Source organism: Ochotona curzoniae, unplaced genomic scaffold, assembly GCF_017591425.1.
Source record: "Ochotona curzoniae isolate NIBS_2020 unplaced genomic scaffold, NIBS_Ocur_1.0 contig_2210, whole genome shotgun sequence".
In the NCBI taxonomy this organism is placed as follows: Eukaryota; Metazoa; Chordata; class Mammalia; order Lagomorpha; family Ochotonidae; genus Ochotona; species Ochotona curzoniae.
This window is the reverse complement of record NW_024465369.1, coordinates 5522531-5594619: the sequence shown is the minus strand read 5'-3', so window position 1 is coordinate 5594619 and position 72089 is coordinate 5522531. Positions and strand designations below refer to the sequence as shown.

General features: G+C 39.7%; 1 protein-coding gene across 1 annotated transcript; it reads right to left on the bottom strand.

Annotated features, from left to right (window-relative positions):
• Nucleotides 1-15078: 15078 nt before the first annotated feature.
• On the bottom strand, nt 15079-52524 carry HNMT (histamine N-methyltransferase). Its single transcript, XM_040971518.1, has 6 exons — nt 52266-52524; nt 47146-47198; nt 33669-33776; nt 32536-32666; nt 29869-29962; nt 15079-16109 (listed from the first exon to the last, which is right to left on the bottom strand). Exons 1-6 carry the CDS (start codon nt 52400-52402, stop codon nt 15754-15756), a joined length of 879 nt encoding a protein of 292 aa, XP_040827452.1. The 5' UTR covers nt 52403-52524; the 3' UTR covers nt 15079-15753.
• Nucleotides 52525-72089: the final 19565 nt, after the last annotated feature.

Genomic DNA, 72089 nt, shown 5'->3' with positions numbered 1-72089 from the left:
AGCATATGAGATAGAGATGGGGATAGGAGGTAAATGAACAATAAACACAATAATAACACATGTAAAAAAATAATACATAGTTTGGAGATAAATGGTGTCTAGAAATGAATAGCAGGTGTTGGAAATGGAAGGTTTGGATTTTAAACAAGGTCAGGAAAGACCTTTGGCCATCAAGTGAAGACCTGGAGGAGGGAGAAGAAACAACACTGCATGGGCTTCTGGCACAGAGGGTTCAGGCAGAGATGGGAAAGGCTTAGTCTTGTCTTAGCATGGGGTGTGATACATACGGATCCAGGAGGAATTCTAGGCTTCTTGCCATTCAGAGAGAGATCTCTGAAGTGTCAGCATAAGAATATTAAATGGAACTTAAAACCTCAGTGATGGGAGAGAGAGAATACAGATAGGAAAATGAAAAGTTAAAGATCAAATTCTTGGCACTCTATCATTAGGAAATCAGAGAACTGTGGGAAAATCCAAGCCTTAGAAGTAGTGGCAAATAAGATGTGAGGCAAACTATGAACAGCAGGGTGACCTGAAAATTAAGTGAGGAATGTATCTGAAGGTTGCGAATGCCAAAACCTGCTAGCAGACGGACTAAGGAAAGCAACCAAGGATCTAAAGTTATTGGTGATGATCTGTGGAATGATGTGAATAAAACCAAAGTTAATTCAAGGAAGAATTAAAAAGGATAATTAATGGCAGTGAGTATGAATAACACCTTTCAGGAGAGTTTCTGTAAAGGGAAATGAGAAATGAATGTTTGTGTTAAAAAAAAAAAAGAACCTTTTAAGGTAGGAGAGAAAACAGCAGCTGGGGAAAAGAGATCTGCTGTATGGTCTTTGAAGAGACTGGAGGAATTGGTACCCAGTGTTCAGATAGCAGTGCTGGGGTTAGCTGGGAGCAGGGACAGTACATTCACAGTGGGAGATGGGAAGGCAGAATATAGGGGCACAGTTGCAGGGGTATTAGTAGATGCTGTTGAAGTTTCTGGTTGTTTTTATTATCTCAATAAAATATGAAGTTGCAAAGGAATAACCAAGTCCTCAACTAAGACATAGGGTAAGGAAGAACATAGGAGAGTTTTAAGAAATGATCTGAGGGTATGAAACTGTTTACTGGTACAGTGACAGAGAAATGGTTATAAAAACCTAATTTCCAGTTAGCACTAAGAAACTACTTGAAATTTAGTGATTATGAATTTGAAATGAGCTCATGCATCATGTTTTTACGTTTTTCTTAGTCATGGTCAATTGCGCAGTAGGAAGCATGGAGATAATTAAGATGAGGGGCTGTTTTTTTTGCCTATGATGTAGCTAAAAAGAGGTGAAGAAAGGGATAAAGGGATTGCAATGATCAGTAGCAATAATGAGAAAGAGAAAGAGTATAATGAGAAAGAGAGCAGATTGATTCCAAGATGAGGCTAGAAAAGTGAAACATAGATATCACTGATAAACCTTAGATTCTGATGGAATCAAATGGAGGTTGGAGAGAGATACTGGGCAGGAGCAGGTTGGAAACAGTATCAGTGGTGACCAGAGAATGTGATGCTGGAAACAGAGACTATGGAGAGTATGTGACTTAGGTCATGAGAAGGCCTGGAATATAACCCCAGATGAAAATGGTTGAGGCACATAGACCAGAGGGAAGATGCCAGACTTAGGAACCAGAGAATATGAAGAACCACATGGGATTAAAGGATTATTAAAGGATTATTGTTAAAGGATTATTGACATCAGCAAATGTAGAAGCACTCTAAAATAGAGACAGTGAGCCAATATTAAGAAGTTGCAAAAAAGTGTTGCCAATGAAGGGCTAATGTGTGGAATAGACTGGTGAACTGAAATTCAAAATCGAATTGTGGAGGATAAAAGTAGGGAGGAAACAACTATCAAGAGACAAGACAGCATCATCCCTGCTTCAAACCCATTGTCAGAACCCAAAAGGCTAGCAACTGCCAGGTGAGCATGGAGAAGTGGAATCCTCCTCAGAAAGCCAAATTCAGTAATATGAGAGATTGGGGCCAGTGCTGTGGCACAGTGGATTAAACCACAGCCTGCAGTGCCTGCATCTGTATAGATGCTGGTTGTTCTACTTCTGATCTCGCTCCCTACTCATGCTGCTAGAAAAGCTGAGGAGGATGGCTCAAATCCTTCAGCACTGGCATTCGGGTTCAAGAACCAGATGAAGATAATGGCCTTTGGTTTTGGCCTGCAGCAGCCCCAGATGTTACAGCCGTTGGTTAAATGAGCCAGCAAATGAAAGATCTCTTTCTGTAACTCTGCATTTCAGGTTCTTGTTTTTATTTTAGAAAAAAAAAAGAGGAATGTAAAAAGAAGAGAATATGACACTTTTTCATCATAATGGACCAGAAGTTCTAGAATTCATAGCAGAAGAGTTGTGGAAACTGGGTATAATTAAAAAATCTAAACACAAAAGAACATCAGTGTTAGAGGATAGAGAATGAAACCAGGACTTATGTTATGGGTTTGTTTTGGTTGGAGAAGCAGAGGATGTAGTGAGATGAGTATGAAGAGCAGTGGCTAGGAAAGCAGCAGAATCCCTCTCTCCTGTTTAGGGAAACAGTGAAGTCCCAACTGCCCACCATGGATCTAGCCTCAGAGTCATGAGATGCGCTAGTCCAAACTTGGGCAGATTTCTGGCCCAGAAATGTTTAAAGTCCTCAGTCAGGCATATTTTGCCACCTCTGTACATCATTGCTGTCTTTCCATCCAGCTCAGGGGCTACAATTCCTGGAGCAATAGTGGGATATGCGATAGAGGCATCAAACTCAGCGCCAGACTTCTCTTTTAGAGGTCATGGATATATCAGTGTTTTCAAAATCTCTAAGTCCCTGCTTTTTGAGACTCTAGCCAGAACCAACCACTGACAACTTTCTGTTCTGCACGTACTGCAGCTCATCTGATAGAGGGCAGATCATGGAAACACAACTGGGGCAGGTGAGAGGCTGCTTCTCCTTCAGTCTCTGCACCCACAATGCCCAATCTTGGGATCTGGTATTAGCCATCAGTACTAGAGTCTCAGACACAGAGCACCATGTGGTCTCATCTGCCATCTGTTCACATCAGGAAATACTGGATAGAAATGGCTTGTTTTGTCCTGAAAATGGTACCCATCATTAAAGTCACTGTAGGCAGCTCAAGGGTAACTTCCTTTCATGCTCAGAATCTGTTAAAAATTTTCTTTGACTATTGAATTGTTACTCTGATTTTAGGGGGATTAAATTCTTCTTATGGGCCAAGTACACACACATGGGTACACCCATACTGGGTTGTATTTAAGGTGTAATCTTAGCTGGACTACGTCACATGACACCTAAGACATAATCTTTGAAATTTGGATAGAAATTTTGAACTGGTAATATCTCCACATACTTAGAGAAATTATCATGGAACTGGGATGGAGGCGTTATTTAAATGTAAACTATCAGAGCTGAAATTGAGCCTTAATTGTTGGGATTGGCACTTCCACTGTCACAAGGACAAGATGACATCCTGGGATTGGTAGCATAGATTTTGAGTATAGAGAAAGTAAGAAACTGACAAAGAGATTTTGAGGATTTTCAGCACTTGCTGGAGTGATTGAGAGTGTGAAAATCACATAAGAAATATTTTATTTTATTTTTTTGTAAAATTTTTTACCCTGTTAACTTTCAGCCTTATTTCTGCTTAAAGGTGAAAATATAATATAGTCATTTTCAGAAAAAAAAATCAACAAATAAGAGATTATTCCATAATTTCAATGGAAAATTCAAATTTGGGAGCTTTTTCTGTCCCATTCATCTTTCTAGTGTCAATGTAAGACCAAGACTGGGGCTGGGAGACAAGGAGGGAGTTTAGCTTTCTTGTTGATACATATCCAGTTCATACATTGGTCTGTATGGCAGCAGAGCCTTGTTAAGCAGTGTGGTATAAACACTGGCCGCCCCTTTGCTCTCTCTAACTACCAGTCTGTATGCAAGAAGTCCTTTACTGTTTTGTCTCTGTTTTAACATGTGAGATTTGCTGAGGATCATCTATCTCTCAGCCGTCAGGTAACACTTGTCTGCGCGTCTGTGAATAGAGTGGAGAGGGGTTCTTTGAATGGATGCTCAGCCGTTCTCTTGCCTGGAGGAACAATATCCTCTTTTCAGGCTTGGTCATGCTCTATTAGAAGTGATCGTTTTTCTCTGTAATAGTTACGCGTGACTACAGAAGGAATGCTTTTTGAGTTTTGCTTTCTCGCTGGGCCTTGCTTAGAATAAAAAGACTCAAGTGTCTGTACTATCAGATCCTCACATTTAACATGAACTTTTTGTACTATCTCACCTATTTTGCACCAAGTTGGGTATATGTCTCTCCTCCCCAAAGTCAAAAACAAGTCATTTTTCCTTTTATGTCCAACACTCCTGTTTCTTCGTATTTTCCCCCTGGTCTAGTTCCAACTATTTTTAGTTCATGAGCACATGAGAACTTGGCCAGCACACAGAGAGCTAATATTACTTACTGAAGTCACATGCTTATCACAGGAGTCATACAGCTGATACCCTTGTTTTTTGGTTAACTGTTGGGTAGGATACATTGACTACGATATATGGTAGATTTTTACTTTTTCCCAAATTGTCTATTTTTATTTTAATGTAAAGCTTAACATTATAGATAATATGCACAACAACCAGTAAAAAGTTTGAAAGAAATGCTATATAAATAACAATCATTAAAGTTTTTGAGAATGAGAAAAAGAAGGAGCAGATGGCTCATCGGGCTTTGGTTGGCTTGGAGGTTGGTTCCAAATGGCAAACTACTGTCTGGACAAATATTTGGGAACAAATGACCCTACATTGTTTGTTGAGGATATGTCAATACTGTGTGCTCTGCAAATCATGTTCACCACTGAGAAGAATTAACCACTAAGAGAGGAAAATATCTATGAATTTTCAGAGCACTGAGATGCAGTTAGAAAAGAAAGCAAGGGAAGGAACAGATATCTGTCACCAAATGGCCAAGATGCTAACAGAGAAGATTCTGAGCACACTACAAAATTTGAAGGCAGAGTGGCATAACATGTTAAAAGATGTATTTGAAAGGCAAAGCAACTGAGAAATAGGGAGAGGGTTAGGGAGAAGCAAAGGGGGAGGTCTCCCAATGGAAGCAACAGTCAGATCAGACAGGGCTGAGGTCAGGAGTCAGGAAGTCTGTCCTAGTCTCAGATGTGAATGGCAGAGGCCCAAGTGTGTGTATTATCTCGCTTTGCCTTCCTAGGCACATTAGCAGGGAGCTGGGCTGAAAGCATAGCAAACAGTACTTAAATTGGTGCTCTGATAAGGAGTGCTGGAATATCACGCTCTGGTTTCATCCACTGCGCTCTACTACAGCCCTGTTTGGTTTGGAAAAATTGCAGAGAACAAAACCAATACCAAATGAGAAGTGGATATTTAGTCATACACATTGTCCTTTATAAGCCTAAGGCAATATTCTATTATTTTGATTGAATCAGGAAATAGTTTTGAAGAATTTTTGCTTTGTTTTGGTTTGGCTTTTGCTGTTAAGTCTTAAATCATTACATTCTGGAATAGATCTTGAGAATCTATCAGTGAAATTATTTGGGCTTAAAAAGAAACAGGCTTTGAAGAATACTTGGTAAGAGAAGCCACATTTTGGACACATTTTGGCTGTCTTGGTGCCCTAGTTTATTATTGGAGATTACTTAGCAGACAACATGATGGCTATACAGAGGCTAGAGAGTGTGATGCAGCCTGCACAGTCAGGTCAGCTGGAGTCTGAATTGCAACTGCCCCATGTAGTAGCTGTTTGAGGTTTAGCAAGTCATAACCTGTCAGATTCTATACCTTCTCTATGTAGCAGTTTCTTCTTTTTGTAAAGTGGAAATTTCAAAACCTAATTTGATATTCTCAAGAATAAAATGTAGCAGATATTAGAAAGCAACTTGGTACCGTGTCTGAGATTTAGGGTTAGGAATTTTGCATCTAGTTCTTTCAAGTAAACCTGCTAAGCAAAGGACCCAACTGTTACTGCATATTAAATGTTTCTTTAGACTTGTTTAGAAATAAACTCCATAAGCAGGCACATTTGCTCTCCTTCCCTTTGCTTAATGCTGAAGGAGAACTAAAAACCTGTTTGAAGGTGGCTACAGAGACCCAAGTTCCCTGTTTCTGGTAAGTTTCCTTGAAGCAAAATAGATGTGTTTCTTTTGTGCTTGCTTCCACTGTCATTTTCTCATTCTCTTTCTCTGTGCAGTTGATACACTTAGTTAGGATTTGTATTTGTCATTGCTAGAAGTTGGGCAAGTGTAGACTAGTTCACGCCACCTCAAAGTAATGTTCCTTCCTATAGCAGGAATTTACTCTTCTTTCTTATTCCGAGAAAGAACAGTATGTTGTGGGGTAGGGAAGAGGAACCCCTTAAAAAAGTAGAAATTTTTCAAGATCTTGTTTGTGTCCTGTCCACGAAACCTGTTTGTTTGATCCTCTGATAAGAATTTGTTACTTCAGATTCCTTTAAGTGGTGTGTGCAATTCACTTTTGCAAATGCCTCACTCTGTCTTGTGTGCTGCTTTTTCTATTCGTCAATCTTAAAGAGTCAATAACCTCTGTAGGAGCAAGGACCAGTCTGCTTTACTCTTACCTTTCCCACTGCATTCAACATGTGGTCTTGTACAACACAGGTGAGCAAACCAGGTCAGTGTTTGTTGAGTCGTCATCTACAGGGCCTGAGATGAAGGTTCTGAGGACTGCCTATTTATACCTGCAAATGTAGGTTCTTGGGCAGTATGGAGACTTTCTAACTAGCTGCAATTATCTACTGCCAGAGTTGGAGGCAGGTGAAACAGATCAAAGATTATGGAGCCAGTACATCACATCACATAAAAAGCGCTTTCTGGTCCTGCAGGCTGCTTCTTGCACCTTGGCCGAGAAATGTCACAGGCTGCTAGAGCTCCTTTCCAAGCCAGAGGCATAGATTTGCACAGCTGTGACTACTGCTGCTTCCAATTTACATCTGCTTCTCAAATGCTCCCCTCCCTTCACAGTAATATTTTCTCACTCCTCTGTATAAATTTTTCTACTCCTAAATATATTTTTCTGAGAGGGATAGAGACTCTTACATGAAAGAAAAATGCTCTTGGCATAGGCCATTGCCTTGGATAGCTGACATTTACATTTAGCTGTTACCCTTCTAAAAAGTAATAATATCCTTTAAGGCACAAAACTGAAACTGTGTTATACTCTGATCTTAAAGAATCATAGATATTCTGGGTCGTATCTAAATCTATTTGTCTTGGAGGAAAATGTCTGTGTCACCCAGATTCTTTCATTGCTATTGTACTGAAATTGACAAAGCTTTGTGCTTATTGATTGGAAAATGCACATAACACTTAAAAATTGTTTCCCAAAAAAGTCTTGAGTTAAGTCCTTGGATGCAAAGTTGTAGGTCAGTGCAGATTCTGATGGTTGAGTTACAACTCACTGGAAATCAGGGTTTTAAAAGGGAAGCACTGACAAACCTTCAAGCCAGGGCAGCATAAATGGCGCCTTGATAATTTATAGTCTACAGGCAGCTCTTGGGTTTATTATCACAATGACAAATGCACTGTCATTGTTAATAGGATATTTCCCAGCAAGGACTTCTTGTTATGCAAGCCAGGTTCTGTATGTCATGCAGCATGATAGCAATAAAGTCTACAAGAATTTGTAATGAACTTCAATTACTAATAGATTATGGTTAATGGGAAATATGTGCAGTAAAGATATGGGTTTTTATATGCGCCTTCTGGTATTCTATGAGGCAATGATTTATGCTACAATTTATGTTAACATTTTCCATGGTGAAAAGGCTCAATTTGGTAGAAAGCTACTTCATCTATAAAATATATTTAAGATAATTCTGCATACCACACATAAATGAAGGCATAAAATTTGATATTAATCTATTTAATTCTAACATTTTTATTTTTATTGAAGATGAAGGCTTTTTCTCTTCTGAATAGTACTGGCGAATTAAACTCCCACTACACAACAAAATATGAAATGTACTACTGCCTTTGAGTTAAATGTAGCATCTTGAGTGTTAATTTCTTTGTTTAATTTCCTTACATATCCAGGACTCCATAAAATTTGATATATATTGTTAACTTGCTTAAGTGAGTATTATTTTAAGAAAATCAGCGAATATAAAATGAATTTGTAAGCCACATAATTTTTTCTCTTAACACAAAAGCTGATAGCTGCAATATAAATGTGAAAGTGCATACAAAAATAATTTGTGTATGTGTGACTTTTACCCAAATATGCAGACACAGATACAAGATTTTTCACACAGTCACAAAAGGGCACTTCAGAAAATTCATGGAAATGTAATTTGAAAAATTATTTTGATACAAAGAGCTTTAAATCCTGGAGTGCTTTTCATAATATGTATTTCCATGAACTTACAAAAACTGCTTCTATGGAAGGCCTATTTACTCATATGTACATTGACAAAACTAGAGAAAACTGAAAAATACTGACCAATACTTAGCCAATTGCAGACAAAACATTAATAAAACAAAACCACAAAATGAAATGATTCATTAAAATATTTTTTATTCAACTGTGAACCTTATGAAAATAGGGGAGTCACAATCTTAGGAACCTAATAAATGCAATTTTATAGCTCCAAAATGTGTGAGAATGTATACGTGTGTGCATAAAATGGCTAAGATAATTTATTACAAAAAATTAGTCTTTAAAATCAGAAAACATATTTTGCTTTAAATGTACTTGATACACTCAGAGAAACAGCGATCTTTCATTTGCTGATTTACTCTCCCAAATGCCAGGGTCTCGCCAGATGGAGGCAGGATCTCCTGCATCAGTGGCAGGGACCCTGAGCCAGTACCTGTTACCTCTCTTGATGTGCATTAACAGGAATGCGGAATGCAGAACAGAACTAAGACTCAAATCTAGGAAGCCTGGTACAGCATACAGACACCCTGAGCCAGGGTCTACCCACTGAACCAAATGTTCATCCAGGGAGGAACATTTTTTTTTTATAAAGATTTATTTTATTTTTATTGGAAAGGCAGATAGACAGAGAGAAGAGACAGAGAGGAAGATCTTCTGTCTGATGAGTCACTCCCCAAGTGAGTGCAATGGCCTATGCTATGCCGATCCGAAGCCAGGAGCCTCTTCCGGGTCTCCCACGCGGGTGCAGGGTCCCAAGGCTTCGGGCCGTCCTCGACTGCTTTCCCGGGCCACAGGCAGGGAGCTGGAAGGGAAGCGGGGCTGCCGGGATTAGAACCGGGACCCATATGGGATGCTGGGCGTGCAAGGTGAGGACCTTAACCACTGCGCCATCACGCAGGCCTGAGGCACATTTTTAAAGTCTCTTTTTTCTGATCTCTGAATTCACATTCTTTTCCTGGCAACCATGTATTCCCATGATATCTTACACATGAAGATTATTAGCAGAGACCGACATAATGAGTATCTTGTGCAGTCTCTACTAGCCTTTCATGAATAACATTTGAAGCACATATTTTTTGCTCTCTGAATAGTGATGACTGTAAGAAATCAGAGACATCTTAGCAAATCTTTAAAGGGAAGTGATTCCAGAAGAGACCAGGCTCTATGCCTTCTTAGCTTGGTCTATGTACAAGTCTATCCAACCTATCAAACCTTTAAGTCATCATCTAAAGATGAGAATAGTTAATAAAACCAACTTTGGATTGTGAAAAGTACATTAAATTGTCAGGAATGTTGTCCACTGCCTGGTGTGTAATAAGTGCTACGTGTGTTGAAGACAGCATTGGCATATTGGTACAGGTTAGCAAATGGTGAACTGTTTCTTTAAATATTGCTATTTCTTGTTTCATTAGTCCTTACCTTAGTGGCTTGTCAATTTGGAGATGCCAGTAAGCCAAACATTGATTCCACACATGAAAAGAGGCTTTAGGCTGGACACATGGTTCAGAGACTAAAAAATTGCATGCCTAAAAATCTTCCCTCTGCCTCTGATTCTTCAGTCTATTGAAGTCTTTTCAACTTTATTTGCCAGGCAGAGAGGCAAATAGAGAAAGACAGAAGAGAACCCATCTGCAAGTTCCCTCCTCCAGTGCCCTTAAGCTAAGGCTCACCAGCAGCTACAAGTCAATCTAAGTCTCCCAGCAGGGTGACAAGAAACCAGTCACATGATCTGTTATCTCTGCCTCCTGGGTGTTCGTTGCTTGCAAACTGTACCTTCTTATAAGGTAGAGGGTGTTTCTTTCTTCACATAATAGAGGGTGGGCAGTTGACCTCTAAAGCAGCAATGCCATTCCATCAAGTCCAGGAATGCAGGTCCTTCCACTTTGTTGGTCTGCATATCCCAGATATCACTGTGTTGTTTGCGTGATCAGAGATAGTATCCCACTCACATCCACAGCCAAGACACGTGGGAGGAGCAGTCACAGGGGAGCTGAGCATACCTGCTCTGTTGTCAATGTGCCCCATGATTTTGTACTTCTCTCATACTGTAGGTTAAAAGTGTTAGTGATTATTACTTCAAGGGTACGGAAGATGTGATGTCTTCCTTTGGACATCCGGTGGCTGAAGAAAAATTGTACATAGTATTACCATAAAAAAGAATACCCGGACTGCACAATAGCAGTGTACCTAATTATCTGCTATTACTATGGCCAGCAGTGTCTCACAGACCTTGATGTTTTCCATTAGTAGGTCTCTTGTTAGGGGTACTCAGTAACTGAGGGTATGTTTATGTAAGTTCAAACTAATAGAAAAATTCAGTGCAATTCTTTTCTAAGCAATGTAAACATCAATTGTACATTGTGAAATTGGGGTAAAAATAGTAGCTAACTCATTCGTGTGTTATTATGAATATATTACATAGGGCATATGAACACTTCACACAGGCCCTGACACCTAATAAGCTCTCAGTAAATCTCAGTTAGTATTCATGTGGGGGATTGAAACTTCCCAGTGATGTTTTTTATTTAGTAAACAATTTTCCTCCATAATGAATTCATTTTTCAAGATGGAACTCTGCCAATTAGAGGGACCAAAGAAAAGAGAAAGGAAAAGTAAGCCAAGGAAGCCACTTTTTTTTTTCAAAGATTTATTTATTTTTCATTGGAAAGTCAGATATATAGAGAGGAGGAGAATCAAAGAAGATCTTCCACCTGATGATTCACTCTCCAAGCAGCTGCAATGGCCAGAGCTGAGCCGATCTGAAGCCAGGAGCCAGGAGCTTCTTCTTGGTATCACAAGTGAGTTCAGGGTCCCAAGGTTTTGGGACATTCTGCATTGCTTTCACTGGTCTCAAGCAGGGAGCTGGATGTTAAGCAGGTCCTGTGGGACACAAGCTGTCATCCTTATGGGATTTTGGCAAGGTGAGGATTTCAGCCACTAGGTTTCCATGCCGGGCCCCAAGGAAACCATTTTTACTCCACCATTCCTAAGGCCACCGATGGGAAACACATGAGTGCCAACCTTGCCCAGACAAAAGCGTCCCATGATTACCTTTTGTATTTTTCTTTACAACCTCTAGGTAATAAGAAATCCACATTCTTCTCCCAATCAGTCCTGGAGAATTAAAAACCTAATAAAAACAGCAATAAACAAATCATAAGAACAGTGAGACACCTCCCATTGAAAGCTATTGTGAGGGAGACAAAGCTTCTCGGAAGCAGTCCAGGACAGTGGCAGCATCTTGATAAATAAGCTAAGGCTGCAAGGTGCTTGTGCTGATAATAAGTAGCCAGGAACAAGTGCCTCTTCTATACAACCCTGGGATTTATGTCTACTCTGCCTGCTCTGAAAACCAGAGAATTAACTCATGAAAACCATACATCAACACGTGGAGGAAAAGGAATCCTGGTCTAGAAATGAAATTAGCATGGAATTAGTTAGCTGTAGGACATAAATAGAGGAAGTGACATTTTCCTGTTTTCTTTATCACATGTCTTTGGAGAGCTCACCAGGCTTGGACTGCAGTTGATGGTCCCTGTGATTTATTTCCACATTTTCAACTCCAGGCAGGTTGTTTGCAAAGTCCTTCAAGTATCATTAAGACAAATCAGGAAACACAGATAGTTTTTCAAGAGGAGAATACGATCATGGGAAGACACAGCTTACAGAGAATGTCTGCAACATGTCATTGCAGCCTCCGGACCATGCATCACTGTGTTTAATAATCTACTGCTGCAAAAGATGATGGCAATATGACATGGAACCATAATGAATTTTTGGCACATTTGGAAATTGTTACTGCTGTTTTCCTGGCAGCCTCTTAAATCACTTCCACCCATTCCCCTCCACCTCGCACATTTTACTTCAGCTACCTTTTCATGCCGTGCATCATGTTAGGAAATGGGGTTACATGACACATAGCTTTAACTACTCTGCATTAGTTGATCATGTGCTGTGGATGTGTAGCACCTAAATCATAGGGAGAACAGGGGTAATAGAATTTAACCATGAAATTGGTGATGTCTGAAAAAAGGAGGGGATAGAGACTAAAAAGTACTGGCAAAAGTCAAGGAACCTGGATGGGAGAGCCCAAGCTTTGGTGAATAGCTTCAAACAAGCATATTCATGAAGTGTCAGATTTTGTAACTTTGATGCATCATTGATATCGCATCATTCAAGACAGATACTGATTTCCCATTTCTCTTTTAACCATTGATTGATTTTATTATCAGATATCCTTTAGTTTACAGATGGACACTAAGGGGCCAAGTTAATTTAATTCTATGAAATTTTACTCTGTATCTAAGATACAAGATTATAAATGTAACTGGCCAATATAGACATTATGTATAGGATACATGTAATGTGTGTTAATATATTAACACTATCTCAGTTTCCTTACCTGAAATTGTGATAATATGAAACAATGCATAAGGTAACATTCCAGATTACACTGCGTGCTTTTTTCTGAACTGCAGAAGCATGATAAATCAATATGTGACTGTCACAAATTTTTGTAACATCAGATGCTGCATGAAGAAGCCCATTTTTCTATCATTTGTGTTTAGAGAGCTCCTCATCATTAACCTTTAGGTATTTGTAATGATTTTTCTTGTAGAAAATACTTCCATGTCCTGTTGCATTAAACTGATGCAGAAATGAATGTATTTATCTTTGTATTTTACACTACAGTCTTTCCAGAATGAGAAAAGGCCATATTTGTGAATACCATCCTAGAGACATCACTTTCAATCTTTGAATAGCATGCTAGTCCTATTTTTGTTTTTGCACATATGATTTTTACAAAAGGTTATAGGTTGCTCGACAGAATCTTGATTGTCATTCCTCTGGTGAAGTTGTTCAAGGTCATCGTAGTCCTGTACCCATCATTCATGTGTGTCTCACAGATTTCCTTTGTCACTAGTACGTATCAGTATGATGAATGGTCTAGTCTTCATATTCAACTATCTGATAGGGCAAATGTTGTTTCATTGGTTGGAATCTATAATTCAAAGCACACTGATGAAGTTGTCTGAGAAAAAAGGCCAATGCAGATCAATTTTATTTATTATGGAAAACAAGGCCTGGTAGTGTGTTAGCATAAGTAGGCTCTGCATTCTAGTGGACTCCCAGGGGGAGTGCAGGGATTAGGCATGAATGCAGACTTCTGTTTGTGACTACAGTGCAATGTGGAGCGGTAGTCCTGTGTTAAAAACTACATGTCAAATTGGATTGAATGCCTCCTTCCTTGGAGACCAGGAGTTCATGAACTCCTGAGGAAACCTTACTATCCACCTGTTTTTGACAAGGAATAGTAGTTCTTTCCTTATAAAAATTGCAGAAGTAGTTGTTTACTTCCCTGAAGAGGTATAATGGTTTTAAAAGAATGACAAAATAAGGAGCATGGGATAAGTGGCTTAAAATTCTCTCGGGGCAGGTGTTCTGACACTTGTATTTCAAGTCAGAGGGCCTGGGTTCAAGTCCTGGTGCTGCTTCCTGTCTAGATGCCTGCTGATATAAGTGATGCCTCAACGAACTGAATCGCTGTCATTCATATAGAAACCCAGATGGAGTTTCAGAAGCTTTTGGCTTACACCTGGCCCTCCCAGTAGAAGGAATTTAGTAGAAGGGAGATGTTCATCTGTGTCTCTCTTTTTTTCTCTCCATGGCTCTGCCTTTCAAATAAATAGACACACACTTTAAAAAAAAAAAACATAAAACAAAAAAGAACTTTTAGGGCTAGCACAGTGGCATGACAAGTTAATTCTCCACCTGCTGGTGCTGACATCACAGGCACATCAATTCATGTCTTGGCAATTCAACTTCTCAAGACCCCAGCTTATGGCCTGGGGAAGCAGAGGAATGGGCCCCAACATTCATGTGGGAGACCTGGAAGAAGCTTCTAACTCCTAGCTTTTTATAGGGCCCAGCTCTGGCCATTGCAGCCATTTGTGGAGTGAACCAGTAGATGGGAGATTTCTCTTTCTCTCCTTCTCTCTCTCTTACTTTCCAAAATTACAATGTTCAAAGATGACACTTGCTTTTAAAGGATAGTACAGTGACACAAGGTACTAAATAAATCAAAATATATTTATGATTTTCTGGAAATTTAATAACTAGTAAAAGATACATTTAAAGCTAGTACAAGGGCCCAACACAGTAGCCTAGTGGCTACAATCCTCATCTTGTGTGTGGGTGCTGGTTCCTGCCCCAGCGGTTCCACTGCCTATCCAACTCCCTGCTTGTGGCCTGGGAAAGCAGGAGAGGACAGCCCAAAGCCCTGGGACTCTATGCCTGTGTGGGAGACCTGGAAGAAGCTCCTGGCTCCTGGATTTGGAAGGAAGATCTTTCTATCTTCTCTCTATAAATGTCTTTCCAATAAAAATACTTGAAAATTTAAAAAAAAAATCTAGTATAGTCTCTTGGATTTCAGTACATTGTGTTCCTGTGGCTGGCTAATATTTGATGAGCTTGGGAATGGCTTGTATTCAATCTCATTCTTTGCATGTATTGAAATTTCAAACATTCCAAAAAGTAAAATCATTACTTCTGATAAAACATTACATTTTTAAAGAAAATTTATTTTAGAAGGGCTTTTGAAATGTACCAGAAACCCAGAAATAAGAAAATGAAAATTATATTAAGGTTGCATGAAGTAGAAAACATTAAGTATATTTTAAAAAACTGCTAAATCACAGATAAAATTGTAAGAGGAAAAAATGAGAAGTGAATGCATAACAAAGAGTTAAGTTGTAATATTCTGAAGTGGTGTCAATAATCAATAAAAGTACATAAAACATAATAGAAGACAAATAATAATGTTTTTCCACAAGTTCACAGAAAATATTCAGAATTTAAAATTTTTCTACCATGATAAACATGTTCCATTTTCAACAGTTTTTATGCATAAAAATACTTAGTATGCAACGTAATGACAAATACATATATTTCAGAAGTATTCAAAGAATCTATAACATAGTTCATTAGTATTCTAACAAACTTCTATACAACCAGTAAAATGAATGGATTTTACTGTCAGTGAACCATTGAAACCCAATTTTGTCTACATAGGTGCTGTTTAGCCAACATATGTTCTTTATCTAGAAGAAGAATAGACTAAATCCTGCAATATCTCACATAAATCTACATGGAAGACCAGGAATGCCTTGGAATATTCTAAACATATTTGAGATAATCTCTCTCTCCTTTAAGATATTTACTTGATAATTTTAATGTTGAAGTAAAGGAATGATTATTTTATTTTTCAGACATAGTTTTTAACCTACTCTCTTCAGTTATGCCTCAATCACTATGAAACTCAGATTATTGTTAAAAAGAACCTTCCCCTCCTTTTTAACACTATATTCAGGCTCTTGCAGATCTTTCATAATTTCTGCCTTGAGATCAGGTGGTGCTGTCTTGTTAAAGTTGCAGGTTTCTGTCAAAAAATCCCAAAGCAGCTCTCCATTTTCATTGCCATCAATGAAACAGTCAGATATATCCATGGTGGACAGAAGATCACAGCTCTCATACTTAATCCCCAAGTCGTCGAGCATCTGAGTGATCTCAAATGATGTGACATACTGGCAGAGGTCATTCTGGGGTAAACGAGATCCATATTTTGTGAACAGCTTGTTCCAGGCACTGGTTCCTGTGCAACAAAACAAAGTTCATGCTCTCATTGACCTTCTGTCAGGCAGTGAAGGCTAACAGTAGAAAAACGAACAGAATACTATGCATTCCCTTGGTGCAACTTAATTTAAGTACAGTGTAAGGAGCAGAGAGAGCTAAGTGAAAAACTCATCAGAGGAAGGGATAAGTGGTTCTGAGAAGGAGGTGGCCTTGTGGCTTATCACATTAAACCACCACCTGCATTGCTGACTTTTGACATGGGTACAGGTTGGACACCAGCTGCTCCACTTACTTTCTAGCTCTCTTTTAATGTACCTGGGAAAGCAGTGGAAGATTGCCTAAGGCATACAAGTACCCTCATGGGATGCCTGGAAGAATCTGTGGTTTCTGATTTCTGCCTGGCATAGCCCTAGGTGCTGCAGCCATTGGAGGAGCGGGCTAGTGGATAAAAGGATGGGATGGTTGTTTTCTCTCTCTCTTTCTCTCTCATCCTTTCCTCTCGTTCTTACTCTGACACTGACTTTCAAATAAAAAATCAAAGGTGAATGGTTGAAGAGTCTGCTTCATTACCTAGGGTCATCATGGAAATGTTCTAATAAGACAACATTTGAGTAGAGATCTGAGAGCAAGCCCTATAGACAGCAAAGGAATTATTACTTCAGATAGAAAAGCAACTATGAAGTGCCAGACATAGAAGCATGTTGGCTTATCTAGCTAGCTAGCTATTTAAAGCTTTAAGGATTTATTTTTGATGATGTTTAAATAGTTGAGAAGGATGCATGCCCATATAGAATAATTATCAGGGCTGGAAGGGTCAAAGATTAGGGGAAAGTGGATGAGATCCTGTTTAAGATTTTCTTTTTTCTTCTTCCTGCATCTGGATAAAGGGAGGAGGGCGGGCGGGGGTGGGGAGGAGGGAGATGCCGTACGCAGCATCCTAACTGCACCAGTACCCAGGATGAGGAATGGTCACTCAGTGTCATCCCAGGGTCCCTGATGTAGAGCATGCTCCAGGGGTTCTGCTTAAGTGATTTCGATAATTCTGAAATGCTGTCGATCTTGCCAATTCAAGGATGAGGAAATCTTTCCAAGGTCCACTGCCTAACACAGTCCATCTCAGAGTCTCCATCTGCCCAGATACTTGCTATCAACACTTGGCTGGGAGAGTTGTCCAATTTGTTCTGCCTTCCATCCTCTGCTAAAACACTAGATGTCCTCTGCAGGCCCCAGTGGACTGCCACATCCTCTATGTGCTTCTGAGCATACCATCCACAGCTCTGTCTTACACATTGAGGAGGCCCAGTTCTGACACATTCACTATATGGTCTGTCCACAGACCCTACAATTCTCCCCATGGTTGGAGTTCTCAATCCAGGAGTTCAGTTGGGGTGCTCCCCCCAAAAAAGCTTTACCTGAGGTGTCCGTAGACCTGACTTTTGTGTTTTTGCCAATACAGGGTCTGGCTCAGCCTTAACCTATGCCAACCTATGTACACACTGGTAGTTTCAATTTCTGGGTCAGTTTTGTCTCCAGCCCCATCTCTTTTTAAAATTTTAATTAATAATTTTTATTATTTTATGACACAGTTCCGTAGGCCCTGTGATTTCCTTTATCCCCTTTCCATTTCCTCCCCTCCTCACTGAGTTCTCCTATATCATTATTATAGTATAGTTCTTAATACACAGTCATATGTCCATCATTGTGGGCATGGACAATGGCAGAGTCTCCAGCATCCCATTGTAAAGATATAGTAAACAGTGTCAATGGGAGTCTATCTTTGTCTGGAAGTAGAGATGCATACTGCTTAGTATCCTCACATCTGGATATGATAGTCTCCATTACAGTTACTATACATCCCCTTAAATGAAAAGCCACAATACAAAGTCAACAAGAAGAAGAAAAAAACCAAAATTTACAAGGCCATGAAGTTAAATAATATGCTGCTAGGTATGACAATCTCCATTACTTAGTTACCACATATCCCTTTAAATGAAAAGCCACAAAACAAAGTCAATAACAGGAAGGAAAAAAAAAACAAAATTTACAAGGCCATGAAGTTAAATAACATGCTACTGAATGAGTAATGTGTCACAAAGAAATAAAAATCAAGAACCTTCTTGAAGAAAATGATGCTACTGTATAATCTATGAGTCATTGAATAATTTAAGAAGTATTTTTAAGAGATGAAAACAACAACAACAAAAAAATCAAAATTCATGGTACTGTTTCCACTGATCTTTGTTGATGAAATGTGTCTCCTGTAGGCAACAAATTGATGGGTCTTGTTTTTAATCCAGTCTACTAATTTATGATGTTTGATTGATGAGTATAAGCCATTTACATTCAGGGTTAATATGAATGAGTGGTAATTTGGTCCTGTCATTTCGACAATGGATTGTTCATTGATTTAGATTTCTGTTATTATTTTACTGGGATGTTCTTTATATTTGCCTTTGGTTTTGGTAGGTGCTCTTCCTCATCTCTGTCAAGAAAACATCTGTAAGTATAATTTATAAGCCAGGGTTGGAAGAGGGATATTCTTTTAACTTTTCTTTACTGTGGAAGAATTTTATTTCATTTTCAAAGACAAAGAAAATTTTTTTTGCTGGGTACATTATCCTTTGCTGACAATATTTTGCTTTTAGAATCTGGACTATGCTCCATTCTCTTCTTGCCTGTAGAGTTTCCTGTGAGAAATCTCATGTGAGTTTAATTGGCATTCCTTTATATGTCACTTGATTTTTTTCATGTGCACGTTTAGGGATCTTTTCCTTGTGTTCGATTGAAGAGAGCTTGATTATCATGTGTCATGGTGAAGATCGCTTTGGTCAACCCTATTGGGAGTTCTCTGCCCCACCCACCAGATGTTGTTTCTCAATTCTTTCTTCAGATTTGAGAAATTCTCCCTTATTATTTCATTCAATACATTTTTAAACCCAGCTTCTCTTTCTGCATCTTCTGGGACTCCCATTACTCTTCTATTTGACCTTTTAATAGTGTCTTTCAATTCTTGAATACTTTTTTTGGCCTGATCCAGCTCTGCTTCCAGCTTTTTTGTTTGTTTCCCCCTGGTGACAGCAAATATCTTCTAATTTTGAGGTTCATTCTTCTGCTTCCTTCATTCTACTTTGGAGACTTTCCACTGTACTTTTAATCTGGTCCACTGCATTCTTCATTTCTGATATATCAGCTTTCATTTGAATCATTTCCAGTGTGATGTATTCCTTGATTTCCTTGAATGCCTTCTTTTGCTCTTGGTCATTGTACTTCTGGTTATCAGTTTCTTCTCCTTTCAGAAGGTTTGTAAGCTGCAGGTCTACAGTTTGATTTTACTTGTTGCAGTTGGTATCCAGTTCTTTGTTTGCAGTCATTTGTGCCACTTCCTCCAGTGAGTTCCAGATTTCCACCATAATCTCCGTAGCCCTAGCTGCTGGCTCACCACTCTCCACCTCCTGTGATACCGTGCTGAGGCTGCATTATTGTCTCTACAAACTTTCTTTCATTTCCGATTCGAGCAGATCCCAGGATTAGGGAGACACCAGGTGTCCTCTATAGCTAGGTTGTTGCTGGTAGTGATCTTGCCGGAACCTATTTGACATTAGGTCTGAGGACCACACGGACCTATTTTGACTAGTACGATGCCACAGTCGGTATTATTTTCCAGTGGGACCAGTGCAGTGTGTTTTCATGAGCTCTGTGCATGTGCACCTCACTTTTGTCCCTGCAATCTTAAGTTCTTTGACACATTGTATGAAATGGCACCTTATGTGTCATTACTAGAGTTGTTGATCTGCTGGCAATCAGGTCTGAGGGCTACCTGGACCTATATTGGGTGGAATCTTTAGGATGCCACAATCTTGCAGTTCACTGGCCCAGAAACGAGCTCACTCCCAGCTTAGTGCATGTGTAGTACTGTCCATTGCTCTTGCCTCCTTAAACAAAATGGTGCCCAGTTTGGCTCCAGGCGTCAGACTGGGCTGCCAAATCCATCAAAACTGCCCATCTGGGCTGCTGCACTGTCTCTGCTACTAGTCAAACAGACTATCAGGACAGACAGCTCTCTGCTTTTGTTCACCTCCTGAGCTCCCAGTCAAAGTTCCTTCCTACCTGCCCACTCTGGCCTGTGGGTTGACTCAGTTTGCCACTAGCTGAATGTTGCCAGGGCACCAGTCACCACCACAACACCACACTACCACGTCTGCTGCCTTCCCATGTCTCCAGGTGCCCCTCTGCTGTCAATCTGTCCTCTTGTATTTCCTGGAATGTGCCCTCTTGCTTCACACTGGCTAATATTTCTCCATCTGTTTAAACGTGTCCTTACCCTATTCTGCCATCTTGATTCTCTCCAGTCCCATGTCTTAAGCAAACCAATGGACACTATGGCCCAGACCAACCCAGCCAGCTACACAATTGGCCCTCATGTACTCGAGCGGGAGCTGCAGCCTTATTGGAGCTGCCCACCAGGCCTACCCCCAGCCCTGGTTCCTGTGCATGCCAGTATGTGTGACACCAATGGGTGACGCAGCCTAGCTCAGCCCATCTGACCCTAGTATCTAGCTCACACTTAGGCTTGCAGGTACTACCGCCTGTCTAGTTAGGTCTGCCCCCAGCTCTGGTTCTCATGTTCACCAGTGAGATCCATAGCCCATAAGAGAGGTGCCCATAGTTTGCCTAATAGACCTACTCTCAGCCCTGGATCTTGCATTTTCTAGATAGGCAGAAGGCCTATGGAATTGGAACTGGGTAGACAAGAGAGAAAGTGGACAGAAGTAAGGTTGGATTGGGTGAAGAAAATGGATTACATGCCAGATCACATTATTACTTTACTGTCAATTACTCTACTATCTAATAGAGCTTTCTGAACTCATGAACATGTTCTATAACTGTATTTCAAATATGGTTGTAGCTATGAAGATCTTGGAAGGTGGCTAGTATGAGTCAACAGCATAATATTAAGCCTCAATTTCAATTTCAGTAGTCAAAAGCAGCTTCTATATAGGACAGTTCAACATGATAGTTACTTTAATTCACTTACTAATAAGGTTACTCTGGCCCTATAGGTGAAAATAGACTAAGGACATAAGAGCAATGGCAGGGAAAATACCTAAAAGGCTACTACATTAATCTGGGTGATAAAGCATGGCAACCTAGACCAGTAATATGGAAGGGGAAGAAAAGCTGCTGGATATTTTTAAATATATTGGGCTCCTAGGAGTGTGTCAAAGATGTGAATACAGTGTGAACAAAAGAAGAGTTGTGGAAAAAAGGAAGAAGAGGAGTCAGTGGATGCAAGACTTGTGACTTCAGGACCTCAGAGGTGGATTTGCCATCACTAGAAATGAGAGCAGCAAAGAAGGAGCAATGTGACACCCCGAAATGTGAGTTTGAGCTACTTATTACCACTTGTATGCAGAAACAGCTTAAGCCATCAGTCACTAGGTGTATTTTTAAAATGTGTCCCAAATTTGGACAAATTAGCACTGAAGCACTGAATTGGAAAATATGCTAGCATTGTCTGTTGTATTTTATTGAAAAATTACTCCAGCTAGAAGCTGAGAGATGTGTCATATGACAAGGGAGGGAGACATGAGCTGAATTCTTAAGCTTTGTGAATGAGATGAGACTCGGTATTATGAGATGAGTTTCGTCATCTGTAAAATGAAGATTACAATACTGACCTTGAGTATAACTGAAGGCAATCATTGAGATAATGCACATGAATCATTGTGTGATGGAAAGAATAGTGCAGGTCAACAATAAATGTTCAGAAAATAAATAAAGTGGCTTGCTAGTGCAGCTTTATTAGTTGTAAGTGTGAAATTTTTTAAAAAGCCCTCTGTTCAGAAATTTATGCTAATAACAAATGAGCTTTTAATTATGGATTTTCTATTACTGCTTTGTTGTGAACCCCAACAGTATTGTGCAGTAATTATAAGTCCAACCACCTAAATACGAAGTCTAGATTTTTTCCTCTTGCTAGATTTGTGAACCTGTGACTCAGTTTTATCCCCTGTGATATAACAAGTGGAAAGTTTATGGAAAATGTGTCTTAGGAAAAACAATGGTGCATAGATTTTCAAACCATTGTTTGCACACAAATAAGCTTATCTTTTAAAAACGTTTGCTGCTTGATAGAGTTGACAAGCAAATAGAAAAGAAAGGAGAGAGAAGGGAGAAGGTGGAAAGAGAATGAGGAGAGGGAGAAAGAGAGAGAGCAAACCTATCCACCTGTTTCTTCATCGGAGTCCTATAATTCCCAAGCCTAAAGCCAGGAGCTAGGGACTCAAGCTGAGTCTCCCACTTCATTGACAGAAATTCACCTACCTGAGCTGTCACTGCTGCCTCCAGGGTCTGCATCTGCATTAGCAGGAATCTAGTTAGGAGCCAGAGCCTGGAATCAAACCTAGGTACTTCCTTGCACAGAGTGGCTATGAAGAAAATCTGCTCCTAAACTTGTTTTATAACTCAGTTTTTCTGTGGACTTTTCATAGTCGTCTTCTGCATGCTCTTCCACATACTGAGTTAACATGGTGAGGGTATTTAGAACCACGCTCTCACACGGCAAACAGTGCTGAGGCATTAGGGAATTAAGCTGGATTTGGACAAGGAAATGTAAGAGAGAATATTTTCTATGTGTTTCCAGGAAGATTTCAGTGGTAAGCTCTCTGGGTCCCCCAATCTCCCTTATGATCTAATGAAAGTAATTGACCGTGCAGAAGAGTACACAAACAGTGCTTTTGCACACAATCCTGCTTGGATTTATACAGTGTTCACAGACCTCTGCCTCCTCCTGGATCAGCCTCGAATTCCCAGACTTACCTTAACCCATGATATTATTACTGTTAGGAACTGGTAAATAAAACACAGCCTAGATATTTGATGTTTTCCTAATATTTCAGAAGAGAAAGCAATAGCTTTCAGATATGATCTAGGGGAAAGTGAAATTGGAATAAAGTAGAAAAAAATTAAATCTCAGTTGGATAAATAAAATGAGGGTCGTGAGTAGACACTGTCATTCACATGACAGTGGATTGTTGTCTTCAATAAAAATGTGCCTATAGACAAGACTTTATAAGACTATGAAGCATGTCAATTGTCACCAATATTATTTCTTTTCACCTGGCAGAAGAGGAGGAACCAAGGGCTAACTGCAGAGAATTTGCTGGTGTCAGGACTGGGATTTGGTGCCATTTCAGACCCGATCAGTTCTACACTAACTGAAGTGTTAGCATAATGACTCTCGTTGGGCACAACATAGAGTGTTACTTTTGCTTTCAGCATGATAGAAACTGAATTCTCTTTGCCCTTCTGTATTAAAAATAAGGCACCCTGACTTCCTCCTTCCTCAGTCAGACAGGGGAGAATGGAGAAAAAAATTTCAGCCATCTCTTCCCTTCATCATAGGTTGCGTTTCCATGGCCATATCTCCCAGTCGATATGCAGAGGCAACATTTACTGAAAATGTACCGCTGACATCGTTGTAGTGTGGGCTACTTCTCATGAACAACAAACAAAAAACTGACTCTTTTGCTCCCTTTTCTCCTTTTTTCTTTATCCTCAAATCAACTCTCTGTGTCACAATCAGGTACTTGTACAGGTTCTCACTAAACCACGTTTATTGCACTCAGTTAACAGTCATGGATCCTTGGGAGCTCATTGGAAAGGTTCCTTCTCTTAAGCAACGTGTTTCTCCTAGGGCGCCTGTTAATGTCATTTCATTCTGATTTCGAGTTATCTTTCTTTTTCTAATTACATTTCATTCTTTATTCAACATTGCTCCTGTCTTTCTTTTTCTTTTTTTGCATACAGTGAGTGTATGTAAACGCATGCATCTCTGCATGTATGTGCCCATACACGTGTGCTTTAATATCGAAGCCTGTCTGCAAATGTTTAAAACTTTGTTCTCTCATCTCATGGCAATTACACAATTTGTTGTAGCTGGAATGTGTTCCCTGTTTTTGGCTAACTGTTGAGAGTTTATTGCCCTTCTAATATCATAAGGCAGAGATAATAAGTATTCAGTCACTTCAAGGACAATGTTCTCATATCTTCAGTGTATCAAAGGCTCTGAAAATACAGAAACCAAAATAAGAGACAGGGACAGAGATAGCGAATTCTCTGGAATCCTGCTGAAGCTGCTTATATGCTTCTGATAGGAGAATAATGCCAAGTGTTTTCCTGCCTGAGTTGCCCGTTAGGACAGGAGCCTTTCAAAAGGAGACATGAGTGAGGGGCCATCTTTGCAGCCTTCATAGTAACTATGAGACTAACAGTGGGTACTTGACCAGGTGAATGTGCCAAACCTACACATCAGCACCTCCTGCAGCAAACATGACAAGACAGCTGTGTTTAGAATAAGGCTGAACACACAGTGTGCCAGAGGGAAACTAGATCCTCTGCCTAAATGCACTGAGGGACAGACTCCACTGTTTGTGACTTTTCAATCCAATAAATTTCAAATACATGTGTCCACACAGCATTTAAATAACAAATACATGTCCAAAGAAGCAACCAATTAGTCTAGTGCTAGATCAGTCTCTGAGACAGGAAGGCAAACACCTGAGCAACTTGTCATACCCTGGATGTCCTTTGCAGAAGTGGGACTCAATATTCCATAAATCATTAGAAATCTAATTTTGAGGTTGAAAATTTGGATGGCCTGCTAGTGATGTTATAAATATGCAAATGGCCCTTAGCAGACAAAAGGGTCCCCATTACTGCTTTAGAATATGGTGTTAGTCTAGGTCACTGAGACAGACCTCCTAGATGAGATATTAACCAAATGAATGCTCTTGGGAATTTCATTTATTAGCAGTTGTACGTTGCTCTAAATCTTCCTGCAGTAGGTTCTTGGACTGCACAGCAGAGCAGCTACAGATGGCAATACTACTCTGACAAAACAAATGTGCCCATAAGAATCTTCACTTTTAGGAAATTAAGGAGTGAACTCATTTAGACACTGACACCAATAATCTTAATAAAAACAAAGCCTCATGTGAACTATTTCAGGATGGGTGTTCTAAGTTTGAGAGTAATATTCAAGGGTAAAAAATGCTTTACTGTGGTAAGTGTATGATGAATGGATTTAGGAAGATTTGTGTTTCAAAAAGACGATTTGGGGAAATAGTTCTTCAATATGGGAAAGGAAAGATGTAGATTTAATACTTCAGCCGACCTGGGGAGGATTTTCAAAGTCAGTTCCTTTCTAGATACTAGTCCAGCAATTAAGGATTTGAAGCTGTAGCACTAGATAACAAAAATAATTTGTAACAATATAGGTCATTTCAAAACATGGCCACTGACAGTGATTTCAAAAATGTGATTAAAATTTTCTTGTGATTAAAATTTGTTTCTGATGCTGCAAAAAAGCCTGATCTATTGTCTTTTTAAAAGAGGATCCATATGTTTTCATTGGGTGAATTAAAACTGAAACCGTTTATTGGTATTTGTAAAAGAGGAAAGCACGTTTCACTTGCTTACACTGAAGAGGAACAAGACCTATTTCCAGGAAACATGCTGTTAGGACAGGATGGGGGTGAGGAAGCCGCATTGTGCAACACCAGTATCTCATGTAGACGCTGGTTTGTGTCCCAGCTGCTCCACTTCTGAACTGGTTCTCTGCTAATGGCCTGAGGAAAGCAGTGGAAGATGACCCAAGATCCCTGTGGTTGGAAGACCCACATGGGAGACCTGGAAGAAGCTCCTGGCTCTTCACTTCAGCCTGGCTTATCCAGGTGGTCAAGGTAGCATAGTGGGAGTAAAGTGCTCAGAGAACAAATCAGAGGGCTAGAATAAGGAAGTGAGGGTTGTTGTTTTTTTAATGCCTGAGCTAAGAATATATCATGGAAGTCAAGAGAAGTTGTGGAAGTATGTTCAGGGAAGGGAGATCGGAAAGGATCAAGAGGAAGGCCAGAAAGTGAATAGCTGTTGGATTTTAAGTCAGTTTCTGTTCTCACTTCTTCCTTCCTATGAGTCTCAACATCCCCAAAAGCAACGAATGCCACTTTAATGAATAGGAAATAGGGCAAGCATAACATGGTGAGGAAGGGGAACTGTAATGCTCAGATGATTTGGAAAAAAAAAGTATCAAAAGTTCAATTGTAGATGGAAATTTGGAACAGACAAGGCCTGGCAACCATCAGGAATATGTAAACATGAGCTTCAGGAATCCTTATGAGTAGAGCAGGAACAGGGAGTGGCATGCACTCCTAAGTTACTTGGTAATGAGAGTTCTAGTCATTCACGTCTGATTGTTAGAATGAAGTGTGAGCCATAAAACTGGGGAAAACATTAAGTTAATGACAGCAATCAACATATGTGACCGTCCATTTCAGGTAGAATATTTTCTTTAGGTACAAAATAAATATAATTTTAAACTTACATGTAATTAGTTCATGCAATTAGTACTTTTTATAAATAAATATAGGTTTAAAAAGACTAAGACATTTTTAGCCTTAGGAGAGACAAAAGCTGAAAACCCCAAATTAAAATATTTATACTTATTTCCTCCTTTAAAAATGCTTATTTATATTCAGTTTATTTAAGTATTTTTAAAATTTTATTAAGGATTATATGGTTGATCAGGGTGGGAGGGATCAGGGTTTAGGGAAAATTGGGTGAACCCAGTGCTTCCATTCCATAGTTGCTATTTCTTCTTGTTGATTCTGAGGAAAGGGGAAAGGCAAAGAGGGAAACCACTCGTGACTTTCCACATGTCCCAGTACCCAGGGATGAGGAACCGCCACCTCATATCAACCCAGAGCCTCAATGTGTACATATTCTGAGGGTTCTGTCTAAGTGGTTTGTGTAGTTCTGAAATGCTGCCATTTTCACCAATCCAAGGATGATGTCACCCTCCTACTGTCTATTGGCTCCATTCACCAATTTGCTGTCATTGTATTCAGTTTATTTTAAAGGAAAAAAAAAATGATAGACAGATGATTTCTGTAACCAAGGCCAGACCAGGCAGAAGTTGGGAGCTTAAATACTTGAACCATCATCATCTGCCTCCCAATCTTCACATTAAGAAACTAGAATAAAAACATGAACTGGTATCCAGAACAAGATACTCCCACTTGGGGCCCAGACATCCCAAGAGGCATCAGGACTGTGGGGCCTTCCATCTGTACCTATTTATTCCTTTTGATAAATGGCTCCATGTTAATAAGATGTATTTCTTTTCATTAGAAAGGCACACTTACAAAGAGAAGGACAGATATGGATTAAGATCTTCCATGGTTCACTCCACAAAATGCTACAATGCTCGAGATAGAGAAAATCTGAAACCAGGAGCTTCTTGCTTTCTCCCACGTGGGTGCAAGGTTCCAGAGCTTTGGGCCATCCTTCATTGTTTTACCCAAACCATCGCAGGGAGATGGATCAGAAGTGGAGCAGCTGGGACGTGAACTAATGCCTGTATAGGATGCTGGCACTTGAAAGAGGAGGATTAGTCACTTGGGCCATCACACCAGGACCTAAGTGATTCCTTTTGAAAAATATTCATTTACTTATTTGGAAGGCAGACTTGCAAAGGGGAGGGGGCTTGGGGGTAGTGGTAAGGGAGAAGGAGAAAGAAAAGGGGACAGAGAGGGAGAAAGGGGGGGTGGAGATTTTCCATCTCCTGGTTCACTCTCCAAAAAGCTGTATTGCTGTGGCTGGCCCAGGCTGAAGCCAGGAGTTTCATGCAGGTCTCCCTTGTGGATGTAAGCAGGGGTCCAAGTACTTGGGCCGTCTTTTGCTGCTTTTGAAAATGAAACGTCTGGGACCTGAACTGGCGCCCATATGAGATACTGGTGGCAGTTGAACCTATTTTGTCAGCCTCAGGTGATTCATGTGATATTTCTTCCGTATCTATGTAAGCCCCATCTAAGATAAAATGTAGATGATAAGGGAAGGAGCTTATTAGAGATTCTTTAAGCTGACAGCTTTTATTTTGTTACTCCATATCCAGGAAAGTTAACATCATTTTTGTCTTTGGGATCATTGTCCCTCATGTTATAAGCCATAATGAAGACAATGAACTGAATCCTGATGAGGTGAATACCATGTACTTCTCAACATCAAACCACATTGAATGAGTAATTTTTGATTAAAAGTAGTTTGCAAAGAAAAGTGATTTAAGTATGTGTTCCTTTTCTTCTGAATTTCACCCCAATGATGCATATTAGAATAACACAAATAAACTCTATGTATAGAGGGTTTTAATGCAGCTATCAATAACGAGAAATGCCTTTAGATAAGTCAATGCTCAGAGTCCGGGCTTACACAGTGAGGGGAATCTTACCATTCTTGCTGTGTGTCATCCTGTTTTTCACTGACTCTCTTTTGGTTGCCACAGTTCTTGATGGCAATAATTTCATGCATCATCTCAATTCATTCAAGATAGAGGGGGCAGAATACTGAAATCTGTGACGCTTAGTCAACTCTTAGGTGCTTATAGACTATTCATGTACTTGCGGAAACAGTCTGGCTCTCTCTTATTGGTAGACACATTTACAAAACACTGCATTCTGGCATACAAATGTCTAGTTTTCTGAAATTATTTTAAAATAAACCAGATATTAATTGAATGTCTGATTTCCAGTTTACATGAAATATTTTCCAAAATCAACAATAACTTTTGAATCAATTACCATTTGCTTATTTAATACTTTGCTATGATTGATTCATTTTATCAAGGATAGACTTCCACAAGTCTCATAACTGATTTTACTGTTGTGTCCCTAAAAGTCATACAATGTACTTTAGCCACATGTCCTCATCTAGAGGGCTGAATATGATAGATCCATTTCCCATGCATTGTTCTAAATGAGAAATCACAAATTTCCCACAGAAGTGAGTACTTTTAACATGCTAGAGACATAGTATATCATGTTGTAACGTTGAGAAAAAGATAGCACACAGGAGCTTTTTATTGCCAAATTCCACCTAAGCCATGATGCAGGATTACAGCAAGCAACACTATTTGCCATCCTTAAAGCTGTTTCTCATATTTGAGAATAAATTAAGTTTTGGCATCATGCTTTTTCATGTGTGGCAACTACTGTCAGCCCAGAGAGCTGGAGACTTTCTAACTCAGGGCAGACAACCCATAATGCCTGCTAAGTGAAAGAAGTAATGAACAAGTGATCTTAACAAAGCAAAGTTTGATTTAAAAAAAATGCTTCCTGATTTTCCCTGTGTGGTGCTTACTGTATTATCAAATGGTTTATTTGGAGAATAAAACACTACCACATAAGAAAGCAAGTAAAGCATTCTAATAGATATTTGAGAAAGGATACAGTGAGCTATGTTGTTGGCAACTCCAGAAACCCCGAGTAATGAAGTGATCTCACATATTTAGATCTTATTTAGGAATAAAGATTACACAGGAAAAATAGACACCCAAGTGATGTTAGTAAGCAAATATAAACATTTAAGTCTAATAGCATCATATAAAACTTATTTTTTTTGAATAAAATAGTTTCTTCTTATTTGGACAAGTTTGAATAAAATTCTTTTCAGCGGAATTTTCTTTCAGTTATAAAAAACAATTCCTATATAGAAGGTAAACATTTTTGCTACAGAGAGAAGTAAGTGTCAAATTCTGCTTTGCCCTCTAAATTGAGAGCCCTTACAAATGACTGAACTAATGCCACAAAAATTAATTGGCTATTATCAGAAACAAGGACAAAACTTCATAACAAAAAGAAAATATACCAGGTTTCTTCAAAAATATGATTTTATGCAAAGATACATTACTGCTGCTTTAAAATCCAGGCTGGATGAAAATAACTTACCTGACACAACAATAATGAGAATTTTAGCATTTGTAGCTAAGAGACCATGGAAGAATTTCAGTGTAGCTGAGATGTCTTTTACATAATACATCATCTGGAATGAGGGAAAAAAAAAGAGAAATAAGATACTTCTCAGTACTAAAGTCTTTGTTTCCTAGACTAGACACTATAAGATCTGATTTTCAAAATGAATGGATTTTTATACAACAAAAGATTTAAGGAAGTTAAGCTTTAGATTTAGGTTTTACAAGAAGAGAGAAAACAAATGTATGACAAAATATTTGGAGAGGGAAACCTGCTATTCATTCAACTAGACTCAAATAGCTTTAAATGTATTCTTCCTGGGCTCCATAATACATGCTTAGTCTCCATTTCACATGGGGACACTGATCTTATACTGACTCTATAGTTTGTGAGTTTTAGTTCTGCTGGGAGAAAATTGTGCCAGCACCATTAAAAAAAAAAGACCCCATTTCATGGAACATTACTTAAAATGAAGCCCTCTGCACCAGCTTCTCCATATGCTCACAGAGGCTGTTTCTAAATCACAGGAAATGTGTCAGACTCTGATATCGACATATTCTCTTGGAAATTGGGCTGCATGAAGCAGAAGATTACGTGTGTGGTCACTGGATGTTAGGAGTCAGCTGTTCATTTTAACATGGCTAGGTCATTGCCTAGTAGAATGCATCCCTTTGTGTTCATACAGCACTTGGAATTATGGGTTGGCAGTGGAGCATTTTCCCTAATGTTTTCCATCATTGGAAGCCTACCCTTGCCAATGCATACAAAGACATGTCTTATAGCTCATCTTCATCTCTCTTAGAATTCAGTAGTCCATGTTGCATGCCCATTGCAGAATTCATTGCAGAGAGGAAGAATAACTCCTACAATGTCTCTTTCTCATGAAAGGATAGAAGAAAATGGACCAAAACATAACCTGGGCTGCCCCAAGAGCCATTTTTAATGTATTACTTCATATAATTTACCAGAAGGATAATTGGGCCTGGTGTGGTGGCCTAGTGGCTAAACATGCCAGGATCCCTTATGGGCGCTGGTTCTAATGCTGGCAGCTCCACTTCCCATCCTGGTCTCTGCTTGTGGCCTGGGAAAGTAGTCGAGGACAGCCCAAAACCATAGGAGACCTGGATGAGGTTCCTGACTCTTGGCTCTGGATCAGCGTAGACCAGCCATTGCAGTCACTTGGGGAGTGAATCATCAGATGGAAGATCTTTCTCTCTGTCTCTCCTCCTCTCTGTATATCTGACTTTGCAATAAAAGCAAATAAATCTTTGGAAAAATAATTTACCATCAGGATAATAAATCGGTTTCCAAATACAGCCAATTAGATGGCTAGCAATTTACGACTCTACCTGACCAAAACACGAGGAAATGGGCCAGGGCAGATGCGCTAAACATTTTTTTTTTTTTCTAATCTAACAAACACTAAGATTCACCAAGTTTATAGTGAATCCTAAGCTGAATATCTTTGATGAGAACATCAGATTACTAGGACTATATGGAATGGAGCATGGACAAGACAGAGACAAAGCATAAACAGGGTAGAGAAAGATATAGAAAATAACAGAGTATCAAAGAAGGCAGAGTTGCTATGAAAGACTGAACATGCAGGTTTTGAGAGAAACAGAAAGAGTTGGTCTTTGAAGCCACAGTGTTTTGAAATAAGAAAAAAAGGATCCAAGGCATAAGTAGATACGGGATTGGGTTTTGACCAGAGGAGGCTTTTGTAAGATGGAAGATTAATAGGTACAGGTGTATTTCTGTTTGCAAGTTCATATGGTGAAATATGACTTTTCAGTTTTACTTCCTCTGTACTATAATACTGAAGTCCTTTGGAATTAAAGATTGGGGGAAGTTGCAGAAGGAGTAAGGAGAAATGGGAGTCATAAAGTCATATGGGCAACAAGAAAGCAAACCTAACAAAGAAATACCATAAGCTTACTGGACAAGGCCAATTGTTGCTTGTTAGGCAGAAAATGTTTGCTAGGTAGACTAGCAGAGATGTCAAATTGTGTGGACATGTCAACCTTGGAGTCATTTCTTAAAAGTTCATTTTTCTGGGGATCACTATGATTATGGACTACAGGAAAAAAAGGCTTTATTGTTAATCAAGTGGTGTAGCTAAAATGTGCACATTTCCTGAAGACAGCCAATTTGCAAAGTGCACATATCCCTTAATCTGTCCAGAAATATCAGTGATCCCTGGAAATCTAATTCCATGTTCACTACAGTTAGTCTGTAAGTAGTACTGGACCATGGAAAGAAATTCCTACTTAATGTATGGCTGACATCACTAAAACTTTATTGACCTGAAGAATTCTCTAACCTGACCTTCTATGGTTCTGCTATCAAGGTCATCTATACAAGGCAAAACTTAGAAGAGAATTTGGGGAGAAGGTATTGAAATCCCAGATCCTATGGAATTGTACCATAAAAGTTATATATATATATAACTTGGATATAAAAGGTGATTATGGATTAGAGAAAAGTAGCTTATTGAATGTTAAAGAAATTTTAATATCAATATATTTCATTAATGATCATTTATAAAATTAAAATTTAGAAGAATATTTAAAATTAATTTTTCCATAAATTTCTTTTCAAAAGTCTCCTTTCTGAGAGTCTGTTAAAATGAATGTTTCTTACCTGTATCATATGAATAAAGTCCCATTTTTGAAGCACCTTTTCCTCCATCACTCTATGTTGATATTCAGATGCTGTCTCCTTATGCCAAGCAAACTTTATGTTCTCCAGGTTTGATGTCTTGGCTACAAGCTCTAAAATACAGAGACGAGGTTGCACACCATCAATTTTAATTGCAAATGTGGAATCCATTTCCACTTAGAATTTTAATGCAATCAATGTTAGATGCATAACAGATATAAAGATTTTTTTTTGCTTTTTCTGTAGCTCTGAGAAACTAAAAAAAAATTTTTTTTCTAGTATTAAATGAAATTGAGATGAAACAGTCAATATTACATAAGTATGATAAAAGCCTGACATAAATAATATTACTCAGATTAACAGAATATCAACTGGTGAATCTTACCAGTGAAAGGAGGATGTGAAACAGGTGAGATGCTTGTAAATTCAGGAGTGGGCAAATCATGATTCAGACACTCTGTCTGCCCTACCAACTATTTTGACTTTGAAATACAAGCAAAAAACATATATATTTTCTTCTACTATGTTTTTGCCATTTGTGAGTCATGTCATTATGTGTTTGGATAACTGATAGAAGAATAATGAAGAATTTTCCATAACTTTTAAAAAATGACCTAAAATTTAGACATCAGTGTTTATAAATAAAGTTTTATTGGGGTGCACCTGCACTCAGTACACATTTATCTATGGCTATCTTGTGCTTGTGGATTACTAGGTGAAGCAGAGGCTGGCTGGCTGCTGATGGACTATTTGCCTCTTTTCAGGAAAAGTTTGTTGATTTCTGCTGTGACCCTCTAACATAACCTCTTCAAGGTTAGGCATTCAGTTTAAGTATTTCTGAATGCAAGGATAAATGACTCTATCCCTAAGAATAAACAGTAAAATTGATAGTTGGTAATGATCAAGGGGGTGAATGAAGAACCAATAGAACAGTTTAATAGTTTACTGTTCACATTGTAAAGTATTTAGCAGTGTCTGCCAAGAATGAGTTAGTTTCTTCTCTCAACAATCTCCCAAAGAGCATAAAGCAATAACTATATTTTTGATCAATTGGGGGAAAAATGTTAAGTCTCTGGGATAGATTTTTGGCCATTAGGGGTTTAGGTCACAGTTACCTTTGTACTTGGTGATTTGCTCAGCACTTGGTTCAACTACTTCGTTTCTGATGTGAACTCCTGGAAACTGAGCTTGGACTTTGGAGATAATCTGAAGATCGATTTCACCTAGAGAATGAATAGCTGGTCAGATAACGCTATTCCAGAAAGAAGTAATTAAAAATAATTTGATTTCATTTATCATCTACTACTTTGTATTATCTATCATAGGAAAACCTATTTTAAATAAAGCATAAATCTCATCTGTTGTCCTGCCACAATGCCTATGATGCAGAAAAGCTAGTTGTAAAAAAAATTATAATTATATGATCTTAGGAGAGATAAGAATGCTATTCATCCATTCATCCAGATAGTCTTAAAAAAAAAAAACTTACTTGAGAGATGGATAAAGAGACAGAGACAGAAAAGATGGGAAAGGGAGTGAGTAAGACAGAGCTTTTTTTTTATGATGTACTTATGGTTTTATTTCTTTTTTTAATTTCATTTTATGACACAGTTCCATAGGTTCTGGGATTCCCCAAACCCTCCCCAAACCCTCCTGCCACATTGATTTCCACCGTATCATTAGAGCAGTACAGCTCATAATCAGTCCTAATTCCATCATTGCGGGCATGGACCATGCAGGGAGTCCAGCATCATATTATCTAGATAAATTCAACAATTTCATTGGGAGGTCATCCTTGATCTGAAAGCAGATCTGGCAGAATATCATGCCCTCTAATGAAAAGCTACAACACATATTCAACAACAGGAAGAAGCATGGAAATTTACATGAAGTTAATTGACATGGTATTGAGTGACCAATGTGTTAGAAAATGCAAGTTCTTAACCACATCCTGTAACTACTTCATTGACATCTCAATTTTAGTTTATACATAATCAACTGCTATAAACCTTAAAATTATTATAGGGTACTATTCAGCTCCCTTGTGTCTTTTTTTTCTTCATATTTATATTTAGTAGCTTATAGTATTCAAGCATGACTTTTACTGAGCTTCATGAATTTTAGGATAGTCCAAACAGGCTTATAACTCTAACAAGCTGTGTGTTAATGATTGAGGAGCAGAACAGTTTTAAGAGGGGTGCATAGAGAAATCTTCAATACCTTAGTGAGGAGTAACTGAGCTTTGTGTCCTCCCTGTTAAGGTATATGGGAGTCCAAGTTGACTTTTTCTTGTCCTAAGTTTTCATTATTGGTCTCTCTCTGTCTATCTGATCTAATTTTGGGGACTCTGGAGCGACCCTGATGGTCATTGCAAGAGAAGGTAGGGAGCCAAAGTTGGAGCTAAGTAAAGACCAGAGAAAGCTCCTCTCCCAAATCCTGAAGGAAGTTGACTGTTCTTCTGTTTCTGAGGACCGCTCAGGGCTTTTGGCTGTTGTTCCGATGTCATTAGACCCTGTTAGAAGGGTTCTGGGCTTCTTCCCTCCTGTGTGGGAGATCCGATAGGGAATGGTTGACCTCAGAGTTCTTGGCCTATGAGGGCACTCCAATTCCCTGTGATTTCCTTGGCGGTTGGGATATAGTCCTTGGTGCCCATACTGATAGTTCTTGGTGAAGATCCAGAAGTCTCAGGGATGGAATATGAGCCTCCTCCAAGACAGAGCTACTTAACCATCAGCTTAGTTTAGAAATGCTCACAATAATCAGGGCTGGGCTGAGCCAAACTTAGAACCACAAATTTAATCCAAGTCTCCACCTAGTTGCACTATTACAGTTCAAATTCAGTCAAGATTCTTTCATTGCAATAGTATAACCAATATATATTAAAAAAAAAAAAGGCAGCCATATTCTACTGCTTTTCCCAGGCTATTAGTAGCTAGATTGGAGTAGCATTCTCAAGTGGTGGCTTGATTTGCTGTGCCACAACATCAACAGCTAGGCATCTTGTTTTAGTGACCCATCTAGTTGTGTTTTCTTGTCTCAAATTTTTAATATTGTCATAAGTCCGCTATTCTCCTTTCATGTGCAGTTCCTGCCCATCCTTTCACTTTCAGTTTCCATGTACAATTTGTTGGAGTGATGTATCTCTCTAGGCAACAGATAGATGGATTTTGTTTTGACTCAGCCTGCAAATCTAGAATAATTTACCCAGAAAAGCTTTCCTTTGTCTTTGAAGGTGAAATAAAATTCTTCCAGACCTGTCCTGCAAATGATACCTAATGATGTTCTATTGAAAGAGAAAACAAATAGCATTTACCCAAACCAAAAGCAAACATGGAGAATGTTCCAATAAAACATCAAAGGGAAACTAAATAAAAAAATGAACAGCCCATAGCTAAAATGACAGGACCAAATTGACATAATACACTCTTCAGTTTCATATCCTATAAAGTTTGCTTTTTATTGTTCCTCAAAAGTAGGATGCATGCATTTTTTGAGTTTTTTTTGTTATATTTTGGTAGGATGCATGCATTCTTAAAAAAGATAGAATTATTTCATTCAGAAATCAGAGTTACATAGGAAGGAGAGAGAGAGAGAGAGAAATGTTGCATCTACTGATTCACTCCCCAAATGGCCACAATGGCTAGAGCTGGGCTGGTCTGAAGCTGAAAGCTCCTTCTGAGGCTACCACGTGAGTTCAGGCACCCCAGGAGTTAAACCATCCTCTGCTGCAACAGCAACATAAACTGGTTCCCACAGGGGATCCAGTACAGCAGGTGGAGGGTTAACATATTATCTCAACAAACCAATCCTAAACACATACATTTTAACAAGTATTTTTATGTAGCATAATCAACACTGTATTGAAGAACATCAGTCAAGCTGAGGGACTGATACTGTTTGACTTCTAGACTTCCTATAAAACTACAGCAATCAAGGAGATGTTGTAATTGAAGAAACAAAAGACAGATAGATTGGTGGTTCAGAATATAGTCCCAGAATAGACTCACATAAGTACAATCAAGTAATCCTTGACAAACGAGCCAAAGAAATACAATTGAGTAAGGACAGCCTTTTCAACATTGATGTTCCCTTACTCAAAAAAGAAAAAAAAAATCAATCTAGACACAGTACTTATACCTATCACAGATGCTAATTCAAATGGATAATAGATCTAAGTAAAATTCCAACATGTGAAACTCCTGCAAGGAGTGCTATGGTTACAACACTGCTTGGGACATCTGCATCCCATTTGGAGTTCCTGGATTTGAGTCCCAGCTATGTTTCCAATTTGAGCTTTCTCCTAAGGTTCCCCGGGAGGGAGCAGATGATGGCTTAAGTACTTGAGTTTCTGCCACTTGTGTGAAGTGTTAGGTTAGTCAACCCTAACCTAAGAGAACTCATTATTTCCCTGTTTAAGATCTTCTAGAAACTTTGATCAACTGGATAGATGTCAAGATCCTTGACAAAAGAAAGTCCACATGGCCTGCTTCCGGAGCCTCATCTGTCACAGTTTCATATTCTGCAGCTTTTGGCTCCTAAAACCCAGAATTGCCTGGGTCCTCTCTCTGTGCCTCCCACCCCCAAACATACATTCTCCCAAGCTTTTCCATTACCTGTGTTCTTTTCTGCCAGGAAGACTTACCCTCCTTTCTATGCCTCCTCTGGCTAACTTCTTTGCATCCTAAGTCCTATTACACATGACTAATTATCTTAGTTGTCCTTCTCATGGAGCCTGGAAGCAGCTCTAGAATCCTCGAGGCAGTAACTCCCCATCAATTAGCTGGAGTTGGCAACACAGATAAAACCTACTCATCTTTTCTGACTTAAATTATTGCTTTTCTTCACTTCTTTGATTCACGACCAAAGGCTGGATTCCAGGAAGTTTGCTAAAAAGAACCAAGGACTCCAACATGCTGGAGCAAACAACTGAGCTTGTTGGATCATCAATCACTGAAACGCTTTTGAGGGGTTATCAGACCCTGTGCTAGCATGAGCCAGCAGTACGAGCGATTCAAAAACAACCACCACGGGGGGAAAGACCATTTGTACTTTCTCAACTATAACCCTCCAGAGCAAGAGCCATTACATTATGAATGTGTTTCAGTATTGGGCATTAAACATCCCGCGAATGCTTTTAGGGAGCACACAAGCCAAATTAATGTGCCAAAAGCATGGCAGAAAGTAAAGTATATTTGCATCAGTCAAAAAGTTGGGAAATCTCAGCAAGTGCAGGAATACACAAAAAGGATATGGAAACAAGCAATCTGCTTTTATTGAACATTGTAAAGCTTTGTGAGAATTTTAAATTGCCAGGAAACAGCATCCAAGGCAGGTAAAGCAGTGCATACTTGGTTTATAGTCAGTCACCTTTTATATATAACCTAGCATTAGGCACTTTTTAATAGTAACTTTGACAGTTGTGTTCTGTATATTTTTGACATTCCAAGCCTTTTAGATACATGAGTACTATTGTTCAAGTTAACTAAAGCTCTGTTAAGTAATGGCATGCTAAACATTCCCCTACAGGAACAAAACCCACCAAGTTTCCTGCAATAAATGGAAGATTATTAACGGCTAGACTACTCTTTTCCAGTATTCATTATTCTTTTCTATTTTTTTCTCCATCTTTTGTGAACAACAAAGCAAGTGATCTTGGAGTCTGAGTGTGTTAAAGATGATGTAATAAACTTTCTCAGTCAGCCAGTATGTGTACTTGCACAGTTAGATTCCAAAATGCATTAACAGTAGATGGAAAATAATGTATTTCCACATATAGTATTTATGAAGATTTGCACACTTATAATCAGGAGTTATCTCATGGTTGTTTCAGGTTATTTTTAATTATCTAGCCATTCAGGAAATGAAACTAAAACCACAATGAGATATTATCACATTCCAATTAGAATGGCTACCACAAAACAGCACATAGTAACAATATTGGATAACATGTGGAAAAAAGGGACTCTGAGTAGTCCACCAGTGGAATAGATTGATAGTCATTATGGTGAATAGTATAGAAGTTCCTTGAAAACTAAAAACAAATCTGACCCAGCTCTCCTAATTATGGTGTATATGCTGAGAAAATGAATATACTTGTTTATAATTTTAAATATTTTTAGAAAATTTTATTTTTAATTCATTATTTTGATGTGTCCAAATATACTTATAAACAAAGAAATTCTGCAAAATTTAAACAAAAATAGAACTCAAAGATGAATTAATTTTGATCCAACATTTGAAATCCCTGCAGTTTTTTCATAATACACAGTTCCATGAACTTTTCGAAGTCCTCTCTGCACATGACTACATACATAAACAATTTGACATTTACTCTAATCATTTAGCTTCTCCACACTAATTAGTATTATCTCAATTAGTATTATCTCTACTACTAATATGCTTCACGATGTTCCAGTTGCTCTCTCATAGTATATACACTTGTTTTTCTAAGTCCAAGCTATGTTTTAGCAATGTTAATATGTTGACAATGGTAACAGATCTTAGATAACACATGGGCTTCACTGGATGACTCAAAGGACTAACGTTATGTTGGAGATTTCATGCACAGAGAAGTGTGCTGGTGAAAGAGACTATAAAATGAAGCATTTTAAAAATATGGAAGAGTGATTACATCGCTGGTTATATGAATATGATGGACCAGCAAAATGCCTATTGGCAAAATAGCTACTTAAATAACTAGAAGGGAAAATTATATAGTGAAGAGGGAAGTCATAATGTGAAAAAATGGGCTTTCCAGGTGCTTTGTGATAAGAAAAGATTGTATAAAGTATGAGATGTAAAGTTAGGCTATAAGTAAATGCCAAGGCAACAACACACTGCCAAGACCCCACCTGTGGCTGCCACATTGTGTGAAATTCTATTCTTAGGACATGTATCTAAAGTGAACATGCACTTCCACCTGCTTACCAAGAGGAGGCAAACGCGTCTGTACCTGGCACTACAAGAAAGTCGATGGAGTTTGAGTGATGATGTAAATTCTCTTTCTTAGAGATCTATTTATTTTCTTTGAAAGAGATACAGAGAGAGAAAGAAGGGAAGAGAGAATGGATTTTCCATTTGCTGATTCATTCCTCAAATAGTAGCAAGGATCATAGTAGAGCCAATCCAGAGTTACAAGCCAGGAGCTTCTTCCTGTCTCCCACATGCATGGAGGGACCAAGCACTTGGCCATGCTTTGCTTCTGTCCCAGGCTATTAGCCGGGAGCCGGAACAGAAGTGGAGCAGCCAAAACATGAACTGACATCTATATGGGATCCTGGTACCACAGGTGAAGCATTAGCCTGTAATGCCACTGTGATAGCACCAGTCATATAAATTCTTCTTAGTCTGTGGTTTCATAGTTTTTCTGCAGGCATTTTTAACATAGAGTGAGAATCTTACAGTTCATGCCTCTTACAGTTCATATATTTCAAACTATTATTTTTGATACTGTAAAATTATAACCTTTGCTACTATTTAGATACAAAGAACAGAACTTCATGGCATGAATAATTATATTGATCTCTCGCCTTCCCTAGCCAAATGCCCCAATAATTTCAAATTTTCCTTACAGTATTGCTAGAGTTCTTCATACCTTATACAGGTTATTTAAATTTCTCTTGACCACATTTCTTGCCTTTAAGACGGGACATGACTCACATGCTGTCTGTGTTCCAGAGATAACATAGGTTTTAAATTGATTGAAGATTAGGTTAATATCATTTTCCCATCCAAATTTAGAATCTTCAGTCATAAACTCAGGCAAAATGGTTGATACAATTAAATCAAAAAAGTCTCAGTGCCTCAGTGTTGAATCAGTTCTGCCAGTATATGAAGATGAGTGTAAAGTATTAACATGAGTACATAGGGTCTCAGGAAAGGGATTGTAAATATAAATTCTGTGTCCAAAGGGCATTGCTATTTGCTTTCATGTTTCTTCTGGCCCTTGGCCCAGGAAATCTGCCTGTCTCTGCAACTGCAGAAAGCCTAAAAGCCAAACAACTGGAACGGCTTAGAGTGTCCATAAAGGCAGCTAACAATGCTTCCAGTGTCTGGGTCCTTGTTGCCCACATAGGAGAACCTGCTTGAGCTCCCTGCAATAGCGTTGCAGGAGTATGTGTACTAGATGAGAATGTTTTATTCAATAGTGAATGTCAACTGGAACACTATGCACTAAGCATGAGACTGTATCCCCTAGTGGCACAGAAACTGGCAAGATGCAAGCTTGTCCATCATCCAAATTACAGAGAACCACATGCCAGGGACATTCCTGTACATTGTAAACTATCCAAATTGTGAAAGAAAAACTCTCCAAGGTTAAAACAACAATAATAAAAAACAAAGGAGAATCTATTATGTTGCTTTCAATTGATTTCACATGTGCAAAACCATTGCTGTATAATTATTATTCCAAAACATTACAATTGAGTTTTATTTTTTCTAAATATACAGTCATTTAATCTGCAAATAATGATAGTTTTGTCTTTCCATTATCCTTTGTCTTTCTGTTTCAATCTTATTAAATTCTGCGTTAATGACAGTGTTTCCAATGCTACAACACTGTTCTCCATTCTTGTAAATCTGTAATGGATTTGTCTTTAAGAATATTTCTAAGTTCACTGAAAATTTCCAAACAACTGAGGTAAAATTGTAGAAGAAAAATCATGCATCATTTAATTATCAATTTATGAATGCCTTAGCAATACTTTACAACCACAACTGTGATTATCTGCAGAAGTCTTTAATCCTAGTGATTAGTGTAACCCTACAGTCTAGATCCTTCTAGTAATGGAATCAAAGCTCTTCTGCAGCACAGGAGTAAATAAGTACTTATTTTAATGTATAAGCAGTTACAGCCTGCACTAAAAATTGTCTGCATGCCTCACAGCTCCAATTAAATTCCACTTCTTCAAGGTGCTCAAATACAATGATAAACATATGATTTTGGAGAAATACCCACCATTTTCTGGAGGAGTACTCAGAAAACCAGAGATATTCAGTATTAAAAATACCTTTAATGAAGTATACAGCTAAGAAATCAGTGAGTCTCTCCCACTGCCTTTTCTTCTGCTGACATGTAGTGAGTGATAGATGAAGTTAGCTTTCATTCCTGGACAGGTTTGATCATTGACAAATACTTACACCAGACCAAGAATTCACTCCCAGATGACACCTGCATCCCATGATAAAGTGCTAGTTTGAGTCATGACTACTCTACTTCTGATCCAAATCCTTGCTGACCCACCTGGGAAGCAACACAAGATGGCTCAAATGCTCGAGCCCCTGGATGAAGTTACTTGCTCCTGACTTTGACCAGACCCAGCTGCAGCTATGTGGCCATTTTTGGAATGACCCAGTGACTGAAACATTCTCATTCTCTCTGCTTTTCACATAAATGAATATGTCAATAATCAAAAATAAAAATCACTCATTAGAGCTTTCAACCAATGCCTCCTTGGAATAATAATTTGTAGCCTTCCTTATTTATTTTCATTGGAAAGGCAAATCTACAGAGAAGAGAGACAGAGAGAAGAGGGCGGGGGAAAGAGATCTTTCAACTGCTGGCTTATTCACCAAGTGGCTTCAATGGCCAGAGCTGAGCTCATGCACTACAAAACCAGAAAACTCTTCCAGGTCTCTCGTGTGGTTGCAGGGTCCTAAGGCCCTGGACCATCCTCTGGTGCCTTCCCAGGCCACAAGCAAAGAGCTGGGTGGGAAGTGGAGCCACTGGGACATGAACCAGTACCCATATGGGATTCTAGCACTTGAAAGGGAAGGATTAGCATACTGTGCCATCGCACTGGGGGCCCTTCTGTAACCTTCTTAGCAGGAGATACCTAAAGTTAGGAATGAGTACATACTAATTTTTTTTTTCCTTCAGAGAAAAATAAAATTTTAAAAATTCCCCAGATTTCCTGTAATTCCCCAAATATTCTTCATCTTTTGATCCAGCCTGTTGACTTATTCTGGATGTTTAGAAAACATTGGCCCTCCCATCCTATTACCTCTAGTTTCTAAACCTACATACTAGCTCTTCCAGTTTTTATTCTTAATTATTCTCTTAAGGTTCTCCAGCCAGTTTAAACCACTGAACTTCTGTGTCACCTTGACATATCATTCATGAAAGGAGATAAGATTTGATTTGATTTTCAAATAGCTGGCTATTACTAAGTACCTCATGTTCCCTTTACCAAGTTAATTAATTTTATTCTGTTTAACACAGTTTACTGGAGTGGTCTAAAGTGGAAAACATTATTCTGCTTTGGTGGCCCTCGGGTTTTTATTTATAAAATGAAGGCATTCATAGTCTCCAAATTGTCCTCTAGTTTTAATCCCTATGAGAGTTCTGATTTTAAATGTACAGAATAAGAAAATCACACAAGCCTATGTCCTTAACATGTTGGCAAAATTATTTCCAAAATTATGTAAGGATTTATACCACATATAAGAATTGCTTGAATGGATTAAAGATTTTTATAAGCATCTATAACCCTGTATTATACATGTAGTTTAGTTGAGCTGGTGTACAATAGGTTAATGAAAATAAAAACAGAAAGTTGAACACAGTGAGATTATTTGTTTCAGTTCTGTCTACATAGAAAACTTTCTGACATTTCAACATTAGAATTGAACTGTGGGGTAGATAAAATGTTTCTCATTTAGGCAGAGCCCAGAGCCAGGAAGACATGTTGCTTATTACTGCCTTCTGGAACATCCAGGCATAAATGTATGCACTGTAAATTAATAGCACTCTCCCTTACCCACAAGATAAAAGTTTTTTTTTTTCTCATGTACCATGTCGCATGAAAACAGCACTCATTAAAAGTTGAATAATAATGAAACTCTGTTCAGCAGTTTAATTCTAGAAAGCACCAATGTTGATAATGGACAAGAAAAAAAACCCAGATTTTATGAGATTTAGAATGTAAGGCAATGTTGTTCAAAATCCAAAACCGGTTGCTGGAGTTAGGGATATGACGACTCTGAGACCTTGAATAAAACAATTGCAGCTTCTCAATGCATTTCATTAAAGTACAGAACTCATGCTCAAATATATGCACTTATAATAACTTTGCCCAGTTGGGGCTCTGTAAAAGCTGTGTACTCTGTGTTTCTGTTCATGGTCTATTTTTTCCCATAGTTTTTCTGGTTTCATTTTATCAGAGTCACATGCTATTAATTTCTGATATTTTCCACAGACACTCTACAGAGAGCAATGTTAACATATCAGTTGTGTTCTACTTAAAGACTTCACCAGTTTGCCATCAATTGCCCTTTTTTGTTTGCTTATTTCTCAGCACTAAAGTGTGAAACATTTATTTTTTTCAAACCACACATTCTTTCTTAAACTATAGCAGCTCTCTCCATGGGGACACCAGCTTCTGAAGAAAAGGGGCTTACTGAAAGGACAGGTTGCCTAGACACCACTTCCAAGATGATGTTACTCAAAAGAAGAGCAAATGAGGTTCCAGGAGCAGGAATAGTAAGTGGTAATTAAAGTAGGAATTTCACTTAGAGAGGCTTTTAGTTGTTTTTGTTAATTTTTTTTCAGTTGTGATAGAAAGTGTAGTATGATTATCAGGCAGAGAGAATATTTGCACAACAGGCAGAAAATAATTACAGGAATCTGAGCTGTCAAGAAGTGAACATCTAGGAATTAAAAACAGAGGTTGACCACATGCACCAGCACAGCACTCCATGTGAGCACCTGTTGGAGTCCCTGCTGTTTTCCTTCCAGTCCAGCTCCCTGCTAATGTGTTTGGGAAAACACTGAAAGATGGACTCCTGTCACTCATTTGGGACACCCAGAAGGAGTTCCCAGTCCCTGGTGTTGGCCTGGTCCAGCCCAGCCCTACTCACTGAGTCATTTGGGGTTATAACTTGCAAATAGAAGATCTATCTGTCTCTATCTGCCCCCCCCCCCCCAATTTTCCTGCTTACCAAGTAAATAGCTAAATCTTTAGAAAGAGAGAGAGAAAGAAAACAGAAACACTGAAAAACAAAGAATTCATTAGCATTCTATCAGCGGTATGCACAAAGCACCAACTATGATACAGGGCTGGTGGTGTCAGCTACCAGGCATTGGAATTCAGTGTTTGACTTGGAAGGATACTCAAATCACAACACAATGTAAAACTCTCGGGCACATTGTGGACTGTAGATATGGGAAAGCCATTTCTCTAAGCGAAAGTTGAGAACCATTTCCTTTTTGCTGTAAGAGCACGTTAATCAGTTGAAGTTCAGTGTCTTCTCTCATCAGAACACTGTTCTTCCATTGAAAGGACACCAACTTTAAATGCATTTTCTTTGATTTCAAGTAGCTTACTTGGATAGCAGAAGCAGAGTATCCATAACCTGAACTTCTCTTAGAATTCTCCTTATGCTTTAGAACAAAGTCTTATGAAGCATGACCTCAACAGGTACCCCACTCCTCCCCAAAGCAAGCATAGCCTAGTATTAATGCAATGTTAGGGCTCGGTTTAGCAGAATTTCAAGTCATGCTCCCTTTATTTTCGTAAGTTTTCTGTATTAGCTCCTATGTGCACCTTTATGTAAAGAATCGCCGAGCAGGCCAAATGTTCCCTTCTCTAGATAGCTTATAAGCATCTGGATAAATTTGCATTAGAAATTCAATTAACTTTATATTGAAAGGTCAATTAACTTGGTCATGATAGAGATTGTTTTTAATTACTTTTCCTTGTAGGGCTTCCCTTCTTCTCTAAGCACAAGTGATAGTATCAAATGATAGGCCTATTGCCTGTTGGTTGCCTGCAACTCATATGCAAACACATTGGAAATGGCTGTCTTGGCTTAGAGAATTAATAGGATATTCTTTGGGCAATTCATCATTATTATAATCCTTTGGGCTTAAAGTATCTGTAAGAAATAATAGAGTATTTTAGCTTAAAGACTGTTTAGAATGTTACTCATGACAATATCCTTCATTATTTTTCCTTGTAGGTTTTTATTTGTAAGTGAAAGATGACAATAAGTAATACTAATTTTAAGGATGAGTCCTTATTACATTGTATCACAGTGTATTCTCTGAATAATGAACAAATAATTACATCAAAACTAGCTAGCTCATTTCATTAGAAGCATCATGATTATTTTCGTGTTAGTATCAGCCAGAGTTCTATTTAATCATGTGACTTTAAAGTACTCATACTTTACAGAGTCAGGGACTTACCACAGGGCACTAGGCAACAAGTAACAATATGGTGTCCACTTGTCACCACGTGGCAGCCATTGCTAAGACATCCCTCAGACAAAACATTAACTAAAGTAATCTATTTCATATATTAATGTTTTAACTTAAATTCCAGATAACTTGCAACTTAAAAGTGAGGTAATCACTGGGAGCTGCGATGAGGTCATTTTAAGAAGAAGGTTGCTTTGATTTTGCAGAATGGAACAGCCTTATGGGAACAAATAACAATCTGTTAAATCTTTTCTAAACATTACCTTTACCCATGAGTGAGAACTTATCGTTCCCATTTTACTGGTTGCAAAACTGAAGCTGATATTTTTCAGCCAAGGCAACACACTACACTGGAAGAAGACTCAGAAATGACATCCAGGTCGGCTTTCCCCCAGGAAAGGGCACTGGTCCTAAAAGTAGTTGAAGCCTGGAATGCTTGAACAAGTTGAAGGGAGTTTGGGAATGTTTTGAACACTTGAAAGGCAGCTTGGGAGCTCGGCCAGAGGAATGATACGTTTAGGCCAGTTTAACTCAAAAAGTAGATTCACAATCATTTAAATTAACCACTTTGTTCAGCATAGTTCCAGTGGAGAGCATGTCCAGCTGCACACGGATGATATGGTAGGACATTGGAACCTGCAGAGGACACCTAGTACCAGAACAGAGGACAGAACAAATTGATCAACAACCCCAGCCATGTGTTGGCCGTGAAAATCTGGGCAAGTGGAGACACTAAGGTGGACTATATCCGGCAGTGAATTCTGAAGAGATTTCATAATGCTTGAAACAACAAGATTGGCAGTAATTCAGAACAGTTGAACTGTCGAAACCACTTGAGCAGTGCAGTTGGAGCATGCCGCAGATCAGAGATCCTAGGATGGTTGGGATGGTTGGTGTGGCTTCTCCCTTTGTCTCTCCCCTTTCCCCAGTACAGGAAGGGAAAAAGAGAATGTGGAAATAAAGGTCTTATCCACTTTCCTCTAGCCCTTGACCCTTTGTTTCCTAATCAACTATGTAAAGATCATCCAAAAAAAAAAAATCATGGAGAAGGTCTTATGAAAAAACTGCATTAAATTAAAGCATTTTTATGTTTTAATAAACCCAAACTTTTTTAAACTTTATTTTCCATGGACTTATGGACATACCCTTATTTTTACCATTTATTAAAACAAGTAAAAAAATTCAGATTATTTTTATTACAGTGTGTTATGAAGTCATATAATTAAACCATCTAAGACCATGGGGACATTAATCTTAGTTTAAGCAATGATACTAACTTAGTTATTTTTTATCAAAGCGAAAATAAATACTTTTCCTGAAGAATGAAAAACAGTCATAAAATCACATGATTTTTGAGTGAAATACAAATTCCCACAATGTCTTATTCATACCTGCACCTCCTCCTATGCTCAGAATCTTAATTTCCGATTTTGAGTCTCCAATTCTGAAAAAAAAGAAAAGGGTGGGGGGATAGTTTAAGAAAATGTGCTATGTGCTCGTGAAATCTGATTACCAGGGCTAATGTCAGAGAACAGAGAAAAATATAAGAAAATGAGTAAAAATTTGGACCAAATAAAAGGTCCAAGTTACCCCAGTGTTCTGCTGTCTTTAAAGATTTTTTAAAATATAGGGCCCATTCATTAATAATTTATAACTGGGAGGTATAGAAATAACACTGGGAACATCTCTGAGAGAAGGGAACATTTGCTTGGAGAATCAGAGCAGAAGAAATTGGCCTTTGAGCCTAATGATAGAGTGAGCCATTCCTGCTTTGTTCTCCTTCCTCTCACTGAACAAATGTTTAATAAGCATTTATGGTGTGGCTATTGTAAACAAGGTGGTTATAAAATGAATGAGATGCTCCTTGGCTCTTAGATTGAAATGGGCAATAACAAATCCCTGACTTACGACTCTAGTACTAGAAGCAGAGTGGAAGAGACTGACTGGAAAGTAATTCAGTAGGACTTGTGTGAAAAGGTCAGAAAAACATTGACATGCACCATGGATATCCTTTTTCCAGCTTGGATAACTGAGCAATGAATAATCCCAAATAGGAATATGAAATTTAGAATATGAGTGGGCAGCTTATTTATATTTTATTGGTTTTTCTGAAAGAAATCTAAATTCAACAAACATGTGGGCATGCAAAGATAAAAAGCTGGGTAAGAGAAAGAGCTGGAGAAATGGGATGTTCTGAAAAATGTTCACTGTAAATTCTGATCGAAAGTAGGAGGGAAGATTGCATCACCCAATGATTTTGCAAAGAGTTACCAGAGTGATGATACAATCCCACTTTTGAAAGCCATTGGGGAAATACACAAAGGAAACAGAGATGGAAGATGATAAAGCTCAGCAAGAGCCCGGAAAAATCGGAGACAGATAGCCATCAGTGGTGTCAAAGGCAGTGGCTGGGCACCACTAAGAAAGAAGAAATCTCCATTGACTTTCACAGTGTGCATGTCTCTGATAATAGCCATTTTAAAAAAAGGTTGAGGACTGAAGTCGGATTGCAGTGGGATTAAAAGTAAACTCAAGAAAGAGGTAGTAAAATCTAGAGACTATTGAAATAACATGAAAGGGTGGGAGGAGAAGAGAGTTTGGCTAAAAGAAAAGATGAATAGTAGGATGCTGTTTGTGTATCCTTGGGACTGGTGAGCAAGCCTGCATTTTTGGCTAATGTAAAAGCTTGCACAGAGCAATTCAGTCAAACACAAAGTATTTATTTGTTTATTTATTCATTCATTTATTATTGGAAAGATAGATTTACATAGTGAAGAAAAGACAGAAAGATCTTCCATCTGCTGGCTCACTTTCCAAATTTCATAACGGCTGGAGGTAAGCCAATCCAAAGCCAGGAGCCTAGACAGGATCCCAAGGCTTTGGGCTATCCTCTGTTGCTTTCCAAGGCCACAAGCAGGGAGCTGGATTGGAGAAGCAGATGGAACATGAATCGGCACCCATATGGGATCCCAGTGCTTGGAGATGGAGGATCAGCTAATGAACCAATGGGCACAGTGAGAGTGTTTGAAACCAGGTTCAATGGAAATTGGGAAGGCTGGAGACAAAGTTCAAAGTGAATGAGTTCTGACTGAGTTCTAATCATCTTTAAACTCAAAATGCCGAATCCTCTACCATCCATGCCTGTCTTTGTCTTCTGTTGGCTTAATTCAACATAGCCAGGAAAGCTATTGGATGGATCATCCAATTTGGAATTCCAGGTTCATGCTCACTTACTTTGAGTAAGTTATTTGACCTCTCTATGAAATAGGGTAATCATGCCACATTCTTTACATGATTGGTAATAATTCTATATAAAGTTTATGAAGAAGTTATAGTATTTGGGTCATTTAATTCCTTTTAATCCCTTAAAAGTGAATCTGCATATTATAAGCCCTTATCTGTGAGAAATATATTCCACAAACTTGGGGCTCACACGAAACTATAGATTGCACCAAATGCTATATGAATGTATGAATATTTACTAGTTCTTAAAGCATACATAAGCAAGATAGACTTTAATTTGTAAATTACTCATGGTAAGAAATTAACAATAATAAAATAAAATATTTATAGTAACAAATCATAATAAAGTTATTAAAACTTATGAAATTATTTATTTATGAAATTTTTAATTTAGTATCAAGCAGAAATAACAAAACTATGGGGCCCTGGTGAAATGGTTCAAATGGCTAATTCTCCCTTTGCAAGGGCCAGGATCTCATATGGGTATTGGGTCATGTCCCAGGTACTCTACTTCCTGCCCAGCTCCCTGCTTATGTCCTGGGAAAGCAGCTGAGGATGGCCCAAAGCCTTGGGATCCTGCACCTGCATGAGACCTGGAAGAAGTTCCTAGCTTCTGGCTTTGGATTGGCTCAGTTCCAGCCATTGTGGCCACTTGGGAAGTGAACCAGCAGATGGAAGATCTTTCTGTCTGTCTTCTCTTTGTAAATCTGCCTTTAGAATACAAATAAATAAGCCTTTTAAAAAAACTAGCCAAACCGGGCCTGACGCTGTGGCATAGCGGCTAAAGTCCTGGCCTTGAACTCACCGGGATCCCATATGGGCACTGGTTCTAATCCCGGCAGCTCCACTTCCCATTCAGTTCCCTGCTGTGGCCTGGGAAAGCAGGTTCCTGGTTACTGGCTTCGGATTGGCACAGCACCAACCATTGCGGTCATTTGGGGGGTGAATCATCGGATGGACAGAAGGTCTTCCTCTCTGTCTCTCCTCCTCTCTGTATATCTGACTTTGTAATAAAAATAAATAAATCTTTAAAAAACAAAACAAAACAAAAAACTAGCCAAACCATGAAAAATGGAACTGAAAATAAGGAAGTTGGGGAGAGGACTAATGTATTAGTATTACTGTGCTTTTGAGTATAACTAAGTAATTCACATGAATTCACTTTCTGAATCCTTATAATTTATGGGTTAGTCACATTATATATGTCATATAACTAATAAATATTGAAAACCCACTATACTTGAAGGAAGCATCTGAATGTATCATGTAGCTACAATAGCCATGAAAGTTAAGCCACTAAGCCATGGCTCAGTGTAGTAGTAAACTAATCTTCTGCCTGTGGCGCCAGCCTCCCATATGGGAGCCAGTTCATGTTCTGGTTGCTCTACTTCCCACCAAGTAACCTGCTTATGGCCAGGGAAAGCAACAGATGACCCAAGACCTTTGGCCCCTCATCCAGTGGGAGACCAGTCTGAAGTACCCGGCTCCTGACTTCAGATTGGCTCAGTTCCAACCATTGCAACCATTTGGAGAATGAATCAGTAAATGGAAGACCTTTGTACCCATTTGGGGAGTGAATCGAGAAGGTTGCTCTTTCTTTCCCTCTCTTCTGTAACTCTGACTTTAAGTAATATAAATATGCTCTTCAAAATATTAAAAATTAAGTCATTTGAGTCCATATCCTCTACAGTGACTTACACATTCAGCAAACTCCACATTCCAAACATAGAGAATCCAAATTGCTTTCTAGCGTCTGGTATATTACAGCGCTTTAAATATCAGTTTTAAGAGATCTTTAACTAATACTACCTTCAGGGAAAAATTAATCTTTTAATAAATAGTGCATGGATTTCAGATGATCCCTGATTATTTATCATTATAGGGCACATTCAGTGTGCCTGTGAAAATTCTTAGCCTTTCACAAATGTGGCGTTCAGTATTTCTAACAAGATAGTACATGGTTTGAAGCCTGGAAAAGCGACATCCATCCATCATTATGTTATATCCATTCGTTGTTCCTCTTCAAACCAAACTATTTGGCTAAAGAAAACCAAGAATGTGGGTAGCGCATGTCTTAGTACTGAAAGATAACTGAAAAATTAACTTGGCTGCTTTCAGTTTTAGAAATGAATCCAAAAAAAATCAAAGGAGTATGCATTCCTTCACAAGCAAGAGCTTGTATTGGTGCCCTGATTTTACATACTAATTATAAATGCATTATATAACACTATTTTTGCAAAAGTCCCCCCCAAAAAAAACTTGAACCATGTAAAGTAGAAAGTAAAAAAGGAAATAGAATTCCATATCCCTCCAACACTGTCTGCCTTGGTCAGGCTCTGAGGCATTGCCCTGGTCGGAGTTGCAGGCCTATCATGGAGAAGCCCAGCAAGAGAGAACATATGTGGTTGCTCTGCTGTGTGCACATTGGATCCAGTCAATCATTTATCCCCAGTTCTCCGTCATTATTTCCTGAACAGAGTGAGTGAAGGCAATTCATCCCCAGATAGGTGATTTGATTATCTTGAGCATGTGGAATCTGTTACTCTCATAACGCTTATCAGTTCTGGCACAAATTGAATGCATTAATCACACCCCGCCCCACCCCGCCCCACCCCCAAGAAGAGAGTCCCTAAGAAGAATGGAAGCTAGGGACTTTCTCTGATCTCAGGAAAAAGCTCTCTTAAAAGGACCATCATGCTAATCCTAAACTGAAAGCAAAAGAGAGCCGCCAAGGGGACTGGGGGGAGGGCGAGGCCGTGAGAGTATTAACTCCAGTAATGGATAAGGAAAGTGAATTAAAATAGATATGAAAAATGAGAGACACCTACTCAATTCTTAGGGGCAAACAATCGTTGGCAATTATTCATGTTTGATTCTAATGAAAGCAATACCAGCCTTCCCCTGGGAACTTGTGTTTTTTGAAATGTAAAATACGGAGGAAGGTTGAAAAGTAGGCTTCCAAGATTTGTGTCGTATCCAAAATAAACAGGGATTTGTGCCTTCAAATGGTTAATGCTTATCTCTGTGTAGCTGGAAATGCAGCAGGCGTCAGAGGCTCCGTGTGTAAAGCACACATCTAGCCAAAGCTCGGCAGGAGGAAAGCTGGAGGAAGGGCGGCGAAGAGCAGAGGGCGAGAGCAAATGGGGGAGAGAAAGCTGCTATCAGTAACTCCCCTTATTCCTGCGCCCAGCCTGCCGGGCTCAGCTCCATCTATCACTGGCAAGCGGCGAATGGAGGCTTGACTGACAAAAACATCCCTTTTTGTTACCTTGCTATTATGTCTGGCAGCTGCTTGTCCATGAATTCCTGCATGCACTGGTGTTCCGTGGAATGGCTGAGAAATCTCCGAAAAGATTCCACATATCTGCTGTGGTCAGTGTACAAGCTTCTCATAGAAGATGCCATATTTGGTTTCCTAAGGAAGCCGGGGAGGAAAGTGAGCTTTAACTTCCTCTCCTTCTCTTTTCAGTCCTAAATTCCTTCGAGCTTTCCCCACCCCTAATTTCAATCCAAAAAAAAAAAAAAAAAAAAAAAAAGCCACCAACCCCACAGAGCTAAGCCCCAAGGTCTAGCGTCCAAAAATTCACAACTAAGTATTTGTCCAACACTTTGTGTTTAAACCACCACGCAAGTTGTTTTTCAAAAAGAGATAGTAAAGCAAGGCAATATGGATCCAGAGCCAAACTCTGTTTTAAAGCTGCAGACACACAGAAATCGGTGAAAACAGACCGCATTCCAATCACTGCCTGCTTGGCCAGCAGCTGCTACAAGTGAGTTCCAAGGAGGATTAAGGCTGTTGAGTGCAAAAAAAAAAGGGGGGGGGGGGGAAGAGAAATCCACCTGCACAACCCTTTCTAAAATCTGTAGTCTGGAAATCTCTGACAAAAGATTATTACCTGACTTTGCTTTTACAGAACAATCCAGAAAAAAAAAAAAAAAAACTGAACTCTTTAAGTTTATGTGCTTGAATTTTTCAATTGCTGATAGATGGGTGTAACTCCAAGAGTCATTGCAAAATAAATCATTTTGTAGGTGCAGAAGAAGGAGTAGCTAGGAGGTTGAAGCATTGTAGAGGAAGGAGAGGGCCAAGAGGGGACTCAGGGCCAAGAGGGGACTCAGGACACCAGGGCAAGCAGTTTCTCTTAAGTCTTCCCTGTTGCTTTGCACTGGAGCTCATAGGTGCATTGGGTTGAATGCATTTGCCTTTAAAAGTCCAAGGATCTCACCCACCAAGGGACACACAGCATGCTGAGCAGTGTGTCTAGGAAGTGGCTGGAAGAAAAGAGTTTCTAATGAGATTTTTGACAAATATTTACCCATTTATTTGAAAGGACAGTTTGAGAGATAGAGAGGGAGAGGGAGGAAAAGATCTTCCATCCCCTGGTTCAATTCTCATATGACTGCAACCAGCAAAGCTAAACCAGCTTAAATCCAGGACCAGGCTTTTCCTGGCACAATGACAGGGAGGGGAACTTGAAACAAAGCAAGCAGTGCTCATAAAAGATATTGACATTATAGGTAGCATATTGGCCAATGCCGAACATGAAAATATACATTATCCAACATACATGGGGACCTCAGAGTTAGTGGAATTAAATTAAAAGGGAAGCTTATTTGAGTTCAGAAATTTTGAAACTTATGCATAGGAGAAAGCTTGCAAAAAATGTTTGGCAATACGTATATGTAAGTTATGAAAGTTATGAGTGGATTTCAAAATTTTGTGTACCAAAATAAGCATTTTATTGAATTTCTCATGATTATTTGAAATACATTTTATTGTTGGTAATAATAGTGTCCAACTCTTGGCACAGTTTTGAGGATTAAGTGGCCCAAGTTATGCAAATCATCTATAAATAAATCTTCTTAAACATTCCCTTCTACTGGCTGAATTCTAAAACTGTCCTCTTGCCATCCAAAATATTACCCAATCCCTTTCTTCTTCTTTTTTTTAAAGATTGATTTTATTTTTATTGGAAAGAAAGATTTACAGAGAGAAGGAGAGACAGACAGGAAGATATTCCGGTCTACTGGTTCATTAACCAAGTGGCTACAATGGCCAGAGTTCAGTCCATCTGAAGCCAGCAACCAGAAACTTCTTTTGGGTCACCCATGTGGGGACAGGGTCCCAAGGCTTTGGGCCACCCTCCCCTGCTTTCCGAGGCACCTGAAGGGAGCTGCATGGGAAGTAGAGTAGCCAGGACATGAAGCAGAGGCCTTGTGGGATCCTGGCACACACAAGGCGAAGATTTAGCCACTCAGCCATTGTGCCAGGCCCTGTTCCATCATTTTTTTATAAGCATGCCTTGTTCTCCTTAGTCAGGTAGAAAAGACAGCTTGATGCAGGTGTCTCAGTTACTAATGAGCTGTGTGCATAGGGTTTGCAGCACACACTGCTGTTTGCTCATCAGCTAAATAAGAACATTGCATTTCACCTCCTGAAGTCACATTACAAATAATATAGAGGTATAAGCATTTGGCCTAGCAGGTTGGAAGCCCCTGGTGAGGCCTGTATCCCTGAGTCCTAGTCCAGGCACCATCTTAATTCCAGCCTCCTACTGCTGTGCTCCTGGGAGGTAGTGGTTGAATTTCTTACCTACTTGGAAGACTTCCCCTGCCTTCCTCTCCCCTTCCCATCTCTTCTTCTCTTGATTCTTGGCTTTGACCTGCTCTAGTTACGTCCATTTTAAAGTTATGAACTTAAAATAACTTTTGAAAATGACACTAATTTATAAAAATAAAAATAAAATGACATTCATTTAAATTTTCATCAATAGTGTCCAAAGGTTCTCCTCCCTCCATATCTTGGCCATATTTATTATCTGTCGCCTTTTGATATACCCAATTTGACTGCAATGTGATCTCATTGTGGTTTTGATACACTTGCATGTTCGTGATAATTAGTGCTATTATGTATTTTATTTTTCATATACCTGTTGGTCATTTACATGGCTTGCCGTGAGAAATGCTTGTTCAGATCTACTGCCTGTTTGTAATCAAGATGTTATTGCTGGATCCTATTAGCCACTGAGGCCTGGTTGGCCAGCAGAGTCACTGGGCCTGACCCCCAGTCTGAATTTGAAGATGAAGGTAGATAATCCAAAACGAGTGAAATGTGTGTCACTTAGGGAAACCTCATGCCCAGGACACTGTCAATGCACTGTCAATATCACCACGGAGTCCTTCTGCATGTGCCCACCTGCCTGTCACAGTCCACATGGCATTCTGTCTCCCCTAACAAGCAGCCAAGGATGTGACTCTGTCCACTGCTCAAAGAGCATGGAACCCGTCTTCAAGCCCCCTCCCCTCCATCCCCTCTTTTCACTCCTCCCCATTCTGTTTCCTCCAAAATGAAGTCTTTTTGCAACTTTAACTAGCAACCCCCTTCAAACCCCCAAATCGTAACATACTGGTGCCAAAATGCATGATGGAGGCGCATTCCAGGAGACTAGTCCATGGGGAGTTCTCCCCACCCCCATTGCTCCTTGGACATGCCATATTTTCCCAAGGCTCTTAGTGTGCACATACTTTGGTAAAGTGACAATATTTACAGTTTTCAAAACACTGTTTTAAAGCTTTCAGAATTCAAAAACATCTTTAAGTAACTATGTGTTAGAACTCTATGTTCTTTTAAAAGATGCTTTGATGCCGAGCTTACATGCCGTGCTTATACATGGTTCTGGTCATGACTGGGGTTAATCACTGTTTATGGGACAGAGTTACTGAGAAGACTCATCCTCCAGGGCTTTATACCAGACAAAGCTTTTCTACAGGTTGTGTTGTCTCTGTGATGGGAAGGGCTAAGGAGAAACCTCTGTCCCTTGTCCCCAACCTACTGAATGTTGCAGGGTCAGCCCAGAAACAGAGCTGACTAAGCTTCACCAATCACATGCCCCTGCTGACTTGCAATCTGCTCCACACTTTGTTTCAATAGCCACAACCAGTTTAAAAAAACCAATTACATGAACACTTCTTGTCCTGCCTAAAATCTCCAACTGCTTTTCCTGCTTAAAAAATTACTCCTGACCTTGAACATAAAGCCATAACCCTAATAAATAGATCAATGATTCAAAGTAACTGACCTGTTTGATGCTATCTGAAAGGATTAGCAGATCTGCCTGAAGGAGACCCACCTAGGCCAGTCCAAAGACAACATATTACTTGTTTTTGATGTAAAATCCAGGGCATCAAATAAGTAGCTGTCATGATAGAAAGTGGCTTCTGATGCCTTGCTCACTCTTCCAACAACATGTCCATGGGAAGCGAGACTACCTCCTGCAGTCAAAGAACCCTCGAACAGAATCACAAATCCTAATGGTCTATACTGAAGAAACTCTTGGCTCAGTCTGAGATTGTTATTATAGGAACAGCCCAGAGTCACTGTTGGACTTATAGGTAGGACTATGAATTTCTGTACTCTGCTGTTACTAGCTAGGTGTGCATAGGCAAGCCTTATTAACCTACATATACAGGAATGACTGAAGGAAAGTTAGGAATTCTGTGTGGTTAAATGACCAAAAGTTTTGTCATGGTTTTGAGGTAAAGTCCAGCTATGTTCTGGTTGGAGTAAGCCAAAGAGAATCTCCCCAATCCTGCACCAAGGGAGCTGTTGGGACCAGAAATTACAAATGTCAGGTATTATTTTTGTCCCACAATTTGTTCACCAAGTTTCCAGAAAACTTTGCCATACGATACAAAGGGCACTGTAAAGTCATGAGAGAAGTTTTAATAATTTCACACCCAGGTGACCCTCTATGTGGCAGTGTTCCAGATAGGAAACAGAAGGAAAAACTCAGGGCCCACACATCCCCACAAAATGGTGTTGGCTCAGCTCAGTAGACTAGTGGCTAAAGTCCTCACCTTGCTTGCGCCAGGATACCATAGGGCGGGAGTTCTAATCCTGTCAGCCCTGTTTCCCATCCAACTCCTTGCTTGTGGCCTGAGAAAGCAGTCGAGGATGACCCAAAACCTTGGGACCCTTAACCTGCATTGGAAACCTGGAAGAGGCTTGGAGCTCCTAGCTTCTGAGTGGTCCAGCTCTGGCCATTGTGGCCACTTGGGGAGTGAATCAACAGATGAAAGATTTTTCTCTCTTTCTCTCTTCTCTGTATATCTGATTTTCCAATAAATTAAAAAAATCTTTAAAAAAAATACTCTTAAGGACTTTCCTCCATTAAATCTTCGTCTAAAGTCACTCGCATCAGTTGGAGTGAACCTTGCTGTGTCACTGTAACTCCCTTAGCTGTTAGACTTTTCTTGCCTGGATTCATGTCTACAGGTTAAAACTCATCCTGATGCAGGGAGAGAACTGGGCCAAGACCCTGAGGAGATGATCATTGTGGTGATGCTCAAACCTCCATCTCTTCACTTCCTGGCTATTCCAGAAGACTCTAAGAGATGGCTACTCACAAGAACCATGAGCCTCCATGTCTGATCTTAGTCCCACAATCCTATCCTGACCTTTCTCAGAGATGCCACATGCATAACCAGTCAAAACAGAAATGGTTTCATTTCCTGTGGGAATGTTTTTCTGGGGACTGTTTTAACCCGTATATTTCTGAGTGCCTTTGCCCCTGGTTAGGCCATTTTATTTATTCTGTGTTCTAACAACTAAATATGCTCAGGCAGCTTCTTCTGACAGCTGCCCTGCCTGACTCCAGCCCAGCACACATGTGTTGTAGGAAAACTGGTTTGTGTCACCATATCGATGAAAATTTAACAATTTACAAGAACCAGACACAATGGTGAGAATAAAAGTGAAATGTTATTTAAGTAAGAGAAACTCTGAGCGGAGGGGCTGGTAGAAACATTCATTAAGCAGCTGAGATGAGTCTAGGGGTGTTTGCATGCCTGTTACTCATTATCAGCAAAAGCAAGTGTGCTGCTTGTGCATTAGCCACTGTTCTTGCAAACCCCAAAACTCAGAAACTTGCCCCATTGGCTGGGCTGACATCAGGCGCACCACCCCTACTTGCTACCACACCCAAAACCCTGCAACAGCCTTATAAATGTGCATGCTTAAAAAAGGGTGTGGCTCCTGCAACTGCCTTGTAACTATGACTTGCAGATATGAGGTGAAAAAGTAAAGAAAAAAAAAAAAGGCCAAGGAGCAGGATCGGCACTTGGGAGTTCAGTCAAGTCCTCATGCATAAATGAATGTGTCTTTCTTCTATCTTCTTCCTGACTGTAACAAGGTGAAGAAAGAGGCAGTGTTTAATGGAGCCCTTTCTAACTCGCTTCTGTAGAAACTTAAATCTTGTCCAGAGGTTGTATTTGTAACGAGTGGCTCCCACAAGCTGGCAAATAGCTGTGGGATGACATTTGCCTGGCCTCTTCTAGTATGGGCCTCTTGTGCATGAAGCATTTTCTTGCTGCCCATGTTTTAGAACCTACACTCAAACACTCAGTCTCAACTCCCTTATAAGTAACACAAGTCCAGATCTCACATAGGACTGCTGGGTGTCTCTCTGTCCTCATCCTCTGCTTCCTTCTGCTGCAGTGCCTGCCTCATTGCCCACCTGGCTCAACACCACAGCTGATCTGTCTGCTGAGTCACAAAAGGCAAGCAGCAGTTTCAGATGTCACAAAAACTGTTCTCAAAAATCATCCTACAGCTCAAGCAGAAGGGACCATCTGGCTTTTGGAGGACTGCACAAGGGGTATCACAAAGTTCCCTTGCCTCAAATACCCCATGCTAAGCCCAGTGGATACTAACACAGCTCCAAGCCAAAGACCCCTTTATGTATCCCAAGGCCTCTCTACTACTGCAGCGTTACTCCGGGAGATCCCTCTCTGACTTCAGTGGAGTAATAACCAACATTATTGGTCTTACCAGCCACCTGGCCTACTGGGTTAGTTACTATGCCTGCCCTGAGACTAAGGGCAAATTTTTACGACTGTCTGGTTCACAAGCTCCCATAGTCCCTCTCTGCCCAGTTCTGAGCTCTGTGTCGGCCAACCTTCTATACCACATGGGCTCTTGTCAATCTGTTTCACAAACTCAGGGGAGACGGTGCCTTCTTCCAAATGCACCTAAAGATTCCACCAATGGGTGGTTCTTAGAGATCCACAAGTATTTCATTCTTTATGAAAAGTCATCAGAATCCACTCAACTTAACCCCAGCAGTCTCTTACAAGTGCCACGTGGGCAGGCGCTCTCAGGTATAGCATGAGGGATTTCCTTACTTAAACATGTTTTTTGTTTATATGACCACTTGCTTACATAAACAGGATTTTTCTTCTGTGGGGCTAACACTTCTGCCTCCCCACTAAACTGAGCCAGAACTTCTCTTTCCTTCCCCTACTCCATTGTGAACATTGCTCTCAACCACTGATTTTTAAAAAGATTGATTTTTTTTTTAGAAAGATTTACAGAGGCAAGGAGAAACAGACAGAAAGCTCTTCCATCTGCTGGTTCAGGCAGCAAATGGCTGCAATGCTGCTGGTCTGATCTCAAGCCAGGAACCAGGAGTTTCTCTGGGTCTCCCATGCAGGTGCAAGATTCCAAGGCTTTGGGCTGTCCTCTATTGCTTTTCCAAGTCACAAGCAGGGAGTTAGAGGGGAAGTAGGACCGCCGGGATTAGAACCAGTGCCCATGTGAGATTCCAGAACATGCAAGGCAAGGATTTTAGCTATTAGGCTAGCCCATTGTACCCCCACAACTATTTTCTACCAGTTTTTCTAACAAGAAGCATTCACCATAAAGAACTGCTACTCTAATATCTCTTCCAGTCATTTAAAATCAAGTCTTCTCTACTTTAAACTCTAAAGAATTTTTCCTTAAACTCTAAAGTCCTGAAGCTTAATAACTTCTTATGGTTGTGCAATTGAATTTCTTACATGTTCTGAATAGGAACCCCTTGTCAGATGTATGCCTTGCAAATTTCACCCCCTTCTGTAGGGTATTGTTCCCCTTTGTTGATAGCTTCTTTTGCTGTGCAAAACTCTGGCTTGACTAGACCTCATTGGTCTATTTTTTTCTTATATTTCCTGTGCTTTTAGGAAATCTTTGCCCAGTGCAATGTCCTAAAGTTTATTTCTCTATGTTTTCTTCTAATAGTTTCAAAGTTTCAGTTCTAGATTTATATCATCTTTAAAATATGTTGATTTTTTTATATGTGACAAGAATTAGAGGTCTAGTTTCATTCTTATTTTTGCGATGTAGCATTATGTAACTTATTGTTAACATCATCTCCTTTGTAAAAATTCTCATTTTTCTAGGATCCTTTAAAAATGCTGCTTGAAAATAAACACAGCCCAAGGGTCCAATGCAATGGCTCAATAGCTAAATTCTCACCTTGCAAGCACAGGCATCCCATATGGGTGCTGGTTAATATCCTGGTTGTTCCACTTCCCATCCAGCTCCTTGTTTGTGGCCTGGGAAAGCAGTGGAGGATGGTACAAAGCCTTGGGACCCTGTACCCTCATGGGAGAGCTGAAAGAAGTTGTTAGCTCTTGACTTCAGACCGGCTGAGCTCTAGACATTGCAGCCACTTGGAGAGTGAACAAGCAGATGGAAGTTCTTTATTTCTGTAAATCTGATCTGCCTTTCCATTAAAAATAAATAAATACATCTTTTAAAAACAGAGAGAGAGAGGGATGGTGGGTGGGAGGAAGGGAAGGAGGTAGGGAGAAAGAGAGGGAGGGAGGGAGGAAGAGAAAGAGCAGAGGAGAGGAGAGGAGAGGAGAGGAGAGGAGAGGAAGAAACAAAGAAAGAAACGACAGAAACTCCCAAACTGTCCCCAAACTGCCCAGATGTTGGAAACTGTTCCAGCTGAGGCTTCACCAATGTTTCCCAACCTTCTGATCAACATCATTTTTTTTTAGACTTTTTAGATCTGCACAACTGAATTTCATATTTAAATAGTTTTGAATGAGATCTTTTCTGTATCTAGCGTCCTCTGGAGAGAAATTGTTTGTCACATCCCTTCTTGAATCGCAGACATAATATGTCTATGTCATTCAGGTTTCCAGCCTCTTCCCTCTCCCCAGAAATCAGAGAATCTAGTGTCTGTCAGCATGATTAGTATTTGAATAAATGCTTGCTTCAGCTAGCCTGACTTCTCTTTGAAATTTTCTGTAGAAGCAATATCTGTTTCATAATCCCTAATACAACTAATTTTTTTCTCAGTACTGAAACAGTTATCTAGCTAGTTAAAATTACCATCTTTTTTTAAAAAAATATTCTTTTTTTCCCCTGTTTGAAAACTGGAACAAAAATCTATGCATCTATTATTTGCCACAACTTTTCAGAGGTCTCTACGATGGTGATATTATTGTTTCACACTGTTAGCATACTGCCACAGAATTCTTCTAGATCATTAAAAGTCATCTAGCTTAAATTTCTTGGGGCAGCCTAGTAGTTAAGTTACAAACTGGGATACTGCACTTCATATCGGAGTGTCTGGGTCTGAATCTGATCTCTGGATTGTGATTTCCTGGAGGCATGAGTGATGGCTCAAATAATTGGGTTCTTTCAATTTTTGGAGGCCAAAATTGAATTGTCAACTTCAAGCTTCAGCCTGGCCCAGCCCTGTATGAGGTAAGCATTTAGTGTGTGGACCTGTACAAGGAGATGCTCATTTTCTCTCTCTCTTCCCAGATGTGTATTTCTGTGTCTCTCAAATAAATACATAAATATCTTTCTTATTTCTTTTATTTTTATTGGAAAATCAGATTTTTACAAACATATAGAGAGACACAGAAAATGTTCTTCCATCTACTGGTTCAATCCCCAAGCAGCTGCAGTGACCAGAACTGAGCCTATCTGAAGCTAGGAGCCAGGAATTTCTCCCAGGTCTCCCATGAGAGTGCAGGTCCAAAGTCTTTAGGTTATCATCTACCACTTTCTCAGGCCAAAAACAGAGAGCTGGATGGGAAGTGGGGCAACTGGGATACGAACTAGCATCCATATGGGATCCAGGTGCATACAAGGCAAGGACTTTAACCACTGGGATATTATGCTGGCTCCCTTATTTATTTTCATACCTAGCTGGGGCTTTCAGCTTTTACTGGCTGCCATTTATGAAGCTGTTGTTCCATTAAAGCAGAAAAGTGCTGCAAGATCTCTTAAGTCATATGAGAAGGCCCGGGTTCCAAAATGTTTAATTCCAAGACCCATTTTCTTTCTAAAAGATTGTTTAGTTTTTAACCAAGTGGCTGCAATGACCAGAATCAAGCCCGTCTGAAGCCAGCAACCAGAAACTTCTTTTGGGTCACCCATGTGGGGACAGGGTCCCAAGGCTTTGGGTCACCCTCCCCTGCTTTCCGAGGCACCTGAAGGGAGCTGCATGGGAAGTGGTGCAGCCAGGACACGAAGCAGAGACCATGTGGGATCCTGGCACACACAAGGTGAAGATTTAGCCACTCAGCCATTGTGCCAGACCCTGTTCCATCATTTTTTATAAGCATGCCTTGTTCTCCTTATTCTTAGAGTCAGGTAGAAAAGACAGCTTGATGCAGGTACCCCAGGTACTAATGAGCTGTGTGCATAGGGTTTGCAGCATATACAATGGACTCTTACACTGGACCTCCATTTTTTTTTAAATGATAACATACTGCTTGTTAGCACTCTGTACTTTTCCAACACTGAATTTTATGTGTCACAGAAGTTTAAATCAAAGAAAAATAGAATAATTCTGTAATATTGCTAATCACAGAATACTAGCTGTGTTTGTTCAATAACAAAAGCTTTCTCCTTGTGTATTCGTCTTGTTCTGGAAGTGCCATGCATATATCAAAACAAAACAAGCAAATGAACCAACGAGAAAAATCAAATAGTAAAATCCTCAGGATTCATTTTATTGGATGTCACATTCTTGAAGTATCTCCACTCACCCTGGCTTTTAGGCTTTGAATACAATGCGTGGTGCTATTTCTTATCAATTGGTTTATACGCCCCGTGTTCTAAAGAGCATAACACATACATGTTTGGCAATGACAATATTATTGAAATCTCTTAATCACAGACTCCTGTTCTCTTTTCTATTGATAAGAATGAAGAAGAAAGGTAGTCCTTTGAATTGTCTTATTTAATCTGTTTCTTCATCTGAAATTTAGCTGGCAACTTTCTCTCTGAAGTTTGAAATCATATAGCATGCATAACATTTCAGAATTCCGTTACATAGATTACCCAAATGTGATAGACAGGAAATGTTTCTTTTCTCTGGGACATTTTGTGAGTTTCTCCTAAACAAGAAACAAGAAACTTGAGTGCTAAAGAAATTTAACCTCTTATAAATTAATTGGTGTGATTACCTCAAAATTGTTTTAAAAAATTCATAGTGATGTGGAAATAAGGTGGGCAAAAAAGATCTTTAAGGTTACCCAAACTTCTCATTGTCTTCATTTTGGGGGTCAGTATAGTGGCATAGCAAATTAAGTTGCTGCCTGCAATACCAGCATCCCCCATTGGCACGGGTTCACATTCAGCTGTCCCACTTCCCCTCAAGCTGCTTGCTAATGTCCTTGTTTACTGGCTTTAGCTTGGTCCAGCCCTAGCCCCTGTGGCATTTGAGGGGTGAATCAGAAGATGGAAGGCCTCTTTCCCTCTCTGTGTTTCCCTCTCTCCTTGTAACTCTGCCTTTCAAATAAATAAAATCTTTAAAAAGTCATCATCTACTGTAATCAAAATGGCATGAAGAGGGTTGGAGAGGAGGCAATGTGTAATTGAGAAAAGAAGAGACAAACACAAGATAAAGACTAACGAAAGTGGATGGCCAGAGGGAAGCCCTTTTCTCTGAGGAACTAGGTTGAACTAGAAGACTCCCTGCGTCAATCTTTAATTAAAATGCTTAGGGAATCAAATCACAGGAACTGATGTGGCACAAACATTGATAGCTATGTCCCATACTGATGTTAACCAGCCAAGGGTTGATGATCAGGAAGGGACAGTGTGACCCAAGTACAGAAGTCAGTACATGACTGGCTCAGAGATATCCTAAAGCACATAGTCCTGTGGTCTTGGACCATTACCCACCTGAGGCCCCTCGTGCACAGACCTCAACCTTGGTCTCAGATTTTTTGCCCACTTGTAGACCACTACCCACAGAGTCTGGCACCAGCAGTCTGTGAATTCAAGATTCTAGACAGAGTCTGTCCTGCTCTTCTTTATCAAGTCACACTGTTTTTTTTTTTTTTTTTAACAAACTGCCTGTTGTACGCTTATTAAAAAAAAAAAATGTTAACTGATTGTTAGCCTGTGCAACTAAATGTAGATATATATCTGTGGAGAGCAGAATCTCTATATTCAGACTATTGCCATTAAATTATGAATAAAAACCAATATAGTCTCTGGGTAGCCCTTAGAATTTATGTTACTTTTACTAGGCAAAATTTAGCAATGTGAGTTGCTTAAAGTCACACAGCTGGTAATGATGCAGTATGTCTTATTTAATGACGCAGCTATTACCTTTGTACTCTAATACAATGTATAGTTCATAGTGAAATTCTTTCAGTTAACTCAAGATACAAGGTATGTGAATACTGCATATACAGAACCAGAGACAAACAAAATCAAAGGTTGTAGAAGAACTGTTTGGGAGAGAAGCAGGTAAGTAGAAAGAAAGTAGGTTGGTATATATATATGAAGTTAAAGCTATGAAAGTATTAAAAAGTGATATTTTAGAGGAAGATCATGGAAACAAAAGTATAGAGGTAAGAAAAAGGATACCAGCTGTTGCCACTATGCCCACCATGGGAATGGGCTCATGGGCCTGGGGCTCTGTGCTTACAGGGGTTCTAGGGTTTAGCACCGATGGGAGTGAGCTAAGACCTGTGGACTCAAGCTGAGGCAGCCACCATGAGCCTGGGTATTTCCCCACATACCTGGTTCCAGGAGAGGTGAGGAGAGGGAAGGCGTGAGGAGAAGGGAAGGGCAAGCCCTAGATTAACATGCTGGTGTGGTATTCTGGTGGGTCAAGCTTGAGGAACTTTGAACAGGCAAGGAACTTGAGTGGGCTGAGGGGTAAGGTCCCAGGCCAGCACACGTGTCAGGAGCTTGGGACCCTAGTGGTGGGTGGAGCTCCAGGCCAGCACCCCACCTCACTGGAATACTGGGCTTTAGAAGGCTAGGCTGGTGCTTGGGGGGCTGTGCATTGCTCAGGGAAGAGTGTCTGGGGATCGGTGGGAGAGAGGACCACTGCAGCAGTATGTTACAGATGAGGAATAACTTACGAGGGACTTGCATTGACAAGGCCATTGTACTTGCAGGTAAGCAAAGGGTTGATACTGAGCAGTTTGGAGGGGGAAACTGGAGGAACTTTAAGGGTCAGATCAATGTACCACCCGATGTGGGAGACCTAAGGTAGGCTTGTTAGTATGGACTACCACTGACCACCACTCACAGGCACACACAAAGTTTAGGTCTAGGGTCCTACCTGGCAGGGCTAGATCGTAATATCTGCCAGTGAAGGTCAGAACAGAGGGCAGGTGATGTTAAGCTGAGCCATGACATTAACCAGTTCATGAAAGAATCAGAATTAGGGTCAGATCCTGTGCACAATAAGTGGACCCACCCCTCTGAAACTGCAGTTACACTGGTTTGCTTAAGAACTTGTGTAGTGATGGGCTGAGCTAGGTGTGAAAATGGAACCCTCCAACACTCATGGGTACTGGGTTTGGGAACAGGCTGGGGTGGACCAAGCTGCCATACCGACAGGCACACCCAAGAGTAGGGTGTGGGGTGGGCCAGGCTGCAGCATACATTGGCTTATACAAAGGCTGGGTCAGAGGGGGCAGACTGTCAGGTAAGGGACTAGCACCCACTGACACATGTAAGAACCATGACTGGGTGCAGGACAGGCTGTTAGTCCACAACACCAGCCAGTTCATATTATGGCTGGGACAGAGGGCTAGCTGGGCTGGGCTAGGCTGCAGCACTCACCAGTATAAGCTAGAACTGGGCACAGATGGGGCTAGGCCAGGCTACAGCACCCACTGGCAAATGCCAAGATGAGGCAGATCATGCCATACTGTGCCAAGGCACCCACTAGTACACATGAGACCTGGGGGAGGGAGGCAAGCCTGGTAGGGAAGAGCACAGAATCTCCTGCTGTGTCACTGCTCCAACTGCTGAGTGTGAGAACTGGGAACTTGTTGTCCTCCATGTGAATTAGGCTAGGAGAGGCACAAGGTTGGGCTAACCATTTGTATTCATTGGTTTGTGCATGAGCCAGAGTAAGTACAGGCTGGTTGAGCTTTGCTGTACCATCAACTGGCAAGTGCTGAGACTGGGGGCAAATTCTGTCAAATTAGACTGCAGAAACACCTAAAAGGCACAAGATCTAGAACTTGGAGTTGACCCAGTAGGGAAACTATGGATACTTCTCTGATGGGCTTCAACTTCTACTGGTGAGCGTGAGAACCATGGCTTGGGGTGGGCCTTGCAAGATAAGTGGTGGCACCTGCCAGCATGAGTGTGGGCTAGATAGTGGGATCAGTTGGGTTGAACAAGACTCCAATGCCCATCGATATATGCAAAAGCTAAATGGGATATGGCACAGCCTGAATCAGTCTGCTGCACATACAGGCAAACACAGTAACCAGGGTTGGAGGCAGGCCCAGTGGTGGTTATTGGGGGTTGCTTTGACTGGGCTGCCATTCCTGCTGCAGTACTTGAGGACCAAGTGTGTAGTGGGCTGGGTTGCCACAACCGTTGGTTTGTGTAAGAGATGGGTTGGAGACAGAACTGACCCAGCATTGCAACTGTCAGTGTATGCATAGGCTTATGTGGGTAACAGACTGAACAGGACACTGTCCTGGTAAGCACATGCAAGAATCAAATCTGGGGTCATCTCAGACTAGGTCTCTTTGGGGATCACACCAACTGACTGCTGGACTCAGAACTCCAACTATGGGGAGAATTGTAGGATGTGTGGATGGACCACACCGCACATTTGTCAGAACTGGGCCTCCTCAGTGGTTCAGACAGTGCAGTGGATGGTATGCCCAGATACACATGGAGGATGTGGCAGTCCTTTGGACCTACAGAAATTATCTTGTACCATAGCAGAGGATGGAATACAGACAGATCTGTCAACTACGCCAGCCAAGCATTGACAGCAAATATCTTCGTGGATTGAGACTCTAAAGTGAACTGTGTCAGGCAATGGACCTTGGAAGTCTTTCCTCATCCTTGGCTTGGTGAGATCAACAGCATTTCAGAACTATCGAAATCACTTAAGCAGAATCCTTGGAGCATGCTCCACATTGGGGCCCCTGGGCTAACATCAGGTGGCCATTCCCCATCCTCAGGTATTGAGGTATTCTCCCAGATATAGGAAAAAGAAAAAGGAAATTTGAAAGCACCGGTCTCATCCACTTTCCCTAGTCTTCAATACTTTCCACTCTAGTCAACTATGTAAATATCATCAAAAATAAAAAATCTATATTTTTTAAAAAAGAGAACAAAGCAGTAAAAATAATCTGAGAACCAAATTTCTGTTTAAAAGTCCCAACTTTCCAGTCATTAGGAAAGTACTTTGAAAAGGCAAAGGTATATAAAATAATTAGAACCTAAGTATTATAAACTGGACAGCTATGAAAATAACAAAATGAAGCAATAATAAGATAATGCAATTATTAACCTTTGCCTATGAATTCAGAGCATAGATCATGAAGATTTCTGTGGCTACCCTAATAGGTGGATCTAATGGCATGTTGGGTATCTGGTGAAGAGAAGGGGTTCATGTAAGAATGTTTATGGGGTCGGTGCTGTGGTCTCAGGATTGGATTGCTGCTTGCAGTGCCAGCATTCTGTATGGGCTCCATTTTGGATCCTGACTGCTCCACTTCCCATCCAACTCCCTATTAGTATTCCTCGGAAAGCAGTGGAGGATGGCTCAATTGCTTGGTCTTCTGCTTGGCAACCCAGGGAGAGCCTCTTCATCTCTGCTGCCTCACCTATTCCTGGCAGATGGAAGACCACCCCCCACCTTCTCTCTATCTCTAACTCTTTCAAAATATAAAATAAATTTCTGTTTTTTAAAGAAGAATGTTTATAAGTAGAGGCATTCTGCTTATAAGTAAGCAAAATTCTCTTTTTTGATGAAGAGCTATGTGTAGAAAGAATGCGGGGCTAGAATGTTCTTCATCTGTGTTTGTTTTAATTTTTATTGCAATTTTGTTTTTGCAAATTTTTATTTGCAAATTATTTATTTTTATTTCAAAGTCAAGTATATAGAGGAGGAGAGACAGAGGAAAATCTTCCATCTGATGATTCACCCCCTGCCCAAGTGACCACAATAGCCGGAGCTGAACTGATCTGAAGCCAGGAGCCTGAGGCTTCTTCCAGGTCTCCCACACAGGTGCAGGATCCCAAGGCTTTGGCCATCCTCAGCTGCTTTCCCAGGCCACAAGCAGGGAGCTAGATATGAAGCTGGGCTGTCTGGGTTAGAACTGGCGTCCATATGGGATCCTGGAGTGTTCAAAGTGAGGACTTTAGGCTACCACGCTGGGTCCTAGATTGTTCTTATGTGGGCTCTGGCTTAGTCCCAAACTGAAAAGAATGTGCACATGCCATGGGACCCCAAGCCAATGCTTAAAGCACAAGACATACCTTCAGCTCTGCAGTTTGAATACATGTATGTGTTTAAATTGATATATGAGCTACTTCTATTTCCAGCCTCTTAGACTAAAATAATCAAATGTTCCTCCACTCCCTCAGATAACTACCTTTGTGACTTTTGTCCTTGTGGAGAAACGTTTTTATTCCTAAACTTCATATACGTGTGTATTAATATATTCTCTTATGTCTCTGATTCTGAATTCTTTAGCTCAAAATTCTTTCGGTAGAATTTACCTGAATTTTTTTTGCTTTTGTAATTTAGCAATTCATTCTCTTTCACTGATATGCTCTCTTCCATTGTGTAACTGTTTTATAATTATTAGAACCATTTTAACTTAATATTTAGATTGTTCCTGTTTCAGTTGTATGAATTAAGCTGGTACAAACATTTTTCTTACTCCTTTGGATGGTATAAAAGAACTGATTTCTGTTGCCATTATGTCGTAGCTCTAGAATATATTGTAAAAATGCTTGGCCAATGCCCATTTATATCAATAAATTACAAAAACATTGCTTGCTATACACCCTCAGCAATTCTTTCCATTATCCTTTATGGCAATAAATAGAAATTCTGTAGTTGACTAAAACAAGCCATTCACCTTCTTTATCTTTAACTAACTGTATGAGGAGATGATCAGTAAATTTTTGGAATTTGTGAACTGGTTGACACCATATTAATAGTTTAAAATAAAATATGGTGGTAGCATTTACACCATGAAAATTGGCAAAGTCTGTGAATTGGGACTTTTAAAATATCCTCTGGAGAGCAGATAGCAGCAGCAGACCACTGCGCTTAGCCCTGGGACTATTTCAAACATGCATTATTATTGTTTTAAACTAAGCTGTAGTGACATAGTAGAGGCGCCCTTTCTACACTGTCTCAGCATGAGCTTTTGGAAGAGTGTGACTGTTGCTTGCTGTGTGTGAGCATTGATATCATTATCCCGCACTGACCTATTCATTTGTGTGTTCGTTTATTTTATTGGAAGGTCAGAGAGACGTAGAAAAAGATCCTCTATCTTCTGCTTTACTCTTCAGATACAACAACTAGGACAGTACAAGGCTAAAGACAGGAGCTGGGAACTCGGTCAAAGTCTCCCTCATATGTAGCAGTGATCTAAGTACTCTTTACTTCCCAAGGCATTTCTTGCCCTCTTCTAGGAAGCGCATGATAAGGATACTGAGTCAGGAGTGGGTTTCCAGCTTGAGTCCCCGGCGCTCTGATATGGGATGTGGCTGTCCATGAGGCACCTTCTTCACTAGATTAAACGTTCAACCCACTCCCACACAGTATCTCTTCGTTAAATTGGTCGCATAGTATTACCTACAGACTGATCCAAACACAGTCTCCTCGATATGCCCATAACTACCTTGGCATTGGCAGGTTATTTATATTCTGTAAGTCTTGTTTTGAGGCAAGGATAATAATATCCACTTAATAATCATCTGTGAGAATTAGATAAAATAATGTGTATGAAGGAAGTGTTTGGCATAAAGTCTAGTCTATAGGAAACTCTCAGAAGGGGAACAGGCTTCTCTAACGCTTGTTATTTCCGTTTTAGGATGAAAACACGGATGCTATGGATTAGATTCCACTCGAAATAACAGAATCTATCTGTGAGAAGTGGTCCTGACAGTGAGACGACACCAGGGCAGGATGGTCCTCTACCCAAATAACAACAATGGTGTCATTTGAGCTCTGGAGTGTGCACCACCCGGCAGACTACAACAATTGGGTGAGCTGAAAATGCCTGAAGCAGTAGGTAATCAGGAGCAATGACGCCATTTATTTCTCTTTCTAGCTTTCCATTTACACAAGTTTTTCAGCTTCACTTTAACTAAACACCAGCTGCTAAGAAAAAATTCTTAACTTGTAGGATTTAACTTCTTGCAGTACTTGCTGTCTCTCAGTGCTAGCTGGAGATAGATTCTAGAAACCTTGGGTTTGCAGATGTGCAAGTTCTTTCTATGGAGTGTCTTATACCTTACATATCCTTTGATATGCTGTAATTCATCTCTAGAGTAGATATCTAATTCAAGGGAAATGTTATGTTGATGATTGCCATACTTTATTGTTTAAGGAATTGTGCTTTAGAAAATTCTGCAAATTTTTAGTGCAAATGTGAGTTCTTTTCTTCTACTAATATTTTTAGTCCATCATTAGTAGAACCTTTGGATATAGGCTGTGAAGATGGTTCACTGTACTGAACCTAGTCAGGAAAGAATCAGAAATGGAACTAGTAGCAAAGAGGCAATGGCCAACACAAGTGGCTACTATACTGATTTGTTCTGAGCACTGAAAAATGCAAAGTATAAAACAAAACACTTAGAATTTAGTAAGTTCCCATTGAACACTAAGAAATCATAATAACAAATAAAATCAAGACTGTGGGTATTATTATCCCTAACTGGCCAAAGGATGACTGCTGGTATTCATGAAATCTCAAAGGTTTGAGATAATCAACTGTAACTTACTCTCTAAGTTCATTAAGCAGGAAGAGTTTGTGTCATTGGGTGGGTATTTGGTTGGAAAGTGTTTCTTGGGTGTCCATCGGGGTTTGGCACACTGAGCAGAAAGAGCATCAGTGGATATCAAGGATTCCTTTCCTTTGAGTTTTAGAGCCGACCAAGTACAGGTGTGACTATTCTCTTCCTCTTTAGGAACCTCCAAGAAATCACCAATTAGAGCAGTGTATGACCACTGCTCCTTCCTGTTACTCTACTCACTAATTCCCATGTGACAGACCGTAATGAATTCAGCTGGACTTGGATTTGCTCAAATGTAGAAAACTTCATCCCATCAGCTCTTATATTGCTGTCATGTTCTAAGATTACGTAAATTTAAATCAGTTCATCAGGTGTACAGTTAGTATTTGAGGTGGGAAGCAGGATATAGTTTCCAAGACACTGACTGATTCTCCTCCTGCTGTAATATGAACTCAAAGCTATTTTCCATTTTTAAACAAAGATTACATCACCATGATGTACTAACCAGTTGGAAAACATAAGGGGATCATAGTAATTACCCATATGTTTTAGGCAGTAGAAAATAATGAAAGTATACTGATCAATATGGCTAATTAAAGACAAAAGGCATATGGACTCAATGTTTACTTTTATTATTTCCCAAAATGCAATTCTATGAGTTGCAGTTTTTAAATGTATTCAGTGTTTATGGAAGATAGCTCTTTGATCAAACATTACAGATAGAACTGTCAGTTCAAGTAGCTAGATAATTGCCTATGATCAGAATTTGTTGTACATCAGAGCTGTTAATTCTGAAGCACTTTGTGCCATTAGGTTAAATGTACAGTCAGTAAGCACCTGGTTTATGCAGAGGCTGGAGCTGGCATTTCACTGCAGCACATGAAGCTGTTGCTTGTGACACCAGTGTCCTGTATGAGAATGTCAAGCTGAAGTCCTTGCTGCCCAGCTTTCAATCCAGCTCCCTGCTAATGCTCTAGGAAAAACTACTGAAGCTGGCTCAGGTACTCAGACTCTTCCATTCGTGGGAGGGATGCCTGGATGGAG

Excerpts from the sequence above, each read along its gene's own strand:
- HNMT (XM_040971518.1), bottom strand. The coding sequence starts at position 52,402 with ATGGCATCTTCTATGAGAAGCTTGTACACTGACCACAGCAGATATGTG. Across the intron at positions 29,963-32,535 it reads ACTTTATTCATATGATACAG|ATGATGTATTATGTAAAAGA; the intron begins GTAAGAAACATT and ends CCCTCATTCCAG. Across the intron at positions 16,110-29,868 it reads TCTCATTATTGTTGTGTCAG|GAACCAGTGCCTGGAACAAG; the intron begins GTAAGTTATTTT and ends TTTGTTGCACAG.